Source organism: Daphnia pulicaria, chromosome 7, assembly GCF_021234035.1.
Source record: "Daphnia pulicaria isolate SC F1-1A chromosome 7, SC_F0-13Bv2, whole genome shotgun sequence".
Taxonomy (NCBI): Eukaryota; Metazoa; Arthropoda; class Branchiopoda; order Diplostraca; family Daphniidae; genus Daphnia; species Daphnia pulicaria.
The window spans coordinates 7,047,022-7,118,720 of NC_060919.1; the positions used below are offsets into that span (position 1 = coordinate 7,047,022).

A 71,699-nucleotide genomic window follows, 5' to 3' on the forward strand; every position below is an offset into this window, starting at 1 on the left:
CAGTATGTCCTAAAACTTAACCGCTTTACCGCAAATTGTGATGTCCTACATAGCGATTTCGAAGGCATAGTAGACCATGCTCAAAATCCTCTACATTTTTTTATATTGTTGTGCGAGATGGTATTTTGCTTTGAAAATGCGTATATAAACATCGAAAAGACAGTTTATCAAAATAAATTTGTGTTCCTCTCCATTATGCTCGCATTTCTGTCAAGTATTTACCTATTGTTTTCCGGCATTGGTTAATGCATATCAAATTATGATATAGCTTTCACATCATTTGCGAAGGCATGTGAAGCCATATTCAGAGGCACCTTGGATTTTACCACAACATTGACAAGATGGGGAGTGAAAGTCAACCTTAGAGATTTCTTGACATTTTTGTGCCAGATGGGGATTTACGGTTGTAATGTTGATATCCATATCGACCATAAGCCAGTCAATGAAAAATCATTTTTTCATTTCCATCTTGCTGGCTTGCCTCACAAGTATCAGTCTGGTGTTGATGTTATAGGACGGGATCTTTAAGCTGAATGCAACTATGAATGCTATTGCAGTTAAGCACCATGATTTTTATTGGAATAATGAAGGTTAATTAGACTTGTGTCATGTTTTACCATCGCAGAAAAACTTTAACCATCCTTCAAGTAAGTATGGGATTTTTACGTCTATGTTTCTAAGTTAGTTAGTTAATTTGGTGGTTTGTGTTAGCTCTGTTAAATACTTCGTAATAAGTTAAACCCACTAACTACCCTTGGTGTAGTTTAGCTGAAGTATGGTGTAGAAACAATGCTGAGGAACACCATTTTGTTTTGTGCCAGTGTTGTTGGTCAGTAATTCAGTGGTCTTTAATGACTTATATTGCATTCAACAAGGCCTTTATCTATTTAACGAGTGTAAACCGAAATGTTTACTTTACATCCGTGACAGTTTGCTTGGCTTTTTCATTGTTCATTTGAAATAAATTTGATAAAATGTTCCTTGATTGAAGAATTTATTTATAAGGAAAAGGAAAAAAGAATACACGACGATTATTCAACTCTGGTCGCAGTGGCTCCGGAAAGAAAAAGGGTCGAAAGGAGGGTACGTGTACAAACGAATTGGAATACTATATGCTTCTCTTCAGTAAGTAAGTGAGTACGTATTATCTCTGACATGGCTAAAAAGTTTCCTCTTTTTGGCCTCTTCACTGCTTTAATAATGAAAAATACAAACAATGATACAAAATTCCGACTACCAAAATTTTGCAACCAAAATTACCAAAGCCGTATGAAATATATCAATACACGGCAAACAGGAAAAATAAAGCTGATCAAAGAATAGAAATAATTGTTCTAAATTTTACTAGAAAAAAAACTAAATATCAGCGGATGATTCTTATCCGCTGTTGTGATCAGTCTCAAGCCGATTTGAAGCCCGCATTCAGACGACTTGCGTTGTATTTATCCTGATATAAGCAAGTGGAGAACGGTTCGGTAATGATGCACGAACGAAGCAAAAACTTTCAAACGAAGATGAAGTTAGTGAAATTCGTGGAAGACCAAGACGCAAGGCCTTTGATGTAACATTGTAAATTCAAGGAAATGAATTTCATATTTCTTCATTCCGGACATTTTAACACTCTGTCAATTACTAAAAGTATCCGAAATACTGTTTTCAAATATTTTATTTGAAATGTGTACTATAAATATCTATATATTACAAAATGCTTAAGGGATGCATTAATCCTTAATGTGTGCTATTGAAGAAAAAAAAACAAGAAAACTAAATTTTTTCAAATTCACAAAAAACACGTGATCTACTTAGAGAAGTTTGTCACACTTTTAAAAAAATATTTCTGCATGCAAATTTCTCTTGCAGAAATATTTGGTTACACTTATGAATATGCCCCCTAATGACAAACAATATTCTTCGCTATATTTAGGATGCCCTATTTCAGGATCACGATGATCACTCAAGTAAGAAAACACATCACTTTTCCCGTCTGCATTCAATCTAGCATACGTGAAATATTTCCAAGGGGTTGATTTAAAATCCGACAGATGTCTTTGTTTCCCAAGTACTCCTCTCGGTTTTTTTTTGAAAAATACGGATACTGTACGGGGAAATAGAGATGCTTTGACTTGGCAACGTCGCCCCTCCCCATCCTAGTGATTGTAGAGGGCAGTTGGTCTCAACTCGTTTGCCCAGTGAATGCAATCTATGTATCGCTCTTGAATTCAGTCCTATCAAACTTAATACTATTGACATTATTGTAACCCAAATTCGGAAAATCGACTTCGGAGTCGACTAAATAAAAATTACTGTGATTATTAAAATGATTTTAAGTTATGATTTTAGTTAAACTTATGATATTAAACTTAAGATATTTAAACTCATTTATTTTAAACTTATGATTTTAACAAGGTCTCTATTGACAGATAGTCCCTCCTTAAACTTAGAATTCAAATTTTTCTAGCTTCTTGATCCGCTTCTTAACTGCACTCTTCCAGCCATACCACGATTGCGATATCATCTTTCTCACAGTGTTTTTTTTTGTTTTTTGTTTTTTGTGAGTGGTGGGATCGATCCATTGACCTGCTCCATCCATCCGGCAGACGTGTAAAGAATATTCAACAGGTAAACTCGCACATTTCGGATGCAAATGATGGTGGTAAAAGGAATAGGAGTAAGCCTGACCTCGATTCGGCTGCTCCTTTCAGCAGCGCTTACCTCGATAAAATTTGTACCGAGGATGACACCAAATGGAATGAGCTTGTTGCTCCGGCCCCCATGGGCATCGCTGTCTTGAGTCAACTGATGATTTGCACGTCGCAGTTGACGGATTTCAAAATCGACAATATCGACAGAGAAAAGATCAATTTAATTAAAAAACCGGACAGTTTCCGCACAACTCTGGTGCAAATCGTCAACGACGCTTACAATGCTTTCATGAAGGCGCATACCAACATGGAAAAGATTAAGTTACAGGTGGCCCAGGTGCCTGATTACGTCATAGATTGCGTCAAAATAATCAAATCCGACAACAAAGTCGCCATAGATAAATTTGCCAACAGGCAAACAGCCAACAGGTTCGCTTCCTTTTTCGAGTTCCAGCATGTTTCCTCCACTGAACAAACTGTTAATAAAAAAAAATGTAAATATTTAATCAAAAACATAACATTTATGAGTTACATACCATTTTCAATGACGAGAGAACAGCGAAATATTTCTTGGTGGTAGTGCCGAAATGATGATTCTCCCATACTGACAACAATCATTTTTTTTGAAGTACTTGCAGTAGAACTGATTTTGAATTTCCATATTGGAAGCCGCCAAGAGCCCCTCGTTCCCAGTGCATTGCGTTGTGGGCCTAAAAAAATGTCTCATTCTTTCTAAGCCTCATATTCCATCGTTACGGCACAAGCCTGGGGCATCAACCTACCATATAAACCATAACCATATCAGACAAAACTGTAATTACAAATTATTGAAAAAAAAAGTATTTGAACTTTCCCGTCATACATACGTAAAGTCATACAAAACACACAGAAAAATAAATTTGGGAGGGTGAAGATGGAAGAAAAGTAACGGCTAGGGTTTCTTCTTGATGTCTTCTTCCCTTTTCCTCGCTTCCTCAAGCAGCTTTTCCAAGCGCTTGATTTTAGTTTGAAGGATCGATATAGAAGGTTCCGATTCCCCGTCATCACTTCCTTCTTCTGAAAAATGTAATTAATACTTATTTTGTTTAATAAATAACAAACCATCTTTTAAAACAATTAGCGATAGCAATTTAAAACACTTTGCGATGTGTCTGGAAGGGGCTAAGATGGTGGAGTAGTCTGTGGTGGTGGAGTAGTCTGTGGTGGTAGAGTAGTCTGCGGGGTTTACCTCCGTGGTGGACACAGAGCTTTTGGGTGAGCATTTTAGCAGTGGCCATCCATAAAACTTGACCAGGCAGACCACGGCACATTAAAAAAGCTCTTTGATAGTCCAGTGGGGATTGTTGAACCTGTAGTGCGCCACTTTTTATCCATTTTTAAACTACGTTTTCCACTATTTTTCCATCACCCTGTTCACGGATACTTGCGTAATGTTTGATGACATCCTTAAGCTTGAAATGATCATAGCAGAGGATCTTTAAAAACATAAAAACAACCACTGTTTTCACCATCTCATCCAACATAGTTTCCAACACCATCTCTACAAATGCTTGAGAGATATTGGCTGAAATCTTTCAACCAAAATAAACAATTAGTGGAAGGGAGAAAGAGTAAATTTGAGTGTGACTTACTTTCTTGAGTAACGCAACGCCGCCTCTAACGATGATCTCCGTTTCCCTAAAAACGGACAAGGAAATATTAAATTATTGTTATCATTAAATTTTTTTAATGTTAGTTAAAAGTAAATTACTTAAAATTAGTTAGCGTAGTAATGGGTCAATTTACAGGTCCCATTGCGGCCTCAGCTGGAAGGGACGTAATAAACCTATACTACCTGTACTGGCTGCGCGATGGCTGCAAATAATGCAGATGGCTGTGTGAGGATGGCAGATTGCTGTTTAGTTTGTTGCGTTGGTCAGCCACAGAGCTGCCGAGTCACTTTCTTCATCAGTGACCATCCATCAAACTTTGCCAGGAATGCAACTGCAACTTCCAAAATCCCTTCGATGAGGTGGTTTGGATTATTAACAACAAAGGCCACAGCCTTGTCCACTGCTTACTCCACCGCCTTGTTCACGATATTTTCGAAAACATTTTCTACAGCTTCTTGGGTGACATTTGAAGACAAAAATTAATTTTTACGTAATTTAAAAAGCAATAATTTTTACTTTCCTTTTTTTATCTGGACAACAGAGTCAGAATTAAATTGATCATTAATTTGTTTTTCAAATCTTTCATTAGTCAAAGGATTAGTTTTTGCTGTTAGAGATTATGTTATCCTTTGACAATCCAATCATTGCGATACTTTTATTCGTGTCTGGTGATTAGATTACTGAACTTTTGTTATTAATTTGATGTGTTTTACTTGTGTGGCTTCCGGTGGTATTTTGTTGCATCTGAATCCTCATCACTTGTATAGAAATCTATAAAATCAAGAATCAAAATGAATAAATTTTCAACTCTAATATTTAAGATACCAGTTACCTGCAAATTCTTTTTGAACCTTCAACTTTAACTGTTGCGAAGCCAAAGATAACCCCGTGTACACTGCCATTAACCATTCAACATACCTTTCTTTGATGGTTTTCAAAAATAGGTGGAGATCACACTAGTCACACTTTGCTCTGTCCTGATTGTGACTCTACTATTTATCATATTGCTCATGGCAGAGAGATTTTACAAGGAGTCGTGTTTGGGGTAGAAAATAGTGGGGCTAGAACAGTTACACTGGCACATTGGTGGGTCATGCGAGGCAAAGCAGATGCGAAAAGAAAACTAAGTATTTGTGAGTATCATCGTGAAAGAAGTATTCGCCATCTATATTTTAATAATGAACTCACTTACACGTGATTATTTCTTACACGACAAACACGTATTTTAAAAATAGGATCGAAAACATTTTATCCATAGTTAGTAACAGAAGAATTGTTTTACTATCAACTCTGGTTAATGAAAAACGTAATTATTCATGTTTGTTTTTGATCATGATATCTTACAATTCCAAATTGTCAATCCGTCTCAGTCTTGAACAACATTTGGAAGTTCAGCCGGATTGAACTAACAGATTAGCATGAACCACACGTGTTCAGACCAGATAGGTGCAATTTGGGTGATGATGGATTGTTCCTTAGATGAACCAGCTTCACTTACGTAATAAATTGAAACAGTATGTTGGGAATATACCGACACCCCAACAGCCAATTTCCAGATCTGGCCGTCAGAGTCGCCTACCTCGTCATCTTCATGATTATTGCCTTCGGGGCCCCCGTTAGGTGGCCCCATTGTCACCATTCTATCCTACCCCAAATATGTAAACGTCCCGTTCTTAGCTATCAATAGATCAGTGTGAAAAAGAAGTCGATGAGCCTACACCTCATTTCTAAGTGTTAGTTTATTTCTCTTTACTTTCGGTATGTAACCGGCAAACACTTCCGGGAAAACGTTACATATCGAACACAGTATTCCAACACCATTGATAATGTTAAAAAAGAACGATCTTATTTCACCAGCGTCCTGTGTTATTACAGATATAATTATTCGCCTATGAAGGAAGAAGTAATATCAATCAATCGAGTTCGTCATTAAGAAAATTCCATCGAAATTTATCCTTGATTCCAATCGTATTTTTCTCTAAAAAATCACGACATTCGTCGTGCCATTTACAACGTATAAAAATAAAATAAAAACTTCCAGACCGCTAAGATTGTAGGTGCGACGATATGTAGCCTAATGGTGATGTTCAACATAGACACATGTACGTCAAACGTAGCTCGACCAATTTCGACCACACGCCGACCAGGTAACGCTTGGCATTGTGTGTGTTGTCCGATTCACACTGGTTATCTCTTACACGGTTATCTCTTACACGACAATTATGTATTTTAATGTATGTAAAAAAAAATATCCATGGCTTTAAAACAACAGTAGACTTGTTTATTACCAACTGTGGTTTAAAAAAAACATTCTTACTCTAGTTTCATTATTTTGTAATGTATTCCACATCGTTTGAACTATTCCTATATACTAAATATCACCACATATAATCTTTCCGATTCAACTGCATCGTTGTATAAGTTAGAGTACCCTGATAATATTTAAGGAGCAAATGAGGAGATGTTGCGAAGTTTTACCATTACTGTAGCTATGCAGGAATTATAATGTTCAATATTCATCCAGCAAACTTGATATTCTTTCATGAGAAAAATCGTGTTTGACTGGCGCCCTGTGGTATAACAGAAATAATTGTTCATATTTTAATATACAAGCAATATCAATCAATCGAGTTCTTTGACAAGGAAATCTCCTCAAAAGTTCTTCTTGATTGCGATCGCATTTTTCTCTAATAAATCACGACATTCGTCGTGCCATTTACAACGTATCAAAGTGAAAATAAAAACTGTCATACCGCTAATGAGTGTACGGTGCGACGATATATATTATATAATGGGGATGTGCAGTTATACATAGACACGCGCACGTTGACCGCCGTTATAGGACAAATTTGCTCACGCCGTCCAGGTAACGCTGGACGGTTGTATGCGCATGTACACACGTGCGTGCGCTCGGACACAGGAGAACAATAGGCAAGAGAGCGACACGGTGTCTGACCTTTCCGGGGTTATTAGGGTTGGCTGATTTTACTATAAATCAACTACTCTTGAAGTCTTGATCAACTATTAATAAAGAACCATAAATAGTTACTTTGAAAACTTGTTGGATGTGAGAAAAATTTTTTTTTGGTTTTCAGTACACATTTTACTTGATAAAAATGATGAAAAACGTGCTCGTTTTGGAATTTTAAAATGAAATAAGTACAAATAACACTGATTCATTAATTAGATACTTTGTTTGTTCGCTGTTTTAGAAAAGATGTGGTTTCAACTACTTGGAGTGAAGAAGTTGATGGGATACGAAAAACGAATATCATCTTTATAAGAGAGCTCATTCACCGACATGAATGATATTTTCCAATAGAAAATTTACATTTTAACATTGATCCATCAGCCTTATATAGCAATTTTATGGATCATCATTCGATTCTAGTGTCAATAAAGATGAGAGTTAAAGGCACGTTTATGAAATAATTTGTGAATTTGAGGAGAGATTTCAAATAAGCATGTTTGCCTTCAAATCGCATGCCCCAAAGGGTCAAACGCTTAATGTAATATGGATAATGTATACCAAGGGGTGCATCTTTGGAATTATTCTATGTTTTAATTGCTTTTGTACCCGGCAAAAAATTCACACACAAGGGAACCCAGCATAATAATATGAAAGTTTGAAAAATAATCTTTAAAAAACTAATTTGGTCAGCTGTTGTGAATCATTGAAACAATACCACTGCTTATGATTAAGGGGTACTAAATGACCAACCATCAAAGTTAGATTGACAAAAAAAGCAAACAATTGACAATTGACAATTGTTTCAATTGAATTACGGGTGGTTTGTCGTTAATTTCACTGTTGACATAATTAAAGCTTTGGATGATATAACTGCTGATAGAAGTGAGACTGTGTCAATGAATGATGAGGCAGGACGTTATGTAATGCACCTATTGTCAGAACACAAACAGAATCAAGTTGAAGTTAAGTCTTCAAAGACTGCTTTTGAAAACCTAGTTAGTAAGGCAGTGACCATGTCATTGGAAACAATTAAATCGTTGCTAGTAAATCGAATTCATGTTTCCAAGAAAGATAAGACCTCGTCATTTGTTTCAACGTCGTCCTAGAGCATTCCAGATAATATTTTACCTTGATGAAGTGCAAATGTGTAATCCAATAGGTGGCAATAGCAATATAAATTGGTTTATATATATATATTTCAGATGTAAATTTGCCTTTCAAATATCGTTCATTATTAGAGTTAATTCACCTTCTCTCCATTTTTTATTTTTTCAAACTAAGTTTTTTTATTTAAACACCATGTTGAGACCAATTATTGATTAATTAAAACTGCTTGAAGTTGGTGTAGAAATTGAGGTGAAGGGATTAAAACTGAGCAGCTAAACTGAGAAATAAAAGGAATAATTTTTGGAATGCTTTCCGCCTTAGTTGCAGATAATTTGGCAAGCCACCAAATCGGCGAATTCAAATCTGGTTTAGGGAAAGGCTTTTAAAATGCAGGACTTGCTGAGGAATTGATTGCGAAATCCAGAGAAAATTTTCTGATTGACATTTTGGACACCGTCTCGCAAAGAACCACAACAAACAGTGTGCTGCTTTTGTTAAAGTTCAGCTTTTGAAGCATTACTATGCTGGGCTGTATGATGGCTGGCTTCATAACACCTCAATATTGAACGAGCTACCATTTTTTTATGTAGTTTGTGGATTTCCCCCAGACGTGATGCATGAAGGAGTAATCCAGAGTAACTCCTTCTATACCAGAGTGGGATAGAAGGGAGTAACCGAGACTTATTTTTGAGATGTTGCTTCGTATGATTGCCATAAGATAAATTACGCTAGACATATTAAATTGCTGGTGATGAACATTCTTGATCTGAAACAGGGTACTATATTAATATAACAAGTAAGAAAAAATAGTAAGAAAGTAAAATGTGTGTGATATCAAAAAAAAATGTCTTGAGTTTACCTTCTATTTCATTTTCTTCTGTTGAGTTCACCTTACACTGATTGGTGAGACGAAGTTACTGGAAATATCTAAAGAAGGAACTGAATTCTCAAATACAGTATCAGGAACTCAGTTTCGATCGTTAAAAAAATCTACGAGAAACCTTCGAAGATAGCTTTTTATTCCATTTGATAAGTTTAAAAGTAACAGTGTGAGGGCAATCCCTAGAATAGAGGCAATTTTGAAACGGAAATGCCTTGTTGATTTCCTTTATTTGCTGTTGGAAATATAAGATAATGATTCATGATTACGGTATTGATGGTACAACCGAGAATGAGAGAGAAGTTAATTCGTTTCTGATCTTAATTATTCTGAAATTGTTTCTGGTAATCCTAAAATGTGACAACCAGACCAAGCGTTTGAAGAATAAACTAGTTATTTACTTTTATTACTATGAAACGAAGCGCCCCAAAAAAAGACATCCTAAGTTTCCAAATATGGGTTGTCGAGAAACACCAAGGGGACCTGTAGATCCATCTACAAATGTGGTCTACAAATGTGAGCTTTCAGTGTTAATGGATGAGGTAAAACACAATTATTTGTACAATTATTTAACGCGAACTAAATTCAATATTTTCACTATTAGTATGTTATTCATCTGGAATGAGCTACACAAAAAATGAAGTTTGTATAAATATAAAAATATATATATAAATTCAATATTTAAAACTATTGCTGTTGTCATGAAAGACGTTGGAAGACGAAACGATATTGAGATAGCAATACCAACGTTGCTGACAGCGACCGTTTCCTGTTACACTTCTGACCATAAAATAATGCTGTGAATCTTACCTTTCTAAAGCCTGCTCCATTCCTACCTGATCCATTGCATATAACCAAAGTAGTTCAACAAACGACCTAGTGAGAATTAAAATGAAGAATAAATGTGAAGAATTCTAAAACGGAAACCAAGAGTAATCCAAAATCTGCAGAGGCAGATATGAGGAAGTCAACAATAATAATGTTTGTAGGAGGATGATTTATTCTTGAATCCTTTCTCAAAAGAAGAAGTATTAATTGAAAAATTCGTCCAAAACAAAAAGTGCTTCATTTCTTTGGTCGCCCCCCCCCCCAAAAAAAGTGTCTAAAAATATCCTCTCCACAATTATAACAATCGGTCCAGTTGACTTCCCAAGTAAAAAAAAGGTTATGCCCTTAATTGCATTTAAACACGAAAACCTATATGTATTATTAACTAAATGTATTAATATGTAATTATACATAATAGAGACCAAAGTCGAAAATTTGTTTGTCCTTGAAAGAGCAAGAAAGTAGGTTCAACGTCTTGAAAGTGATCCACCCGGACGTAAATTTTATTTGCGGATAAAGTTCTCAACATAACATTGCCCCTCCCTGCTCTAATCCAGCACCTTCTTACGCATCCGAGGTAACGTCTCTAGCTCCATACTAGTAGCAAAGTGTGTCGACAAATCTCCATCTGACAATTTCGATCTTTGAACAGTCGAAAAGCTTCTCGAAACCCCTAGTGGGCTGATTCTCTCCCAAGTCCAATACAAAAACAATGAAATCTATGACACTCTCAAAAACGGTGTTGCTGTTGTGAAAGCAGCTGACATCTTAAACAACAAACCAGATTTTCAGTCCCGTTTTGATTCCACCTCCAAACTACATGTTCTGTTTCAAGCCCTTTTTAATGTAAATGTTTTGGAGACTGAACACTGAAAAAAATTTTGACCAACGGATCAGTGTCTGAGAGGACTGATTCATTCTGAAAAGATGCATGGTGTTCAGTCATTACAAAGTCGCTCACAACGGAAAATGTTATGCTCTTTCTACGGTCTATGCAAGCCAGAGAGGACATTATTTTTCTTCGGAAAGCCTCGATCTTAGGTACACTACCGAATTGTCCTATCATCAAACACGAGGTATTGTGGTATTGGTATTTTTTCAAGTGCCAAAAATATAGTCACTCACAGCACGTTTGTCAACCGGAAAATGTAGCATTAGGGAAGTGCTCGGATCGTCATCGTACGCATGAATGCAGTGCAGTTGCTAAAAACTGGAAGTGGCAAAAAAAAATTAATAGGATAATGTACTGGAGAAATATTGTTGGATAAATAAGATATAATTTCCTCATCGCAAGTTTCGTAATGAATGGTAATTGTCGTGTGCCAATTTCAGGCTTGGGACTTTTGTACCGATACTCGGTGAAATAGTCATCGTAAATGTTGTTTGTTTTTTTTTTAACTTCCCGACTATCGCCCGATAGAACTGTATTAAGATTATTCTGTTCCTTGGTGTATAGTGTATACTCTCCAGCATCATCACGAGTGACTTCAAGCATGAGAAGAGATCCTTCAGGCAGTAGGCGAATTCTTTTGGATGCGGCATAAGGAGTTCCCTTGATTTGCCACTGGATTTCAGGAAATGGAGCTCCGACTGTCTGTCAGGGCAGTATGACATCTTCGTGGTAGGAGACGCTGAATGTGTTTTCAAACGATGCAATCTTGGCCGGAACACGGGTACCAGGAGCAATCGTGGCGGTGTTGGAAGCCTCTCCCTATCAAACTTTAGTCGAAGCCATTACCCAGCAATTGTAGTGCTTCTTCTTCTTCAGTCCAGTGGCCTCATAATTTAGTTGAGAAGGCGACACTTTCTGACTACGAGCATCCTCTTTTAAATCAAAAAAAGTTCATTTACAACTCTGTAAAAAGTTACATGAAGCAGTCAATCATTTACTTATCCTTCTTGTATGCAAACGGTGTATTAATTGACAATTCCATTTGGCAATTCCGGTGCTTTCCATCAGCCTAAAATTGACTCCGGAATCATCAAAAGAGCTTTGACAGCCGACGGTGAACCAGGAACGGAAAAATAAATAAAAACCAGGAATTTTATTTTTAATGAAATTTTATTCGAGCTAATTATGCAAACTATTATACCACCTTGTTCGGTATGACAGGAAACAGGTAAGGATTTGACACCATCAACGCCAGCGGTGAAAGTCAAAACTTGCATGCTGTAGTTGGTGTACTTGCGTAATCCGTGGAGCATAGTCTCACTAGTACTTGCTCACTCAGTTACTAACTCACTAGTAAATACGAAGCCTATCCGGGATTGAATGTCCCTAAAATTTGCCACTAAAAACGGAAATTTGAGAGAAACGTGGAAATTCAAACAGTTACCGTGTCAACACCGACATTGGATTTCAACGAAGTAGTATGTCATCACAGTTTTTTTCAATTCTGACTATTTTTTCATAAGTGCTGTTCTCTTCGGTTCTCTTTAGGATTCAATTTCCCTCTTCAAACAAATTATGTTGACCAAAATTAATACCATGTCAGTAAAGTCACACGTCAGCTGCATCCACTTAACTCGTTAATCATTACATGGGCTGGATACACGACTACGCGCCTCAACCTGACGCTTAAGAAATAAAACAACCGTTGTATGCTGCCCACTCTGTGATAGACATTGTGGTCATCCAGAGTACCGGAAGTGGAAAATCCCTCTGTTTTCCACTCCCTGCTCTGATGATCCAGCCAAATTCTACATCGTTTGTTTTAGTGATTGTCCACACTCGTTGCACTAGGGTAAGATTATTTCGACACTTCATCAAAATTGGACAGCAACGCAGTCTTTATAAGTTTCTCAACAACGAAGAAAGATGTTTCCTTGCGTCATTAAACATCAACGGTTCCCGCAGTCGTGATTCTCACCACAGAAACCCTGTTTGGTGACGAACTTTTCAAAGGCTTTCTCTCCCATATTAACCGAGAGCAAGTGACGTTAATTGTGAATGATGAAACCCATATAATTTATGAATAGGGTCAATTCCGTAGTGCAATGAACGACATCCAAACTCTTCGTTTAATGTTTATTCCTCCTATAACTGCAATGACGGCAACGATCAAACCAGCCCACCTAATTCATCTCAAGACTTCAGTCTTACGAACATCGGTTGTCATTAAAGGAAATATTGATCGCCCTAAAGTGGAAATCCACATCTTGCCGTATTTTTTTCGGAAAAAAATAGAGACTGACGAAAAGAGGAAACCTGTAGCTGTTCAAATTGAAGACTTAGTGAATGGAAAATCACTATATTTTATTGCATCTATGCCAAAGAATGCCAGAACATGCATCTTAATCTTAAGTCACTTGGCATTAATTCTGCTCGTTACACCGGAAGTCAGACTGCTGCAAAAGATAAGATAGATATTCTAGGGAAAATAGTGCGGAACTATCCAAATATTAGTGGCTAAAAAAGCGTCTGGGAACAGTATCCACTTACCAATAAAATCAGAAACGTTGTTCGTGTTGGCCGTCCAGAAAATATGTCATCGTGGGTTCAAGAAATTGGTCGTGCCGGCAGAGATGGTAAATCTGTGAAAGCTTTTCTGCAGATAAAGAATTTTAAAACCTGAGAAGACTGAGCTTTGGAGAAGTAATGTGCCGGAAAAAGCTGCAGATGAACGAACAGAAGACTTTAAAGCTGTTTGGAGGTACATCGCGTCAGCATTCATTAGTAGATGACTTCGGTGTTTTCAACTGAATTATATCGAAAACGACTATACATTGACAGAACTTCAGTCGCAGGACTGTTGTGTTTGGATGTTACATCAAGAAAACCAGCCGCTGTTAACACTGAGAACATGGGTCTGTTTTGCAGTGCGTGAATATTCACAGTAAACAAGGAAAATCCAAAGAAGTATATGAAAATAACATCATTAGTTGGATTTCTGGCGAAGAAGAGTATTGGCTATGGATACACTTTAATAATGTAGATCTCTTTCCCGAAAACCAGCCTCCCTTTGGTTACTAAAGGAAAGGCCGATAACGAAATAACAGATAACGGTCCAAGGAATCATTCGCCAGTGTTTTGGGCTAAACTACAATAAATTTTAAGAAAATAGGAAGCGGTCAGATAATGACTGAGATTTGGCAACTTACTGATCTTTATTGTCAAGTTATAGACATGAAATCAACCTCCAAGCTTACCAAACAGTCCAGTCCATTAACAGTCACGCAGTTACTTTTAAAAAAGTATGTATAATGGAGCAAATATGCCACTTAATTTTTTGAACTACCAATATAAATGTTGTTGTTTTTGTAATTTATTATAGGTCCGAAGAAAAAGGGGTTTTTTCAAAGAAGACAGAGCAAGAGAAAAAAAAAGGTCAGGATATCTTTAGCAGGACCATTGAACTTATGAAAACTGGAAACGACGCCTGGGTTGAGCTAACAGAGAAAGTGCAGTACATGATGTTGAGATTCCACCACGACACTGAAAAGTAACTATTCGTAGAGGACTATAGGAAACTCAAGAGCTGCCCCGTAAATCAGAGTCCCAGTTATTTTTGGAAACATATTCTTCTGTCCAAGGGATCTAGCTTCAAACTGAAAGATTTTACCTTCTTGGCAACAAGCATACACAATGGACCAACAGTAAATCCAAAATATGTTCTGGCCGTCCCCCGTATTTGCGCTAAGGTATTTAAAATCACAATCCTACATCTAAAAGCGTTTACATTTGATAAAAATTATGTTTAACTTTTGATTTTCAGCGTGGTACTGGAGTTGATGAAAACGAGCAGTGATGTGGTAGAAAATAAGCACAACAAAAACTTGCATTAAACATAACCTGTCGAATTTTTTGGAGAAAAATGGTAAATGTGATTCCATGTTGATCTATGTTTCTTCTTTGGATCATAAATATAACCGCTGGGTTGCCTATCAACAAATTCTCTGCATCAAACGTGGTACCACATTCTACACATACAAAGCCAGTTCCTTTGAAGCTGGGATTGTTCGAAAGAAGCAGGGATGAATCTTCAAATTTCCTCTAACTCCACACCGCTCTCTATATCAAGGCCAATGTCAAACCAAACCGACCTCTTACTTCTGTTAGAAGACCTACTGTGGAAAAAAAACAAGTGTCTGTAGACGCCAGCAGAGTAAAGAAACGGGTCGAATATGGAAAACATACTCGACCAAAAAAAAAACGAAAAGGCAAGTTTAATGTTTTTTATTTAGAATGTTCTAGAGAGAAAATAAAGTTCTTACACAAATAAGTATTAGGAAGATTTGGTGGTTAAATAATTCTATAATGAATGATAAAATGTCTGGTTTTCGCTACCCAACCAATTAACAATCTCACGTGGCTACAAACAACTTGAGGGATTCCTTAAAACTTTCTGACACTTATTTTCACTAAAAATCTGGAATAATTAGCTGGAATAAAAAGCTGGTACTTCTTATACATGCATAAAATAAAAACTGATGAACGAACACTTACATGAACCTTTAAGCAACTGACAAAAACAGCCAGTCAGTCAGTTCAGTTCTTACACATAAATGTAAAAACAAACTCGTGAACAGCGTGCAAGAATTTCGTTAACAGCTGTTTAATTAAATCAATATTGTTATTCAAATATTGGACTCGGAGCTCAGATCCGCTAGCAGATTGAAACGAAGTAACCGTACAGGCAATCGTCTCCAGCTTTTTTCGTTGTAGGATGACCGCTAAAAAAATTGCTGTAACAAAAAAATCTTCTATTTGACTTCGTAAAGTTGCATTCGGATTTTAGTTCTTTCAAATTTCAGAAAAATCTCTGTGCAACTTCTGATAGTAAAAATTTATTCTCAAATAATTCTGATGTCATGTGGACTAAATCTGAATTGGTATTAATACTGTGCCGAAATAGTAGGAGGTAGTGCCGAATATGAAAAACCTACTACCAGGTGCCGAAACTACCTAAGAACACAAAAGGCTCCATAGACCGGGTGACATTATATTTGTTATTGGTGTTCTATTACCACATAAAAACTGTGTTAATTACTTAACAGAAACGAACCAGACATGGGAGACAAGAGCATTCACATTACAATGTTGCAGTTGATTCTGAGCTGTATTCGTGGATGTATTTGAAAAACTAAAAGAAAGGCCTGAAAAATAGCCCAACATGATTTGTCCCATGAAGAGAGAAACATGAAGCCGACATCAAACATGAGTTTCTTCCACTTCAACAAAGTTTTCTTTTATTCCAACCAACAATAAACAGCAGCAGTTACTAAAAATTTAATTACTTTAATTTTGATGTATTAAGATAGCATTGCCTAAAAACAAGACAAGCGGAGCAAGATCCTTTCGAAACATTTCGAATTTGCATTTAACGAAACGCATTAGACGAAACGTCCAGTCTCATATTCCTGGAATTATCGCGCTCAACATCACCGAAGTAAAAAAAAGTGCTTCCAGTATTTTATGTGTTTACATTAGTAACTCCGTTAACTTATAACTAAAAATTATCTATAATCCTCATTTTTTTTGCTATTGATCTCTATATCATTATCAGTAATATACTAGAGTAGGCTACAAAACTGTGAGATTCAGTTAAGGTAAGATTCTTCTGATAAGTTCATTTTTATTCTCACTCGTTTTTTATGCGTAATTATGGTTTACTCTTGAAATCCTGTACCCACCACAAGCACATGTATTGGATCACCCCCCTCAAATTTTGTGGCGTTTTAATCCGCGTGAGATTTTTTTTTTGTAGACTAAAATTACACATACGAACTTTTTTTCCTCGGAAAGATGAATGACTACTCATTATTTTTCTGATTTTTAATTTCCAAAAAATGTTAGGGTTCTATAAGGAAAAACATAGCTTTTAATTACTGGATCACCCCAAAATGATCTCGTATGGTCTCTTCCTAACCGTGGCATACCTTTAGAGTATGGGGGTAGTGAAAGAGTAGGAAAGCCTTTGTTCGAGAATCCTCCTCTTTGTCCCCTATATCCTAAGGGCTAGGCAGCTAGGCTAGATACCTAATTTTGTCTCCCATATACCCCATTTCCAAGTGTTGAAACACGTCCATGACAAGTGTGCTCCTCATCTCCTCAAGGTTAAGATTATATGTAACATCCCTTTTAGTGGAGCTTATACATCATGCCAACCCATGCGTATATCTTCCAAGTTGAATATTGTGCATTACCTAATCATCTGTTTTTATTGATTTTCCGTGAAGTTTTTACAAATATTGTTTACCATAAGTAACTTTTTAATAGAAAAATTTGATTGACAGAAATCGAATTGCACCATTTCTTCCCGCATCTCTTGAGTCTGTTGAGCTCTTGAGCATCTGTTGAGAACGGAAAAACGGAAACAAGATGAAGATATATCCAATCTAGTTCGATCAGAATAGAATTTTTACCTAACTTTTACCATTTTCTTCATGAGCTTTATTTCTACTAACCTTTTTAATGTTTTCCCAAAAGTCTCTCTAAAAATTATAATATTTACAAACATTAATTTTAATTTAAAAATAAGTCTATTTTTGTAATGTGTTTGTAATGTATCTTTGGACCTGTTAAATACAAAATAATTAAACTTTTGAAAAATGAGCTTCATTAATTACTCATTTGTTAATATGACTACCAATTTTTATTTTCCTGACTTGTAAAATAACGAAAACCCAAATGAAAAAGTACTCCCACCTTCCTTTTTTCTACCCGATTGACGCGTCCGTGAACGGGAAAAATTTACATGGAGCTTATGGAAAAATGACGGCAGCGAAAATCACTGCCGATAGTTAACTACAAACCCCTCCTCTTCCTTTTTAGTCTCATTTAAATGGGCTAATTATCTTTTACAAACCTAGTAAAGGTATTTTCATAAAATTTTCACCATACCCAATCTACTTCCTGTCACACCCGCATTGAGCGACGTGGCATAGCAAAATACTGTAGAAAGTAAAAGCGCCACGTCACTCAATGCGGGTGTGAATGAAACCAACACGGGTAGGATGGAAATTTTATGAATAATGGGGTTTGTATTTAGTCTTATAACTTCAGAAATGATTACCCCTCCTCAAAACCCTTTACTATGTTTAGAAAAGAGATTTCGCTAATTAAAATAAGACCAAAACGGAAGAGGAGGGGATTAAAGTTAACTATCAGCAGCGAAAATCGCTGCCGTCGTACCCCTAAGCGCCGTGTAAAACACAGACGCGTAAATCGGATAGAAAAAAAGGAGGTGGGAGTAATTTTTCATATGGGTTTTCGTCACTTTACAACTCAGTGGAATAAAAATCCATATATAATAAAACAGCAAGCTTTTGGGGGAGGAGCCTGTGTCTGTCACGGACATTTTGGGGGAGGAGCCTGTGTCTGTGTCAACACAGGCTCCTCCCCCAAAAGCTTTTATGGAACATGCCCAAACATGCCCAAACAAATCACCACCAGATGTCGTTGCCGTGATGACGCAATTTTTGATGACGCAACAACCAGCATCACCACCAGATGTCTATAGCATCGCCGTGATGACGCAATCTTCAAGTAAGGTACTGACTGGGCAGATTTCCCACGATAAATTCTTTTACGGGCAGATGATTAAATTACAGAAAAGCGAATAGCAAAAGATTCCGACTTTACGCTAGGCCAAAAATCCCCGGATTTGACCGGGGCTCAGGTTACTCGTTGGTATGCATATTAAAAAATTAACAATAAACAAAGCTCATTTTTCTAAAGATAATTTATTTTTTATTTTATTAGTTCTAAATTGCAATACAAAAACACATTTATTTTAAAATTAAAACAAATAAAATATTACAATTTTGAGAGAACATTAAAAAGGTTAGTAGAAATAAAGCTCACGAAGAAAACAAAAATAACAATTTGTGTGTGGTTTACCGTAAATTTTTTGGCTATTCTGACCGGACTAATCCGAATTCAATCAAAATACGTTTTCTCCTTTAAAAAATTTATTTGTACTAAACAAAACTCCTTTTCTTCTTAATTTAAAAGGCTTATCGAGTAAGATAGCCTACTAAGATATCGAATAAGATCGGTGCATTGTGAAAATTTCAAAATGTGTTCCTTTTTTATGAAGCTTCCATCTTGTGGTGAGCTGTGTAAGTTCTCATTCAAGACATCTAGGAACTTGTAGAAGCAACTTTCTCCATGTAAACAACAAGCGAACAAGGGAATACGTAGGCGATAGATTAGAGAGTGGTGTTCCTTGATTTTTATGATAAGAACTGTCTGAATTGGTTGCAGAGGTAAATGAAATGTAATATTCTATATTATATGTTCACTGAATTTCAGTAACTTTATTTTAGAGGAACATGCCTGTATTAATTGGAAGTGAACCCATCTCTCAGTTGCCTGAAACTGTTGAAGAAATCTACAAAAGTTTTCCTTTTTTAGAAGCGGAAGCTTTAAAACTAGTGCAATCGCCTCTACGTGTTATTGATAAACCTGAAGGAGTGCTGTATATCACACAAAAAGAATATGCTGTGTTGCATAGCAGTGATGAAAACTTCTCAATAGTTGGAACCGATGATGCCACAACTTGTCATATTGTTGTACTCGTAAACAGAGAAGAATCTAGTGTGTGTGTGGCTCACATAGACTCAACTGATGATTTGGAAGATGAGTTAGCCAGAATGGTGTTTGATGTACTTGGTCAGCAAAATATGAAAAATGATTTTCCCCTTGAACTTTCTATTATGGGAGGTTACTGTGATGAAATGCGCAAATCAGAAGTGTTAACCCTAGATCTTTTACATTTCTACAACCAATTGCCAGTGAAATTTCAACTTAAGTCTTTGTGTGTTGGTTCTGTAAATACTCGGTCAAGCAACGGAATCAACTGGCCTATAATGTATGGAGCAGCTGTGAATATTCATTCTGACTTTGTCATTTCTCCTGCCAAGTTTTATTTGAGTGTCAGAGGACCTTCCCTTTCTTTGAGATCTTCCAGATTTCTCAGCAGAGAATGCTTAATTGACAGGTAAAGAAAAAATATGTTCCCTTTTTTAAAAAAATAAAAATTCCTATACACATTGATTAATCTGAATATTTAATGAACAGGGTTTATCACAGTACTGAGGGAGTTTTCAAAATCAGCCCTTTCAACTACCGGTTTCAATCTCAAATGGCGGAGTGGGCGCTTAAAAGCGACGATTTTATCCTCAACAACTTTTCCACATCGCCTGCTGTAGAACCAGAACATTTTTCCAAAGAAATGAAGGAAGTTTTCCAGTTTATTATTCACAATCCCTTTCCTATGATCAGCATTTTTAAATTTAACAAGTCTCTAAAATATGTACCCTCGCCACAAGGCCAATGGCTGAAACTTTAATTCTGCTTATTTTTTTGTTGTCCCCTAATTTTAAAGAAAAGAAGAATTTTGCAGTAACAACTTTAGGTTATTAAGAATATTTGATTATGCACAACTTGTACCTTGAAATTCGCAGAAACGAAAGTCTAACTTTTGACCCACTTATTTTTGGTGCACAGGAACAAATATTGCGCATTTATGAATCGTTTGTTGTTTTATTTACTTTAGAAGTGTTTCAAAGTGATTTATGCCTCCTCTTCAGTCATTTCGTGTCGTTTAGGAGTACGGCCTGTTTTATCGCGAGAACTGCAGTGATGGATGGCTCCCTGGTGTATGTTTTGTAGATTGAATATTACGTAATAAATTGTAAGTGGCGAGGGTCTGGAGCCCTGTCAGACTGATTCAAAAAATATTCTTCGCGTATCACATTACAAAAATGCCGACGCGCACAGAATTTGCCCTCGCCACTTCTTGCTTCGTGATATCCGGTGACCTTCTAAAACTGAAAGTGTAATTGTCAATGTTCAGAAGGTTTCGTGCAAAAAAAATAGTAATTTATGCGTCACTTATGTGGAGACGTATGCAGAGTTGTAGACCTCTCATTGTTTAAATTACGTTGATATCCTTTTTGAAAATAACGCACAGCTAGTAGTTGTTTTTTAATGACGCACACTGCACCCCAAATGTTTGTACCATGTACCAAACTAAGTTCACCACCTGACCTGAATTTTGGAAAGAAGAACTTATTTTTATAAGCGAAAACAGATAATAATAATTGCGTATAAATACACACTACTTGAAACTAGGTCGCATCAAACTCGGTATTATTGCTGGTCATTAAAAATGACCTATAAAAAGTTGCTTGTAAATAAAATTAGTTCGATCGTCTAGGAAAAATGTCTTAAAATGTGAGGATTATTTTATTTAAACTGAGCTTGTAATTGCTGTATTTACAAAATAGCTTATTCGAGATTTTGGAAAAATAATTCTGTAAAACACGATTTAGCAATCGAAAGTTTATATTCCTGTTATTGCTGTTGAATGTCTTTTCAGAAACAGAATAACAAATATTTATAAACCCTTCAGTCGTGATTGCGGTTCTTTTATTTCTTGAAATTACCGTGTATTTGAACACAGTTAAAGTGTTTAAATGTGCAGATTTACTCCGTGTTCATTGGGTTTCTCTTTCTTCCAAGTCACAATATTTGTTTGTTTATGATACCTACCCTTAAATTATATTCCATAACCTTACTTTCCCTCTCAATAGTAAACAAGGAAAAATCATTTGAGGTCGACACTAAGCTGACTAAGCTCGTGTGTTGTATGATCAGTTAAAATATTTCCGCGGCATTCTTGTGCGCTTTTTTTTATTTATTTAACAGAAATGTGCCAATGCGTAATGTTCAGTTAAGGATAGACAAGAAAATGAAGAAGTTTACCAAATCCTTACTCGTGTCAATCGAAGCTTCTACAATTATGGATAAGTTGTGCAACCTTCGGAGTTCAGATTCAAGGTCTGCAACCTAACGCGTGAATCACGACCATACTTAAAAGGTTTTACAAGTAAAGAGTCGATGTTCCAGATGCACTGGGTATTTTGGGGGAAAAAACCTTGTGTTTTTCCTGCGCACCTCAGTTGAATAAATACGCAAGCACGTCGGTTTTGTTTTCCGTGAAAAAACCGTGACCATTTAGTCGGAAACAGTCAAATCCTTATGCTGGGTGATCTATCTTAATTTTACAATAACGAGCGAGTAATAAAAAGTCGCAAATATTCAACCTTGTGATACAGATTTTCAAAGAATCTTACCTTAAAATTATTTATTCTATTAATTTTTTATGTTTGTAATCCGAGGTCATGCTCAATGCTGTATACTTCTTAATTGATAAACAAAATAACATTTCCTGGTAAAGACTAAACATTCCCTAAACAGAAAAACATAACAAAAAAAAGCAAATTCCTTTCGCTGTTAGGACGAAATAAGAACCCTACCTAAAGTCTATATTTTAAACATTTGGGAACAATGAAAGACCACTTTGAATAATGGCATTTAAAAAAAAATCTCTGGAAATACGCTTCGTTTACTGAACGTATCAATAACAATAATGTCGCAGTAATTGACGCATGTGTTCTTGTTCGAAAGAAAAATAGCAAGCTTGAGAAAATGAACCGCGTGAAACGCGCATATGGCACTCGTGAAACATGGGAAATAATGCACGGCGCAAACTAATATGTACATCAAAGTGGTTTTGTTTTACCTCATTGGTAATCTCTCCGTTAACGCCTTTTTTGTGAACACGGCTGATTTATAGTGGTATGTGCTGTTTTATTCGTGGAATCGTGGTTATTTGATTTATTTTACAACTTTTTTGCGTGTGAATAAAAATTCACTTTTGCTTGGCTACGGGCGCAAGGTTAAAGATTTAATGATAGGGATGTCATTATCTATATCATCAATCATCTCGGGCCAAACCGGATTATAACTAAGATTTTTCTGGTGATTGGGATCTTCTTATTTTTTGTCTCTTCTCCTTAATAGTAACAAGAATATCGCCAACAACGATCATAGGTTTATTTTTATTGCGTTATCAGTTTTTTCATTGTTAACATTCACAATTTACAAAATTTTCACACGATATAACATGGATGAATTTTTGAATCTCTGTGCATTTGAAACAGGTTTGATTCATATGCGATGTAGGACAGATAGATGGGTACAGGCGTACTCACAAATATTGGATAATTAAGGATGAAGAGAGGAATCTTCACCGTGTGGCAAATAACTTTCCTCGTCGTTATCGTCTACATCATGTTCTTGTACGGTATTAAACTTTAGCATGACATAATATGACTTATGACCTGAAGATCTGTAGCGGATGGCGTGACGAAATGATGATGGGCCTATTTGGAACTGGAAGATTATTAGGATCTTGCCCATTATTGCGGCTTGACGGAGTTTCGACGGAGAAGATTCCCTGTTTGGCTGTCGAATGGCCTAAATTTCCGCTGCAATTTTGATTGATTTCCACAGGTGAATTAGTTGGATTACGTATGGTTGGTTGCCGGCGGACACTGGAGAAAGCCCTCAAACGATCAAGGATTCCTTGAGCAGCAAAAGTTCTCGACGTTGAAGTGACAGCCGCACGCCGAGTTGAAGTCCTATGCAACTGTTATACCGGCCGCTGCTGCTGATGTAAGGACTTCTAAAATGATAGTATCGAAAATAACAGTCACTTATTGATTGAAAGTAGATGTAGTAATGCCATTTCAACTTGCCTTGCAGTTGTTTAGCGCCTTCTGGCACGAACCATTCCGTAGACGACAACGGCCAATGAACTGCGGCTTGATGGCTGTCGATGGACTCCTTTCGGGGAGCCCATTTCTTTTCCCACCACGAGATAAGTCTGCATTTCTCCTTTGCCCTTGACTTGGACAAGACCGCGAGGCTGCAATCGATAACCCCTTTCTGACAGAATCTATTTTTTTAAGACCAAATTTATGCGTTTGTCACCACCCAACTCTGTGTAAAAAGCTCTTCTTTTGCGATAACAGAAAGCTGTCGTGGCGCTAAAAAAGTAACACATCGAAAGCATATTCCCTGTAAGCCAAATTATTTATTAAATCTAGCTCCAACCTGATAAACGTCGCGCGTGACTTGAATTCGACCCATTTGACCAGTCAAGTCCATGCGCGAGGCCGCTTCGTTAACCGTATTGCCCCAGACGTCGAACACTGGCTTGCGAGCTCCAATGACTCCGCCCACAACTTGCCCCACACCTATACCTGTTGGATTTTTCCAAGTCCAAATAATCATGCAAATTATTTGAGAGAAACCGTAAACCAGAAGTCCAGAATAACGCAAGAAACTAACCGACTCTTAGTTGAAAGTTGTTAAACGAATGGCGATTCACTTCGTCCAGACGATCTTTCATCGCCAACGCAAAATCTGTCAGGGCTGTTAGGTGCAAATATTCGTCTTCGTTTCCCTGTGAAGACATTTGCATCAGTCAGGAGATTTCACAACAAAAGTTTTGAAACAGAAATATAAATTATATTTTGATGTTTTACGTACTACATTCGTGGCTGTTTTTTGGACCGGATCCAGCCCAGAGACGGCCATGTAGGTCGAGCCAATAGTTTTGATTTTTTCAATTGAAGCAAAACGACTTTCGTCAAGGAGCTCATTAAAATCCACTAATTTACAAATGGACACTGTTAAGTCGTTCCATTTTGTTTTCAAAATTCGCGCACTTCAAGTAAAAAACTTATTTACCGATGATTTCGTTGAGTAAACGGATACATTCCATTCCTTTATTGACATCCTCGGAATAGAATTCGGTGAAATTGGGAATACTGAGATAACGGAATTGGGAATACTGAGATAACGGATTTCATATTATTTATTCTTTTTATAACTTAACGATTTTATGGTTTTAAGTTTAAACTTTAAATACCTGGAACACCAGCCCAACGCCATCTTTTGCTTAAGAATATAACTCCTAAGAAGAAAATAGTAATATAGTATGTAGGGCCTATGGAGCATGTAACATTTTGTCAGCTACCTGCGTTATTAGAAGGTACCCGTATTTTTTTTCATAAAAAAAATATAAATGGCATATGACCTATAAAAGTTTGTAAAATTAAAAAAAATACATCGAATTAAATCTACAATTAGCCTTTACATTAAGGTTTATAGTTCAAACTTCAAATTCAAATATCTAGTTTTCTCAGTATTTTTCCTCTTTTGTGTTGTTTCCCGATAGGGATTTATCGGCAAACGACCCTGTCCTCCCACCCCCCACCCCACCCCACCCGACCCCACTCTACCCACCTCCCACTCAGGACGGGGGGACGACGTCTCTTTCTTCTACGGCTCGATAGCTGTTTTCGGGGTTTTTTACTCGATTTCTCTCTGGGAGGTGGCGCTGTTCCTCTCGGAGAGATAGGGAAACGATTTTCGTTTGGGGGGTTCCATTGTTCTTTTATGCGATTTGCGGGGGTTTTCGTCACGGTATTCAAATTGTGACCGTCTTGTAGAGGGGATGCTATTACATTGCAACGTCGTGATCCCGCTTTGATTGAGATAATGGGGTCGGTGTGATTTAAATGTAAAAAAGAATCGCTTATTTTTAGTTAGTTTTTCTCCCGACAGGTGGTTCTGACGCCAATCCATAATTCAAGGCCGACGAACTTCAACGCGGCCTTGGATTGGATTGAAAAACAAAACAAAAACAAAACAAGGCTGGCTGCTAATCAATCAACTGAATCAAGGCAAGTTTAAAGAAAAATGTAGTCAAATTTTAAATAATGTAGGTAGTATAATCCTTTGATTGTAAATTATTTTCCCTACTACGTAAAGCTGGTACAATAGCCGTACGGTTTTTTATATACCGAAAAGCATTCATTCATCATGGAGTCCAGGTATAATTAATTAAATTCTGTTGGTCTCTTATTGAAATAAAATTGTCCTTACTTAACGAAATTCAACTTTGGATATATCAAAGGATGATTTACGATGTGATGGTAGAACAATGCTGGATTACCACCCTATAATTCTTGAAACTACATTAGTTTCCAATGCCAGTGGATCGGCAAGGCTGAGACTTGCAAACTCAACAACATCTGGAAAATGAAATTTGCAAATTCCTACAAAGATCCTATGCTTCAGGTGATACAATTAATTTATGTCAACTTTCTTTATTGACACGACAGCAACATTGGGTCTTGTATGTTGACATATTGATATAGCTGATGTGATATTTCCACCAGTCCTGATGTATCAACACTGGTGCAGAGTCTACGACAAGCCTTGGCCCTTGAAGCTAAATTCCAACCAAAGCTTCAACTTCTGTCAACACTCAACAGCCAGCAATACAGGAGTAAGTATTCTGTAATGCTTCTTCTATTGAGAATACAAACTAATTTGTAATTTGTTGTTTGTGTTTTAGGAAAGCGGTGAAATTATGTGTGCAATGAGGGATGGAGCTGCTCATGTTCTTCGCTGCATGAAAGTCTGGTATGATCTTCCTTATGCAGTTCTTCTGGATGCTCTCAACATGATGGACTGGTTCATGAGCCGCATGAAAGCACTCCTGAACACCTCTCATGCATAGCAATCAGCTCCTTCCATCTAGCAGCTTGCCAATGGGTGGAGAGGATTAAACAGAACAACATTGAGGTATCTTCCATTCAGAGTCCATTGTAGGTATGTTGACAGTTTTAATTGGCTAGTATTCAGGTTGTCTAATAAATTTTAATTAATAGATTGTTCCTGAACCTCAATATCTGGTAACGATATCTTAATGTAAATGTACCGCCGGAGACATCAACCGGATGGAAAAAATTGTCTAAGCCAAGTTAGCTTGTCTACCCCAAGAAGAACCGGTCACGACCTTAAAATTCCTCAACCTGTATCACTCACTTCTCTCGACGACTTTACCTGCCGCTCTTCAGCAAGACCTTCTTATTCTTTCATGCAAGCAGGAGACCATTTGCTGTGACGCAAAATAATGCTGCCTTTCCCTCATCTCTTTTGGCTTTCGTCCTACTGTTTGTCGAAATGAAGTGTCACCAGCCGGCCATCGAGGTTATTATCAGAGACGTTTTACTAGAACTTCAGCGACTTGTTCAGGTATTTAGTGGTTGTGCTTGTTTGTTGATTCCAACTTTGTAATGCTGATATTTTACCTCTAGGTCAAAGATGACTAGTTGAAGGTGTGTATAACAATGGTCACTTCGGAAATGGCACCTTACGATGGCTATGCCCAAAGCAATCCGTCTCATCGTCAACGACTTACCTGGAAGTTGTCCTTTTTCTACTATTTCTTTGCCTTCTAAACCATTTATAATAAGTTTTGCCTTTAGTAAAGCAAAATGCCTAGCTTTTTCTAGTCCTATACCACTTACTTGTTGAGCATGTGTAAATTCGGGTCTCAGTGATATATGATTACCACTCTTAACAAGAAAACTATATATTTCTTTACTCACTACATCAGAAGTTTCTCCAAGTGTGCGGTCGAAAATTTTAGTCGAAATTCCCTTCATAGATAAGAGAAATAAAGCCGTAATTTCATCCTATAAACGTTCAATTAATCTATCAAAAATCTTATCTTGTTTAGGGTGGTTATTAACCTTGTATGTTATTTATATAAATTTAAATACTATAAATAATGGTTCGAAATTAACTGAAAAAAGCAACAAGACTTCTGTATAATTTTACATAATTTCGATGTTACGTCATGACGTCATACGTCGAGTATGACTTGATAACCACCCGAATCAGTAAGTATCGGCTTTGACCTATTCATGAACTTATGTAGCCCACAATTATAAAAGCAAAATCTCCTGTCCTATTTACAATAAATGCTTGAATTGCCGCTTTATTTGCCGTTTCTTTTTTATACCAAAAGCACTTTAATTCAGACAACGGGCGATGGTAGAGAAATTATATAGTCAACCTAGGTTACGAAGAGATAAGTAAAGGTGAACTCTTGGAAGATTTATATCATCGCTTAAATGTTATTTCTCTAAAAGTTCCATCTTTAAGAATATCATAGCTGATGTCTTACAACTGCCAATTTTCCTAACAGCAGTAATCATTTTAATACCAGAAAAGCTGCAGCATTTTTCTTTTGGTGTTGGAACTACTAGGAAATGGTTTCCAATCTGAAAGTGAAAACTTAGTATTATTAGACTATTTATTTCAAATTTAAAGTTTTAACCTACAAACCTTCATCAAAGTCAGTACACAAGGAATGTTCTCTGTGTTTAGTCTCTTGGTATCATAAGGATCATCTGAGAGCTCCACATCAGGTTGATATCCGTCCATGGTTGCTATTTTAATAGATGGAATTTGTGTTGCAAAAAAAGAGCCGATTTCTCAGCCAATGACACTGCATCATAAGGGTTCCCTCCACATTCAAGAATCTATTTTAATGCCATTAAAATGTTTCATGAGAATTTGTTGATTGGTGGAAATATCACATCAGCTATATACCAATATGTCAACATACATGACCCAACATTGCTGTGTCGTGTCAATAAAGAAAGTTGTCACACCCCATACTTTCGAGTCAAACTCGCGCGTGGGTTTTTAATTTTTGGGGCAGATTCATTTCGGTTAGCAATTTTTTTTTCCCGTTCCTATTGTTATGGGCTTTTTTTTATTCCCTATAAAACGATTAATCGAACAAAAACATCGAACCCAAAGGTAAAAAGACACAAACTCCGCAAAAAAAAACCCTATCGGGAAACTCGCGCGCGAAGCAAGGGATCGGCATTCAAATATTTGTTTGTGTCTTAAAAGTTAAAACTAATCTTAAAAAATTAATCTGATAAATAGTTGGCACTCTCTTCTAGCGCCACCGCTGCATGTGATTTTTTCCTTCGTGTTAGTAGTAGACAAGTACCACGAAGATTCGAAGAAAGTCAGAACAAATTTGAAGAAAACGCAAGTCGACTACAGTCAACAAACTTACTTCCCGCGTCTAGTCTTATCTAGTAACACGTGGGTTATTAGTTACAATTGTAAAAATGGATGAAGATTCTGACTTGAACGATATTCTGAAAATCGAAAATGCCCTTGGTGGTGCTGTTGGCAGTAGAGAAAATGAAGAGTACTCTATTCGCTGTAAATATTGTTTTCAAAATTAATTCTTTATTTGAAATTCAAACAGTTAGAATCACTTTTCCCCCTTAAACTGGACTAATATTGCAATTTTTAAATGTTTCAGGTGAAAGTGCTGAGGGTTATTCCGCAAGTGAAGCAAGTAGCTATCAGCAACATCTGACCCCAAATGTTGACAACTTATTCTCAATTTTCGAAGAGCTAACATCTGACCCTGTTGAAGGAGACAGAATAGTAATTGATGCAGAATTAGAACCTAGCCTAGAAAATGCTATTTGTTTGAACATGGCCTATCAGTCCATGCTAAAGGACCTTGCTCAGCAGTTGGAAGTTCTTCGTAATGTCAACCTTCATAAGCAGAAAAACTTGCGTGCAGAAATTGAAATTCTGAAAGCCAAACCAAACAAAAAATCAGATAAGCAGAAGAAAAAAATTATTCCATTTTCATTTTTTGGAATGCCATACTTTAAAGATGCAGCATACAACACTCCACCACCCAATGAAGACACACAGTTAGCTCAAAATTCTCTTGGGTTTCGAAACATCAGCTTGTTACTAATGAACAAGCAAAGTAAGTTGAGATGGTAATTTGTTTTACCAATGAAAAACCTGTTACGAATGATTTGATTTTGTTTTCAGTTTCAAAGCATGAAGCCAGAAGGATTCGTAAAGCCTTAAAAGAACAAGCTATTGCTATTGAATCTACTCGTCTTGTGGGTTTGAGAGATGAACTACAAGAGCAGCTTAATGAACATTCCATTTCTGAAGACGAAAAAAAAGAAATCAAAAGTCAAATCAATGCACTTCAACGAAAGATTTATAACGTCCGATTACTTCCCGAAGACAAACTTTTCGATGTGCCCCCATCAGCATTCGATTGGCACAAAATATCTATTCAGAATGTATGGTTTGTAAATTTGTTTCAGTAAATTCCTTGGTTTTTAATTATTCGTGTTTTTTTAAATCACAGTTTGGCAGATCGCGCACTCCGGATCAACTAAGACTTCATTGGAAGCATTATCTTCGTCCCGGAGTCAATACCAGCTCATGGACACATATCGAAAACAAAACGTTAAAGGTAAATGTTTAGCAGTCATCTTAATTTGGCTATAAGTTAAATCAAATAAAACTTTTTAATCCAGCAATTAGTAAGCAAATACGAGAAAGGAGTGGATTGGAATGAAGTGGCAGCAGATATGAATAACGGACGCACACCCTTTGCCTGCTTCCGTCGCTACCAAGAAAAGTTTAACCTTGAAAACCGAAAGTTTGGGTGGTCTAATGAAGATAACAACTTGTTGCTCAGTCTGATCAGCAGTTACAAAACACAAAACATCAACGATATCCATTGGGAGGAAATCAGACAGAATTTTCCAGGGAGATCGAAATCACAGATTTACGCGTATGTGTGGCTTTCTGTCTATTCGCGGCATGCGATCGCCTTTGATGAATAATCGTTAAAATTTTACTTTTAGGCACTTCCGTTACCATCTGTACTCGTTGGATCCCAGCCCGTTTTCTGCTCATGAGGATACTGCCATTTTGGAAGGCATTAAGATAGGTTACAGTTTGGCAGACATCTCGTTGCTTCTTGGAAAGCGCAGCTTAATCCAAATTCGCAATCGATACAAAACACTTCAAAAGAAACCTCAACTGAACGAAAAGGATTGGACCGAGTAAGTTTGATTTTACATTTTCATTCTTCAACAGAACTGTAAACAGATTTCTCTTTTCCTTGCAGGGAAGAAGACAAAAAGCTGTTGGACATGCCAGACGTCGGCCAATTGCGGACTCATTTTATCCGGAAAAATTATCCCGGCCGCAGCTTTTCTCAGCTCTTCAGCAGATATCATTATTTGCGCATGAAGTCTACAACTCCCAAGGAGTATATTGCTGAGCTAAAAGTTAGTAAAAAGCGTAACTTATTGCTTGACCACCATCTGTAATATCTCTTTTCGTAGGATCAAAGACTGTACACGGAAACGCGTTATCTGCCGAAAGAAAATCGGAAGCTTGCATCCCGGATTGTGGACATGATGAGTCGCGAAGGTTATAATCAGGACGTCAGTGGTTCTTTGTTGAAGAAGCTCCCGATGTTGAAGTCCAATTTGCTCAATGACTATGAAGAAAGGAATCGGAAAAAAAGAAACAAATACTCCTTCAAGACTAAAAATCAAAACATCAGAGGCAAACGAGTGATTCAGAAGAAGGAGAACGAACTAAAAGAGATCCTGTGTTCATATTTGGCTCCGAATACCAAACGTCCAAGGAGTAAGTGAATTTGTGGCCGTTTCCTGAAATATATTCTTAATTATTTCTTTTTGTTCTCTTCATTTTAGAACTGTGTTTTCCGGGGGATGGACGTGAACATGGAATTGTTTTTGCCTGCTTGTACCGTTTGTTGCAATGCCATTTCACACTTGCGCCGAACCCCAACGATGTAAACGAAGACGAATGCGAAGAACTTGGCATTTCTTACGAAAACTACTTACCTTTCATCGAACTAATGAATATAGTCAAAGATATCCCTGTACCTGACATCGCTTCGAGAACTGGACAGTTGCATTGGCTCCCCCCTTCACTAGGAACATTGGTTGGATATCGAGGACTCGATCTTCACCGGGATTACTTACAATCAAGTGCGAGCCGTCCATTTGTGGCGTCACAGAATAATGCTACAATTACAGAACTGGATGGAGATGATGAAACCAATGCATTGGAAGGTCCCAGCGGGCAATCCGGAACGGTGCCAAACAGCGTGGAAGTCGAAGAACCGATCGCATTAGGAAGTAATGAACAGGAAGATGAAGATGACAGTGATGACGAGGAAATATCATATCCTCGCCGTAAACCAGATGAAATAACTTTTGGCGATAAAATCGCAGATAGTCTGCTTCTAACGCGTTTGATGACGCTCTACTTCTGGCCTGGAATCATGAGCTCCATGTAGTAAGTTTCATTTCTTCACTTACAAATTGTCTGTTTAAATCTTACTAAACTGATTGATCCTTTAGTGTTCCAGACCTGTCAAAAGAGGATCCAACACCGGAGGCGGCTGAAGTTCATCCCAAATCGCCACGCACGAAGCTGAAGAACAAAGCTCCGGGGTAAGAATAATTTCCAATGAATTTTAATTTTGAAATTGTTATTAAAATGATTATTTTTCCTTTTAACAGTAAAAAGCAAACAAAAGAGAAGAGGAAGAAGCACCTGCGCCAAGTAGCCTTAAAACGTTTCGGGAAATGTAAGACCTTGAATGATTCCGCAATTTCCAAAACAAGCGTGGAGGAATTGAATAGTACAGTGAGTTCAACCGGTGCGGATGAGGAGATCTCGGAAGCAGCAGCGATTCCTTCAACAAGTGCTGGGCCTAGTGAAGCAGAGGAAGTGGTAGCTGCCACGCCACCTGCAAAGAGAGCCAAGACCAAGAGAATTGTTCCAAAAAGCGATCGAGTTACTCGTCGTTGTAAAAAGCTGTGTGAACAAAGCGATGTTTGATTGAATTTTTCCATGTATTTGCATCGAAGTTTGGCTCCTCTCATATATCTCGAAATATTCATGGTTTGCAGTCTTCATGGTAAGGATCCAATGTTCTTAAGTCTCTCCATGTTGGCGGCAAAAGGTTGTGAAGATGATGTCCGCACTTCTTGCAAGGACTTGTGAAAAGTGACTGATAACTGTTGAACCATGTCTGATTGCAAGTTAATCAAGAAATGTTAAAAATGCCAAATGAATCAGAAATACAAAAGTCATTAATAAAAATACTCGTTACTTACCAGAAAAGATCTGATGGCTAATTCAGGGTAGGCTGGTGAATAGAAGTGGAGCATAGCGGCGTTGGCGTTTTCAGTGACCTTTCTGAAGACTTTGTAACGAGATTCACCCCACATATCAATTTTTCCGTCTTCGATCAAGTCTTCTGTAGCTCCTTTCACTACGACCCATTCTACCATCAGCCTCTTGAGAACAACAATTCCTTTCATGATTTTCCCAAGAGTTATCTGCAACACTGTACTTGATCCATAAGGCCTGAATGTTTCAATCTTCACATTATCCCCCAGTGAACGGCATACTGAGTTGATGACATTATCAATAGTACTTGAAAATTTAAAAAAAAATAATTACTCGAGATTCAGTTTGACAGATTGTTCAAGTTATGTACTGTGGTGGGACATTCTGGCTACTTGGTTGGATTCTTCTTCTTTTTGCGTGGATCAGTGTAGAGCGCTTGAGTGCATTTTGACTAAGAAGAGTTGTAGCATAACCGGAATACTCTACAAGCTATAAAAAAGAAAATAAATCATTTAAAGTTAAATATTTCTTAACACCATCATGGGATATTGTACATTATCTGTCCATCTGTATGACGTGACAAGGGATTCATAAAGATTAAGGGCATCAGGGGTGCAATCCTGATTTAGGTGGCCACTGTTTCCCAAATTAACTTGGACAGAATCAACATTGTTTATAGCTTCTTCGAATTCCCTAGAAATAATTTAAAAATGTCTTCAAATACAAACAAATATTGAAATTGTTGTAGCACATACTTAACACCACTTTGAACTGTGACCAATTGTTGTTGTAACTCGGCTACAAATCTGGATTCCTTGCTATCCTGTCCCGATTGAAGTCCGATACCTTCAGTGAGGCTGTGAAACAATGTCCCGACATTGTTTCTCAGAGATCGAAGGGATTTTAAGGCTGCTGTTGCTTGAACGATATCCAACTTGCTCGAATGATCCGCCATTTTGTTGTTGACTGTCAAACAATCAACGTTGCCGCATTAAGTTTAAAAAATCTAGCTTGATGAGCAGTAAAATCTGAAATGCATTTTTAAAAAAATTAATTAGAATCCTTCTCCTTCAACATAAAAAAAGGTATTTTTTGTATTTTGGCTTGATTGCCTTGATAGCCATCTAGTGTGAAAACAATCGCCAACTAAAGCCATCTAGTGTAACAAACGAATCTACAAATCTACAAACAACTACAAGTGTGGAAAAAAAATTCTAAAGTAAAAAAACGATCCCAACCACGAAACAAATATACAAATTACACAGAGGTTCGCTTGCGGGCCAATTCTTTGGACGCGTGTCTAATTTAGCTATCAGGAAACCATTGCATTTCTTTCGCCACCGCCAGAATGAGCGCTGAAGCCAACATGATGGTCGCTACCACTAAAAAATTAATAATTTAACCCACAAGCCAATCGTCCTTAAAATTTTTTTTAAAGATTCATTTATTCACTTTTTTCTGACTTTCTACATTTTTAGTTTTCCATAGTTTATATCTACTTGGGCTTGACTATCACGAGTGAAAACGCCAGCAGTATCCATATGATGAAGATTGAAGACGCAGAAAGCATTAATAGACTTTAAAAAATCCTCTTGCATATTCATAAATTACAAAATAAACGATCCGTGATAGCCAATCAAATTTTCTCTATTTCTGGACGACAAGAATCTGGCCGATTTTGAAACGGCGTTTTTCACTTTTTCGAAGTTCGTCATTTTCATTTTGTGAAATCACGTTTCCGCGTCGTCTAGCAGTCATATATATATGCACTCCGTGGAGGGAAACTTGCACCCGCAGTTGAATTAACTTGCCATTTATTGTAAATTTTGGGACATACAACTTCACAAAATTTCAAATTTAATTTTTCGTTAATTTACAATATTGAACGAATAATGTTCGAAAGAAATGACTACCTTGCGGCTATCCCTTATATAATTTGCATCGAAAAAGTACATTTGGCTCTCGATTTGGCTTAAATTTGTGCCAGCGTAGCAATTGTTTTAAAATTTAAACACGCTTAATTGATGTTGCTATTCAGTGATCTTTTACATAAAAAATCTTTTCGCATCACAAAATCATTTACGTCTTATATATATAACCCGCACGGGATTCTTGATCAAGACTTTTTTTCTTACGAAAACCTGCGACCAGCAGAGCGCCGTAAAAAAATTGTCTGCGCTGGTCATGACCTTCATGTTTCTTTATAGGTTAACCATTATGCAGTTATAAGACATTTTTTGGAAATGATTTCGAGCGTAAAGTAAGAGCTATATAGAAATTATACTACGTTTAATTCAAATAATTTTGAAATAACAAATGAAGTGAACTTGAAATTTATTTTATTCAAATCGACCGTCATACATTTATCCAGACAATGACGTTTCTTGGCGACACATGGATTACAATTGGTAGAAGCCGCGAACGTTTAGTATTGGATGACCGAGTCTCCATAACTGGGGGGATTTTCATATTCCGGCGGCAGATTCGAGTAAATGGTTTTATATACATTTTCCGTTTCTCCTGTTGTTGATCCTGTTGCTGCAGGAGGTTCTTGCAACGAAGTTGTGGGGGGTGGTGTCAGGTTAGTAGGGATTTGACCAGTTTGGGGTTTGGGGTCATTCCAGTAACGTGGAAGTTGTTGTTCATTTTGAGTTGTCTGCCAAAAACTATCAAAAGCAAGAGCGCAGCTCTTTAGGTAGCCGGAAACAAATTCTTTGTCGAAATTGGCAACATTAGTCAAGATAACGAAGCATCCAATTGCCACGGTGAAGAATATACCGACTGCCACATAGAACAGGATTAAAACTGCCTGCCCCTTCTCCCACTTCCAGTAGTAAATCATTTGTAGTACCGCTGAAAACATCAGGTAAGCTTGTACTGCCGCTAAAGGGGGCAGCGAATTCGATAGTGTGGGGATCCACAATTCAGCTGGTGTTGTACAAGTCACCCAAACAACCCGATCCCGATCCAGGTGACTGTCGGGACTGCAAACCACATCAAGCCCGTGAGGTTTTCAGGCGGCTAGGAAGTTTGGAGCCAGAGTTTCAGAAGGACCGTCGTTCATCATCCACAGCCATACGAAAGCTGATCCAGTAAATAACGATAAAATCCATAGCAGAAATTGAAAAAAAAACCGTGTGATAGGAGGTTTTGATCTGCTTTTTATCATTATGAAGCTTAGAAAGATGCTGATGATAAAGGTTGGGAGTATTCCAGTTACAGCAAATAAGACGTTAATAAGCGAGCTCGATCGGAGTTGTGGAATGGTTGAGTTCGAGGTTTTGTGCATCGGGTAGTTAATTCTATCGATGTTATTGCATGTAACTTTAATTGGTTTGTTGTTCATGTCTGCTGGTGGATCAGCCTGTAACTTCACAAAACAGAGCAAAAAAATCCACGCGATCAATAGCATTTGGAATACGATCAAAACTTTTCTCAATAAGAATCTGATCGATTTGGTAACGACATTTTTCACTTTTGCGAATTTCGCCATTGTGAAATCGGATTTTAGTTTGATGATTATCCGCTTCGTCTAGTGGACGTATATATGCCCTCCGTTGGCTGTAACTTGTACCGCAGTTGTTAAACTGGCAATTTACTTAAGATTTCAGGATAATCAACTTGACAAAATTATTTTCAAATTTATTTTTTCCGTTAACTTATTATTTAATTAACTTATAAAATAATGTTTAACAGAAACGACTACATACAAAAATTAAAACAATATAGTAACTCGAATATTTTGTAACGTCCAAAACTTCGTCCAAGTCCGCATTTTATACATCTTTGTGTGTCAGCCGTGTCAGCTTGTAAATTGAGCTCATTGTTTTATATTTTCTACTATATGCTTAACTCTTACTTCATGTCAATGATTTCACACATAAAATGCGTGAAATATACAGGAGCCTATTCCGCATCTGTTTTAATTCTGCTGTTTTCGAGGTATCGTTTGTCATATGACTATATAAGTTAAAGGAACTTGCTGGATTTCAAGTTTTCTTGAAAATAATGCTGTTACTTGATCGTCCAATTGAATCCTTATAATTCCTTATGTTCATAGTACCGGCGTCGTACAGTCTCATTCAACCCGAGCTTCTATAGATTTAAACAGTTTTTCTTTTTTCTTTTCGACGAAAAACTGCCAAGTGAGCAAATTCGAAATTCTGATCTGAACGAGATCCGACTCCGACCCGAATATTTATTTTTGTATTAGGTTTTATTAGGTTATTTTATTAGGTTTTTTAGGTTTTGTATTAGGTGTCTCCTCTTCACTTGGGGTCATTATACCTTCGCATGCTTTTACTCTTGCTTTTACTCTAAAGATTCTGTAACTACTATATCTCCAACAAGATCATGTTTTACCCGTTTTTCACCAGCTAAAGAAAAGTAACGCCGAGGACGACTTTTGAATAAGTCGCTGTCCGGTTTTTTACTATTATTCCCAATGATATACGTTCAAATTTGTTTCTTCTTTAGCCGCCGCGGAATTCTTTTGAAATGAAGGACAGGGGAGAGTGGGATCCCCGTGAATTGATTCTTGGTCAACTTTGGCTTGGCCTTTTGAAATTTTATGCTTACACTTTCACTCATATAATGAGCATGCCGTCCGCGTTCGCTCTATTGAGCCGTTGCTGCGGTTGACCAAGAATTGGGGCAATCGACGTATTGCTGTCGAGGATCCGTTTCTTGGGAATGTCAATATGGGGGCATTTATGTCGGCTATCCAAACCTTCGAGTTCTTTATTGAATGCATACCCAATATATTTCACTAAATTGTTGGATTCCTCAAACTGCCGACGGACCCCCTTTCGTCCATCTTGTACTGCCCGGCAAAATAAAAAATGATGATCCACTGCAATGTACTCCGGCAGTATGATTCGCGTTTGAATCAGACGTGTTGGTTAAATTCTCTTGTTGAGAACTATTTTCAGAATAACATTGGCCGTTGGAAGATGAAAGGTGTGCGATGCAATCCGCAAATAAAACCTAATATCTAATAATTTAACATTAGTGAATGATTTATTCTTTGAAAAAAAAAAATAATAATTTTTTGCCACCAAGAGTCCAGATTGAGCGCTGATGGCAACATTATTGTCGCCTACCACTGTCACGTGACCCACAAGCCATTCGTCCTTAAAATTTGTTTAAAGGATCTATTTATTCATATTTTTTCAAGTGAAAACGCCAGCAGTATCCATATGACGAAGACGCAGAAAGCATGGTAGATGAAACATACTCTTGCATATTGCTAAATTACAAAATAAACGATCCGTGATAGCCAAGAACCCAAGATAGCCAATCAAATTTCATCTTTCAAATGAACATTCCTTCATCTTCAACTCGATTCCATATCGGGTCGTAAGAAATATAGTGTCACCAGGTGGAATTTGCTGATAGCTAGTTTACATACATATTTTTTTTAGATTTATTTATTTTTATATTAGATTTCTCCAGATGACACCAATCACATGTGACATGATGCCCAAGGCTCCGCCAAGCACCTTCCGGGTGTTTTTATTGTTCAATATGATAAGATTGTCACGGATGTCACTATATACGTTTGCTGCTGATGTTGCGTCATCTTTGTAACGGCGTCGTAGGTGCACAGACGTCTAAGAAAATAAGTTTAAGCCACGTTCACCTTGATTCCCAGCCAGCTCTACCACGAACTTGAACTGTGACCAGCCACAGCCACCTCGTAACGAGCCCGTGACAATATATCGAATAAGCGTAGTAATGAGAGAAATAATTTTTATTTTAGGTGGAATAAGCAACAACGACGAGCGTTCGTCCATTTCCAGCAGTCTTTCGGTCAGCCGAGAGCCATTTCTCATCAAATACTCTTGGATTCTTATATCGTGCAAAAAATATTTAAATGCTCCCTCAGCTTAAAAAAATTTAAAAATAAAAATAAAGTGTAACTGTATATTGTAATATGATGTCCACAGATTATAAAACAACCCCTGCTGCCCAGCCAACTGGCAGGAGAATCACTATACCGGATGATGTTCCAGCGAGATACCGAAGCAGGACGCTAACAGTTAAACTGCCTGACTATTTGAAGCCCTTCTCGTTCGTCCAGCTGGCCCATAAAACGACCAAGAAGAAAGAGGAAACTGAGCAGCGATCTCCGCCCATGTTGTAAACTACGCGAAGCCGTCGGCAGAGCTGGCGAGGAGAGCGACGGAATAAGTGATGAAACGGGCAACGCTACATCGCTGCTCTGACGGATCGCGCCACTTACGCCCGGTCGCTGGGTTTCCCACGAGCCGTTCCTGGAATACGTGTCTCATTTAGAAGAATTCAGCTGAAGTGCAAGAGCGATTTAATCGTAGTTTGCCCGTGACGTTGCGCATTCACAGTTTCACTGCATTTTCCAACCGCGCTGTTTGAAGTTGGCCCGTGTCGTTGGTCAGAAATAAGCCGTGGATTAATATTTTTACTACTAACTCTTATGTTCAGTACGGTACGTTTCTCACCATTTTGTTTTGTAATCAAGAATTCCACTTAAATCGTGGCTGTTTCTTAGAACAAAGAATAATATTACTTGGAGAAAAATTTGAAATGTATTTTTTAATTGTGAGCAATTTATTTGTGTGATTAAGTTAATAATCTGAATTGATTCCGATATCGACGTCACCATAGCCCCCTCTCCATATTCACCAGTATAGCCTCCACCATAATAGTCACAGTCACACTAACCCCCACCGTAATCGCTGTAGCCGTATCCGAACATGCAATATAAATATATATATAAATATGTAAAAATATATAACCCTAATATAAATATTATTACCATCGAAGTAATAAGGATAAGCACCTCTCACGTACGGTCGGCTGTAGTAGGGTTGGTATTTGGTAGTGTAGAAAAGACGAAAAGTAAATGAAAGAAAAATCTTCGACGGGATACTGGGATAGCGCAGGGATGAGCGGAACTGGAACCGGCGCCGACCCCGGCCGGTAATTCTGATTTGGCTTCTCCAATTAACTCAGACTTTTCCGGTGCATCTTTTCCGACATTTTTTGAACTAGAAAAAATTTGTGGGTGAAGTCCGTCGGGTTGCTAGGCTGATGAGCTATTTTCTCATCAAGTCTTGCTGGATCCGTGTTTTTGCTTTGAGAGGAAACCAGTGAGACTGAAGTGTCTCGATGACGATGTGTTATGGGTCGCCAGCAAGTCTTCCGGATTCTTTTTTTACTTTTGAGTTTCCTTGAACCTCACCATTTTTGAAGAACTGAGCAAAACGAACATTTAGAGCATTTAGAATGGTCTTTTTAACCACATATTCATATCTGGTGAAATTCGCGGTTTTTTTTTGGGAAAAACCAGGTGGAAAGTTGAGCGTTTAGTATCCTCAATGGAAATGGTCGTTGGTTTATTTTGAGCTCTAGAGAAAAGCATCAATGGGATGGCGGCCGACGGCAGTTGCCACGCGTTGCCACTTTCACATTTCGCCAAAATTACAAGAGGCATTGAAGGTTTTTAATTTTTAATTTAGAACTTATTTGAAAGGATGTTCGCTGAACTGACGAATCACTCGCTCATTACTCATCGTTACCTAGTAAGTAGCCTAGATTTAATTCCAGCATGAAGAGACATACCGGTATGGCATACCTGTTAACTGCTGCTGATTTATTCATCCAACAAAGACAGTCAGCCAGTCAGCGCAACCGAGTGCAACGCACACAAAGAAAAATATCTCATTTTGGGGCTTTTCGTGGGTTCTATCTTCTATGCATTTATATATATATTTCGACTATTGCTCATGGTAAAAATGTTCACACATTGATTTTTGTTTGATTGAGCTCGTTTTAAGAGCTGTAACGTGTTGTAGACTTATAACGGCCGAGCTGTAATGGACTGTAATACAACAACGACCAAATGATTTTCACATACTATCTTTTTCATTTCATTTCTTTATTCGTCCATTTCGATTAACAACACGCCGTCAAATATGCATTAATAGCTAATAACAGCAATAATAACACATCCGTAATGATTATCGTCAAAGTATATCGTCACACTATAATAATTCCATTTGGAGCTAAACCTATTTCAATATGAGGCGACCTCGTAAGGTTTATTTCACGGTGGCCCTCTAGGTTTTGTTGGTCGGGTTCCACCGGTCTACCAAGTACGGCAGCAATAGCAAATGCAAACAGCCACAATCCATGAATCCAATCATAAAACTTGAAAAAAAATATTATTCTAAGTTGAACATTTCTGTGACAAAACACTGAGTGCTGACGTGTAGGCTACCATATCGAATTAGACTCGCAATTTTAGGAAAATTGAGAAATCCAAGTGATAATAAATTATTTTCTGCGTCGTGGCATAAGTCTCTAGACCGTTCCCATCAAACAAAAAGTTGCTGAACTCATAAAAGGGAGATATGGAAGAGGGAGGCTGCCTGTTCATTACCAGGCCATTCATAGTTTATTGCCGTGCCTGGAAAGGAATATGTTTTGACCATATACCAGCCATCCGCAGCCATCTGCTTCTGGTTTGGTTGGCAATATCAGGGCAGAGTTGAGCGCTATAGAAATTTTTGACGTCAAATAATTTATTCCATATTTCATATTCGGCGATATTCGATCCCCAATTTTCAATTTATTTTGCAAGTGCTGTCTTAATCACAATTTTACTTTATTGATTATTTATTTGTTATTAATTGTGTTTGAATGTGGCCATAAGGAGTGGTATAGCGAAAATAAACGAAATCTAGTCATCATTCAGATAATATGAACTAGTAGGCTATATATGAACAAGACTATATGAAGGGAACGATTGCGACTCTGTGTTGAGTGCTGACTCTGTTTTCACTTGTGCTGTTCGGGTGTGTATGTCAAAATGTTAAATTCAGTGAAGTAGCGGATCTAACGAAACAACAACCGGATGGATCAGAAGAAGAAATTCCAAACTGTTTTGCGTTAAAACTGTTAAATGTTTTTTTTTTTTTTTTTTTTTTTTTTTTTTTTATCCTTTATTGTACAGAGTACAGTGCAGTGTCACGCAGATTTTTGAAAAGAACAGCTACAGACTGGGCCGAGACTGGGCTAATGGCCTCAGATCATGCACTTCGCCGTAGGCCTATAGGCTACTTGACAAAATGCTGATCGTGTAAGATGATTTGTGATTTATTCTATTGACTTTCAACAGGGAAATGAGTCGTAGGAAGGCAGCTTTCTATCAACGCATTGGCAGAGTGGTGGACTGGAATTAAGAGCTCTCCTGTTTCAAGTCCCACACGAAATTCTAAGCGAAACAACAAAAACGGATCAAGTAACCGAACAAGTGAGAAACGTTCCCTCCACACTCCCGCGCACTCTCCATATCCTTACACACACGATCTAGATTATTATTGTTGCTGTCTAGCGTCTACACAGAAAATGGACAAATAATTTTTCCTCCTTGATAAGTTAATACAATATTTCAAACCTATATAAGCTAGATCTACGTATGTACAAATGTTTTTTTGAGAAGCGCAGTAAAAACAATTTATTCGTCTCCGTGTTAATTCAAAATCGAATGAAAATGTTTCTAGATATATTTTTGTTGCGGGGTTGGAAAAAACAAAGAAACTTTGTTCCTACAAAGCCTTGAAAAAGATGATGCCTGACTATGTAGAAGAAATTGAAAAGTGAAATACGAGTTTTCCCCCCTATTGCTGGTTTTTCACTCTCTTTACAATGCACACCCTAGTTGGCTCGTAATAGGAGATCGCTGTGGCAGTCGTAGCTTAAAAAGAATCTGAAAGACAAGTTTGATATAAAAAAAAATGCTTTTAAACAATTGCCAAGACATGGCAATTCGAAGATATCGGAAGATACAGTCATGCTTGAAAGTTTCTTTAGCAGGCAAATGGCTATATGTTTTAATTTTAAATTCAACAACAAATAAAATTGTCGTCCGGATATCCGGATCAGCGTTCGTGAAAAACGTCGGCACAGCAAACACTCATAAGAAAAAGAAGAGTAAAGAAAAAAAGAACGAAATTCAGAGTCCAGAAAAAGATTTATTATTAATGACTTCTTGAGATCCCTTTTCCGTCCCAAGTAAGTCTAAAGTCCATCCAATGGGACGGGATAGGGACCGCTATGAGATCTCGGCGAAGCGGACATTGGCCATACGTAAAAGACGTCCTAGGAATGTAAACTTGGGAATCTGCTATGTGCAAAGTACAGTATCCTACAAAAAAATCCGACCACAGCTCTTTTTCTAAAGCCCAGTTCAATGTATATTTTTTGTTTTTAACTTTGAAGACTTCATATTATGTAGAATTGATTGTTTTACAAAGTTCATTTATTTGAATTAAGAAAAAAAATGCCGAAATATTTTTTTTTTTAAATAAAGAAAGAGACCAAGGTGTTCGGATTTTTTTGTAGGATACTGTACATCTCAGACGTCTCAAAGTGACGTGTTTGGGACGTCTATGGGACTTCACTGTGCTATCTGGGTAAAAAATTCCCGATCAGGAGAAAAGACGATCTAAAAATCATACACACTTGACATTTTCGTAGGACTTACCCCCACGTCTCTCTACACCTTGTTTACCAATTATGTACACCAACTTTTCCCCCATCAGGTTTTCTTCATCAGTTGGTGGGTACTGGGTACTGTAAATAAATGTAAAGTTTGGGAACAAAATCGGCTACTTTGTGGTCTGTAAATTGGAAAAAAATAAACTTTTAACGACGCTAACAAGTGTAAACTAAAAGGGTTCTTTAGCTATACAACGTGTTTCATTTTCAAATTTTTCGAAGAATAATAGTAACTTCAATGAATTTAGAATTGAAAATGAGATTTATTATTTTGCTCAATTTCTGTGTTTTATATTTTATATTTCCTTTCCATGAACCGAACCGATAGTGCATAGGCCTATATCGGCAGTTTCGGCACCCATTTTTCTGTTTTGGAAACACCAGTCTATACGAAACGGAGGCCTTCATTTTGAAGCACAACAGCTATAGGCTCGCAGCTACAGAATGAACCGTTCCCCGCCCACGCAGCGTCTAGACAAATCAGTTTCAGCTAAACTGGCACACCCTTTTTTCTCGTTGTTCCTTTTCAGTACAAATCTGCCACCGGTGTGCTGTATTTCACAGTTCGTTTTGAGCTCTCGTCAATAACATAAATACTTTTCAATTTCTTCGATGCTGCAATTGTTTAGACCGCATCCCTTTAAAATTGAGTGGCTCTTTTTTCAGTGTTAAGTTAACTCAATAAGGGAATGGAAGTAAATACTTTCTTGAACGTACAGTTTTTTAAAACTAATTCATTGTACGTGAAGGCAAATATAAAACCTCCAACCATTTATTAAGTTTTCGAATAGTGGGTTTAAAGTAAATTTTTTACAGAAAATAAGTGAAATTTTGGCGTTTTGTACGTAGGGGAGAGTGGGGTGAAATGGGACAGCGAAGAATTTTCAGACTTCGCTTGCATAAAAATGATTCTGATTTGTGAACTTTTAAGATGATCACTTTAACTTTATCTGGTGATGGACATCACTGAAGAGGAAAATTAAATTTTTCCTAAGTTTAATTTTTTATTGGACTAGTAAAACAGGACGTATTATTTCAATGTCCTGTATTCCTACATTTAACATTCGCATTTTTTTGCTTTCTTAATTGTGAATTTGAAGATTAAACAATTACCATTAAAGTTCACAATCAGAAACTAAAATGTTATAAAGGTGAAATATCTGCTAGCGTTGTTAGGGCGCTGGGTTCTGAGGGCTATCCCTATGGGCCTGGGGTTGCCTGTTTCTGGTTACGTCTTTGTTGTGGTTTCGGCCGGTCTACGCGCATGATTGCGGACTGTGGCCGACTGATGGTGGTTCCTGGGAATTAAAATTGTAAATTTCCTAGGGCCATCGCGTCCAGTCCATAAACCAATCTCGCTGGTATTTCCGCGATTAAGAAGTTTGGGTCGGGGGGTTACAGGAATTTCGCCTTACCTAAGATGTTGAACGTTGTTTTCGTTATCTGGTCGTAGATTGTGGGTGGGTCCTTGTAATCGGTGCTGTCTTGGAACCATTCTGTGGACGCCATCGACATGGTTAAGCCAGTCGAGAGGATTGACCAATTTTCCCCCGGGAGTGGGTACAAAGGGTTCATGCGGCTTGCTTTGTTCATGATGATCTGCATTCCCAGGTCCAGGAGGGTATCCATCCCTAAGATTAATGGGAATCCTATTTCGTGGTCAGCTACGACACATACGATTGCTGCTGTTGGGGTGTTGCCGAAGTCCACGAAAAGTCGTGATTCCCAAAGAATATGAAATACTCGCCCTGTCACTGGGTCAGAGAATTCCGTGTCTGGGCCCTGCACGGGCCGTAACACGCACTGCACGCACTTGGCTATTGTTTGACGAACGAGTGAAATGGCTAAACCCGTGGACAAATATGCTTTCACTGCCACGTTATTAACCATGAGTTGTTTGATCACTCTTTTTTTCTTTCTGCCTGCTGGGGTTAAAGTTTGAAGTCGACTGACTCCGGATTCCAACAATCTCATTTGGCAAGACCGTTGCCTAACGAAAGTGCGCGGGCCCTCGTCGACTTGTTTCGAGAAAAACGAGTAGTTTCCGTTGGATCGGAGATGCTCGTAAAGTTAAAACAATGTGTGTGGACACCCGACATCTTTATAATCGGCGGGGAATTGGGGTGTGGGGTGTAAGGGAAGAGAAAAAACAAACAAATGAATAGAAATTTCTTTCGCTACTCTGTTGGCCGCATCAACGTCAAATGGGTATTTTTGGTTTTAGTATTAGTGATTGGGAAAGCAAAACCAACTCGCTAGAACAATTTTTTGAATTTTTACCGAAATTTGAACCCAATTTTTTCTACATATCGCAGAAGAACCAAAAAAAGAAATTCGTTAGACGGGGTAAATATGCTCTGGTTCAAGACTAGCTGGTATCAAGAATGTGAGAGAACTGGGGTCCTTTTGGTTTCGTCCTTATTTATGCAATACGGAGGGTAATATACCGTTGGCCGACAGATCAGCATCCCAAACGGGATGCGGTGAGAAAAAAAACCATCCGTAATATTTATAGCCTACTCGTCTAGATTTGGCATCTTTAAGAGGTCGATCGTTTCATTTTCGATGGAGGTTTCTTCCTCTACTGCCCTAAAATAAATCGTTCTAGTCGGTGGGGTTGATTGCCGATTGCTCAACAAAGCTAGCTTTATTGTTCTGATTCTTGCTGCCGTATTCTGGTCGTTGAACAGTATGCAATACTGTAACACAGATCTAAGACTATTGCTGTATTATTTGATGCACACGCAAGGTGCAATGGGGTCTCCCCTGAAGAATTGCGTGTGTTTTAGTCTGCGAAATGTTCCAACATGTGCCGTGCGATATGGACGAATGGTCCAGCAGCATTTTACATCAGCTAGTAAAAAAGGTGGACGTTGTCATTCACTTAGCACGTATCCAGCTTGCTGTAGCAGCGCAGGAGACAAAACACTGATTGCATCACCCGTATCTAAAATTGCAAGTATCGGTACTGTTCCGCAGAGTACACGTTCCTTAATTAAGCGGGAAATATCCGTAGATAATATGGGAACGTCTCCTTCATGTCTTTGGTCATGACACATTATAACCGACTGATTTATTGCCGTATTTTCAATGATGGAATAGTGATTTGCTTGTGTTTAATTGGGATGACTAGACAGAATGACGTTGTTAATCGCAGGTGAAGGAAATTCCTGTTCCCCTTCATGAGATGTCACGGTTATGTTGTTGACCGACCTTTGTTGTTCTTTACGTGAATTGGTTGGCTGTCCCAATCTCGGCTGACCACAATTGAACGTTGGGTTCATCGGCGGGATTGGTCGATACTGTTGACCCAAATTTTTGAATAAAGAGGAATTTGGATTTTGAAACATTTAATATCTAAATGTCCTATTCTGTTCCAAAAAAACCACAAATATAGCGTCCTTCTGCCATTTTCTTGTTTTGACCCGATAGATTCCAGTTGTTTGGGCGTTGTCCCATTGGCGCGGAAGGAACGAAATTTAGTTGTATTTTAAGACCTTGATTGGATTGATTAATTTGATTTAAGATTCCCGCAAATTGTGTTGCGAGATTAGTCTGAGCGGAATATGAAAGTGTAGATGTCTGAGACGCAGTTCCAGGTTGTTCATGAAAAATTGCTAACAGCGACTGTGACAAAACTTTGTTATTCACCAAAATTGAAGTTTCCGCATGTAGTTTCGCTAATTCTAAAAACTCAGCTGTTGTTGTTGGTTAAAGGGGATACATTTTTGCAAACAATGGTGGCTTTAAACCACGTAGAGATACTGGAGCTGTTGCTCTTGCAACATAGCAGGGTTAACCATACAACACATATTCACAATTTCATAAATTAGGAGACGACATCTTCCTCATTTCCTTGTTCTCTTTCTCTATTATTGCTTTCATGGACTAGAGAAAAATTTCTTGCTTAAATGCTGCGGTAAATTGACCTTTCAATCCCGTCATGGCCGGTAGTTGGGGCAACATAGGAGCTGCCGGATTTGGTCTTACCGGTAAATTTTCCCAATGGTTTGGATGATTATGAACGAACAACCACTTCCGTGCCACGCCATCAAGGAAAATAGCAAAATTGCGAACCTGATCGTCATTTGACCATTGATTATAAACTGCTGCCATTTCGTACCGTTCCAACCAATCCAAAACGTCATCAGAAGAAAGTGCCAAAAAATACGAGGAGCGATAAATTTTTTTATGCTTACTGCATACGAACATACGCTAACCATTGTTGGTACGACAAGAGGAAGTTGAGGGATGAGCTGAACCGTTCCCACGGATGAATCGGACTCATCACTATCTTCCGCCGAACTTGATGAGGTAGATTTGCCATCGTCGTGTTCAATATCGTCCAATTGTATACTGGAAGAGGCAGAGTTCACTGGTGTTGGTGGTGTACTTGAAATGTCACTGCTTCTTGCAACTTTGGACACTGCCACTAATTCTTCTGAAGGAAGAAAAAGTTCTGGGTGTAACCGACGACTCAATGCCCTGCCACACGACGGGTATCAAGGTGACAGTTTTCGTTGCGTAGTCATGAACTTGTACTGTACATAACAGAGGTAATTGTTGTTTTACAGTGTCAGTAAACCAAACCAACCTTATGTCACCTTGAAATGAGGTTTAACTAAAAATTATAGCCCTACAATACTATAAAATCACACTTATTTTCATTTTCTTCTTGAGGGTGAGGAATGGAATACACTCAAATTAAAAAATGTTGTCGAAGAAAATGTTGACATCGGTATTTCTTTTTTGCATAATGATGTTGATTTACATGAAAAAGTAAACCAAACAAGTGGAACTAATATGGGATATGTATGAAACAATCCAAAAATATCAAAATCTCGAGGTACCTTATTATCGTAAAAAACTTGATTAGCAGCATAGATCACAGATAATGAAACTTGAAGGAAATATCCTGGAAATATGTAAGCTTTGTGTGATTAGATATCATAGCTGTATTTTTTGAAGGTTGACTAAGAACTGAAGAAAAAAACGAATATGTTATTAGAAAGAAACAATCGTTAAAAATAAACCAGAAAGACGTAAGGTTCTTCGATTACAAAATTGAAAATCAGTCTTCTGTCACCAGTTATTTCATTTTTTTTTTGTTTACCAATACAACAAAATGAAACAGACCACGAAACAATTTCTCATTATACAAAAGGAGACCTGTGCACAGTTAATAAATGCCGTTTTACCTAATTTACTATTTTAACTATTCTGCTACACAGAAAAATTAAGACGTAACAAAATCATGATTGGATACAAACATTTGTTTTCGTATTCCTTCACCATTACCTCATTACATGACCACTCCTTTGCTATCCACTTTCAAAAGTGGCAATGTCGTATTACAGGAATCAAATGCCTTCTGGCTCTGGTGGGTGGGTGGGTGGATGCTTCCCCAACACCTGCAGGGGGCGAAAGTACGTTGAGAGGCCGTATCTTAAGTAGGTTAAATGCATTGGGTACATTACTTCAACGTACAATCAGTACATGAATGTAACATACTTTAGGGAATGTACCATAAAAATTTTAAATCTGATCCCATCCTAGCTTCGAATAGATGTATACCCACCCTATACTATCGCCCTCCAGTTCCGACTTGAATCTATCCATCCCATCGCAAGTGAAGACAACTGAATAGGATTTTGAAGCGGAAAATTGTAATTTCCACTTTTTGCCTTTGGCCACTTTGTCGATGTAGGGCAGCTGGATAATTTATGTTTATATGTGGCGCTTGACTGACGTATAGAAAATGACATCGTCTGCGTACAGTTGGAGGTTGATCTTTTATGGGAGAGTCAGAAAGTCGTATAGCATTAGGTTGAACACGATGGGGCTGAATATGGTACTTCGCGGAACTGCATTTGAGATGGGTTTAAATTCGGATCACTGTCTTGGCTAACACAGATTGAGTGGTTATGGATTTAGTTAGCAATCCAGCCTAGGCAATTTTCTCGTATTCCTAGTTTTTCGAATTTGTAGAGAAGGCCGTCGTGCAGCATTGTTTTCTAAAAAATAAAATTTTCTCGAAAATTTACCTAGAGTTGGTCCTATCCTTTTGTAGAGTGAGTGTTCGAGTTCTTTTATACACTGTGGCCAGCTGGCTTTCTCGAATATTCATCAGGTTGAGGTGGCCTAGATGTCAGGTGGATGGCGTCAGCATTGAAGGTTGTTGACCGGTATATGGTCACTGCCAAAAAAGGAGCCGAGAACATTTCTGGAGTTGAGAGAAAATTGGGATGACGTGATGATAAGTTTGATTGTAGAGAGTTTACAGAAGGATAGGTTTATTTGAGTCTGGGTACCAAGTCTATCGGTATGATGAGAAATGCGTCGGGGTTATTAATGAGATCGTTACACGAATTTTCCGTTTGCGTTTTCTTAGGGAGATGACTTCCATAGGCAGTGGTGTGCATTTAGGTAGGAGCTAGTATGAGAACTATGAAATGAGTGGTTGATAAAAATATGATATCTTGTGGGGTACAGTTTTGCACGAATTAAAGCCAGCATGGGCTCAGACAGCATTCTGGGTTTTTTGTAATAAGGTTCAATTATTTTATCTCTTGATATTAGTGCTCGTCGTCGCTTCCCAGTTTGTAGTATGATATCACATTCTTCATCTTCGGATTCAGCCAATGGAAGAAAGTTGTCACAATCAGGGGAAATATCTTGTGTCACGATTGCCACGGTGTCATATATCGTATCTTTTCCCGTAAGCGTATCAACAAAAAGATCGAAAGTATCAAACTTCACTCAACTACAGTGTTTAGATCCGGTCTGCGAAGCAAAATTTCAGCGAATAACTATGATTCCTCAACAGCACCAATAGCTAGCTTTGTTTCCAAATCTTATACGAAATTGTAGCTTACGCAATGTCCAAAACGGTTTATTACGTCAATCAACTCGCGTTTTCCTATATTGCCAATATATTGTTCTAAAAATGTCAACGTCCATGAGAATGGCAATAACATTGATTACCTGTTGTAGATTTAAGGTACATCCCTAGCATCAATTGCTTTCATGGCTTGTAGAGTTCATTAGTGACGGCAAAAATTGTGTCATCCATCAAAGTATTTATTCTAATCATCTTTCTGTTTGAGATATCACTTTTGTCTCTATGAGCCTTGAGACCTGAATTGAAATGTCAAGAAGACAATACATTGAGATGCAACAATTACATTCATATTTCTCCTATAAAACAAAGTTAACCTGCTACCAAACTTTCAAAGAAGGTTCGAAGCAAATTTGGTGGTTTAACTTCTCCGGAAATGAGATCCCCATTGTTAACGTTTTTCGGGAGAATATTGCGGGGCGTTTCCGATATCAAATTGTGAAGCAAGAAGGCGACTTCTTTTACCTATAAATTAATTACATATTCCTATATTAATTATTAACTTACGTTCTCCGTTTTCTATGGTAGATGTGGGGACATCAAAAGATGCATATTCAAACCATTGAGGAAAACAGAAAAGTGGAGGGATGCGGGATCCAGAATGAGTCGTAAATTTTTTCAATGATAGGAACATTTTGCAGCTCAATCACGAATATACCAAGAAATTGTGATGGGTTTCTGAACCTTCTAACAATGGATTATCCATCTCCTACCAGCAAACAGCTGTAGAGTTGCTGCACCAAGTGCATACCCCGTTTAATAAAATGCAAGGAAGACTTGATTCAAACAAAAAATAAACAAAAAATCAAGAAGAAAATCAAAAATAACCATTTAAAAAAACTGTAAAGGAATAAAGTTGCTGTAATATATAGAATTTTTCTAAGCAATTATTTGAAAAAACGTGTATGGAAATTTAATAAAAAAAATAATAAATATAAATACGAAAAAAGGCGGCTCCCAACTTTTCGGTGAATAATAATCCCTACGAATATCAAAATAATTTTTTTCTCTCCCAATTATCCAATCCCTCCGAACCGATCATCAAGAAAATTTCCTGGGGATCGAAATCAACTTAGAAAGGTTAGCCTAAATAGTCGTATTTTCATCTTAGCATCTTACACGATTATTTCCACATTAAATCCGATCAATATCATTTAGTTGCTCAAAATCATGTTGCCACTTCACATTTACTGGTGTTCATGTAAGGCCTAATTGCCTCTACATCCATAGGACTATAGTTTGGTGTCTCAGTGTCTCCTCAAAAACAGCGAGCGACACTGTGGGAATTCACTTCCACTGAGACGGCGATGACCGAAAGAGATTTTTCGTCGGCTTTCGAGTCAGTAATAAATATAGGGAAACTGCTGGGTTCTTTCCTATACATCAAATATGTTCAAGCTGGCCTTTGGGACCTGGTTGCCCAACCGAAGGCTCACAGCAGTATACTCACACAGATAAATTACTGAAGCTAATCAACAATTCAACTAAATAAAAACTTAGCGACTGAGCCGTAGCAGACGAATACAATCCAAGGTTTATTAATGGGTGGAGAAAATGGACGTCCAGTACATTCTATTCGATTTGATTTCTAATTGAATAGGCATGAGCAAGGCGTAGGACTTACAGCTGGAAATATCGACAAGAAACCGAAAAAAAGTGAACAGCTCCCAGTTCTTTTGTATAATTTACAGAAGAAAATTTTTAAAATTATAGTGAAAATTTGCATTTTCCCTGCTGCTACAGCGCGAGTTAATTTCAAGTTTGTAAACTTCAATTACGAGTTCCTATCTGCTGACGGTAAGGTATTTATAAGAGAATATAAAAGCTATTTCCTGCATTAATAAACTTCGACTTGCTGTTTATTAAGAGGGTCTCGTCCCAATTATCTACATTATTGGTGTACTGCAGTAGAAAGGAAAGCATGTTAATCGATTCAAACATGTTTTCCTTTGCTTCATTACTATTCTAATTTCGTGTTTCCCAATGCTAAAAGCCATTAGACGGTTGCGTGAAAATTAAAAATAAAAATTCCCTCTGACACAATAAAATAATGTACCGGTAATCAATTATCGTCACCCCCGTTACATCACACTGTTGTCATGTTCTGTCTTGCCACACGCAAGACGTGGAATGTGAGGTCGTAGAAAGCTGGAAGCTGCATCGAATCGATAGAACGGGCCCGTCGGTTGAATTTTTTTTACTAGCATTAATACTAGCATCGTCTAAAAATCAACACACAGACTCTGAATAACGTGGAATAACAAGGTTCCCGTGTGATCCTACCATTTCAACTGCCAAAGCTAACACAAGGTGGGGCCTGGGGTGCTGCAAAAGTATATGGAAGAAAACGAAATATGCATCATTAAATTAAAGAAGAAAACGAAATAAGTATGGTTTTAGACGTTAAAAAGGAAAGTTAAAAAGGGAAGTTAAAATCCGATTAAAATGTTGTTTTTCAATGAAATCACAACTAGAACTTTGCGGATCTCCTCCAAGTGATCAGAGGGCCGGGTAGGTCATGAAGGCCAGCAGGCAGGCATAAGGAGGATTGAATTTCCTTTTTTGCTTGGAAGGTCTAGGATGAAATTTCTGGAGGGTTGAATAAATGATGTGAAGTATTATTAGCGAGTATTTAAACAACTTTCCGAGTTTATAGAATGGTTGCTGGGAGGAAGTTACGTAGGCCTACTTCTCACACGGCTCATCACACATTTCTCATTCACTAAAGTATATATATAGCATATGCTATACTACCCTACGTAATGCTCTAATATCCGGTACATTTGACGATGTCACTAAATGCGCGTACTGTGTAACCCTAAGAGATTGCAATCCCCATGTGATTGTCGGCGGTGTGAATGAACACCACCTTCACTAAAGAGGCGAATTTGAACAAAGGGCAAATACGAAGCTTATATATGCTGTGATATGCTGCAATAGCAGTTTAATAGGAGGATCTGGTTCTGCGCTGCAGTAAGAGTATGCGCTGCAGTAAGAGTATAAGACGTTAGATGGTGTCGAGTCTATAGAATTAATCGGTTTGGAGTCAGCTATCGTTTGCCGAGTTTCGGTGTATGGAAATGACAAATGGAATGCAACTTACATATTCCAATTATTCCAACCTTAATTTAGGAGGAAAGCGCAAAGAAATCCATAAAAAGAAAAAAAAAATGTGAAACTTGCCGCCAGGGAGGATTTTGGGAGGATAGTTTCCCATCTGCGAGTGTCAATGCCCGGCTGAAATCGTCGATCAAGTTTGCGATCGTTGATCAAGTTCCTGGAATCATCAAGAGTACATCCTATCATCGAGTACTGAGATCGCGGTGGATGTGGATCAAGTGTTTCTATCGTGACATTTCAATTGTCATAATAGATATTGTAACCCGTATTACGTCTAATATTTGGTGTAAACGATCGACTATTTGTTCCTTATTTATCGTTTTAAAAATGATTAATTTTACTGTGGGTATAATAAATTAAAAACACTCGACGTTGACTTAACGTTCTCCTCATTGTAGTGTCGGTGGAATATCTGTCTGCCCTAGACATGGTGTTACTTCCGCTATGTGTCTTATGATGGTGATATTCTATTTCCGCTAACGCATGCAAAGTTACAAACGGATATTAAATAGCTTAAGACAATAAAAAGTGTATTTATCTATGAAATTATTTTCTGTTGTACCATGATAGGTGAACACGTCCAATAAAATAAATAAAGTCTGATTTGCTTCACAGCGATACCGGAATTATCATACCTACTAGGCTATACCAAAGGTCGTCAAAGGTATTTAAACCAATGATGCGAGTGATCATTGTGAAGGTGACTGCGTAAGTCAAAACGTCTTTGTGCTAAATACATACATACAAAGCATCGTATTTTTGCATATTATCTTTTTCAGTTTCATGCAGTTGATTGGGTTTGCCTGTTGAAGTCGTATAGAAAGCAGAGCTATATATAATTATACTGTCAATAATTTTTCAGTGAAACGAATCAATCAACAGGAAATTTGTCTTCATTAGTAGCAAGTCTAGACATTCCAATAAAACCGGGACGTAAGTATGACATTAAACATGCAAACGCACGCAAATTTTTCGCATTATCGCTTTTATTGTGTTCGGTACTTTAATCAATTTATTTGCTGCGCTATTATTGATTGGGTTTTCACGGCAATTGCACTATCCGCGCCACTTCTAGCCTTGGGGCGATTTGGATGGTTAATCAGTTTTGCTTCGTCCAAGCAGTTATACAAATAGTGTTCTACTTAAGCCGTAGGCCTAATAACAGAGTGGCATACCAGATTTACGTTTTCAATGCAGGAGTGTTTTACACAATTATTTTATCTTTCCTCGCCCTGGCGGCCCTTGACCGCTACTTGGCCGTCGCTCGCTACGAGTGGTATACAAGAACAAAGCAACAAATCGAGCAACCATTCCCTTTTAGTCTTCGTGTTTATCGTGACGTACATGGTGGTAACGAGTCCGTTTTAAACCGGATGTAAAAATATTAAAGATTGTAAAGTTAATCTCACTCATGTGCATGCTTACTTGATCTACGATCTACTCCTGATGGGCATTCTCTGTACCATTATGCACGCCATGATTTTTATCCGATCACGAAAAATCATAAATGAACATCCACTGAATAGGCGTATATTCCATACATCAATCGCACTTCAATTTCATCCATCAATTTCATCCACTTTAGCAGCTGCATGTAAGAACACAACAGAAATATCTGGTTCCGCCGAATTCGAATAATCGAGATAATGGTTCGTATAAATGTTTACAAAGGTTTTTGTGTTAATAATCCAAGATTTTTTTGTACGAGGGTTTCCTGCTGCTGTGGTTGTGGAACTTCGTCAAGGGGGAAATCTTAGGGAAAATGTGACTGTTGCAACAATCAGCGCTCTTCAACACCTTGAATCTCAACTAGAATGACACGCTCTGTTTCTCCTGGTTTACCAACCGTCCAAAACTCAATCGACTTGAAATTCGCGCCGCTTTAAGCATGTCTATTATAATGCTGCCTTTCTGGCTTTGTACTTTCCCGGTCACTGTGGACGGCATCGCTATTTATTGGTGTTATTGTCGCCAAATTAACTGCTCATCAGTAGTTTATCGAATTAACCCGTATCTCGTTGACTGATTCATCGTTCATACTCTCTACAATCCATTGATGTACATGTTGATTAGCAAAGAATTCAAACGTACCCTGCATGATTTATTTAAAAGAAAAAATAAAATGGTGACATAGCTGAACATAAACAGAGCGAAATTCTATGTATCAAATAAAAATATGTCAAATTTCATGCATTGGTATTGATTTTCCCAAATACCACGTCCGCGGTCTGTCTTCAAGGGGTTTAATGTCTCATATTTTCTATTTTAATTTTAGGTACTCAGGAGTACCAGCAATAAGAAAACAACCTCTAAAGAAATAGCCCGAGAATAAATCCGGAATAAATTGACAACGTGTAAAAGAACCCAAAACTTTCCGACTAGAAATATCACAGTAATTTATGAAAATAATGATAATTTCCCAGGGATATCAAAATAAGCATTGCAAGGTAACTATGGTAGGCTATTCCTTTTTTAGCACAACATCTTGCATGATTAGGTAGGCCTACTTGATGATTAGCTATAGTTTTAGATGATGAAATCCGATCGCAGTATCACATAGCCGCTAAAAGTAATCTTTGCGCTCTGCTTGACGAATTTCCTGTTTATGTTAATTGGATCCTCAAAAACAGTGAGAAACAGAACTGGAATTTTATACAAATTTACTTCTAAGCATATAATTAAGGATTGAAATTTGAGCACAATAAAGCAGAAATCAGGCGAATTTTAAAAGATGACCCCATGATTACTGATGCGGAAGAAGAGTATTCACATTTCATGTCAAAGTGCACACTGCTTTTTTATTGTAAGGAAGTGGGAAGATGCAACGGATCGATCGAACATATCAATCACGGAGCTGAATATAGCAACGTTCCGCGCTTGATCTTATATACTATATTCTTGTAATTGCCATAGCTAACAAGGTAGTGCTGCGCTGCCGGCTAGAAACGAAACGGCGAGACATTTGACATCTTCAGTGAACGGAAGGCCATGCAGACCAGAAAGCCATATTCACAACATCCAGACAGATGGAGAACGACGACGCTGAGGCACGATTGAACTGCGCAGCTTTCTTTATTTTCGTGGTGGGTTGAACTCAACGTAGTCTAGACTGGATCGATTGTCTCTATTTTATAATTCAGAGTACTCAGTACTCCGAAACTTGCAAATGTCAGCCAGAACAGATATTGTCAAGTTTCCTTTTGTTTGATGTGAAAACATTCATTATGTTGCACATCCTGATATATGCGAACGCTTTCTTCATCACGTCAATTGTTTAGCTCATCAAGTAGGCTAGCTAGTAACAGTCGCCATTGATACACTGCTGTGTGTCATTTTTGAATGTTTGAGGAAAGTTCAGAAGATGTACCTTAGTAAATTGATTGCTGTCGAGTGTTGTACGTCGGAGGATTATGTTGCTCTAGTACCACACTCTAGACTGAATATATAATTTTAAACTCGCAATTATGGGCCAGCAATAATCATTCGGATAAAAAAGGCGTCATATATAGCGTAATTCCCATGACCCTAATTGCCGTCATCAAATGAGTATTTAATATTTATACTTTAAATCGTTTCTAACTACCAAGCCAGGGAAATTCAATCAGAATTTACAATTTTTCAATGTTCTGTATCTCTAATGGAAACCAGCACCTGAAATCCTCTCTTAAAAAAATCGACATTTCCTTGAAGTTTATTCTTCCTGTTGAAAAGTTCCGAAGTTTAAAGAAAACCGCAGTTCTCTGTTCAAAAAACGACGAAGTAGTAGAACTGAAATCGGTTGTCCGTGAGTATTGTGTATAATGGGAATACAAAGTGCAGTCACAGCGTATAGTCAATAAGGCTTGTTACTTCAGTTCAGGGAACTTGACGATTCCTCCGCACGCGCACCAAACCTTCCGCTTTTGGAAGAGAATGGACTGGGATTCGCACTGGAATAGCTACATTGTCACATCTGAGTAAATGACTAAACGTGCTGAGATAAGGAAAAACCCCGGGAAACTTGCAGCCAGTCATATACAGCCAACAGTGCCAGCAGACATGCGGAAAGATGCAAAGTGACAGAATAGGAATGGTTGTTGGTCATTATTCGTCGTACCCAGAAGGTGAATATTCATATTGTAAATATGTTTTAGTTTTCCTGCACCATTGTATACCAGAAAAGTAAACTCCCGACACGTTAATTGTCAGCACTTCTTTCTGTTTTGACAATTGAGGCCCTGATTACCAGTTTTTAATTGACTACTTTCTAATTATTAAAGCAAATCCAAACACAAGAAGTAGCTGGAGGAATTCGTGACAATATTCTGTTTCACAACTTGTGGGTTGATGTCTTAATTGATCAGGCCGTGTCTGTTTTTTTTTCTCAAAAATTGCCGCGTGCCCAGCTGGAGAAACTTGCTACTTCAACCTGACCATCACCGAAATCCTGCTTATGTTTTATATTTCTGTTGAAATTAAGAAATGGTCGATATATGTGTTCAACAAGAATGAGACATACAAAAGTCCATTTATTACATGAACCATTGGTTAGTATTTATTGTTTATTTCATTTAGAAGTGTTTCGTTTTCATTTTTTCTTGGAATCAGAAAACTTTTCTTAAATCCAGAAAAACCCCCAAAGACAACTTGGCAAGTGTCAGCACATCCTAAATTACAATAAAACAATCGAAGAGCTACACCGCCTGTAATGTTTATCCCACCATGGACGCCTGCCTCCTCGGATCGTCAAAAATGGTGGTAAAAGTAGGAGGAACTGGGGATGGTTGCGGGAAGTTCAATTTGTTTACTTCTGTGTATTTTTTTTATTACTGTAGCATTCTCTAAAGGGGCTATACACAAAGAGAAAATCACGGTTTGTAATGCGAGAACTTAGCATGAGGATGCGATAACTTAGCATGAGGATGTTCAAAGGCGTTATAAGCTCTGAAAACATAATATGAGTCCGCAACCAGAAGTGGCTTCGCCTCAGTCTCCTTTCTACCCAGATTTCTACCGTCAGACTGGCGGAATCAAATTCAATTTCACCCGGACAGCAACGGCTGTATCTGCTGTTTGGCGCCCCATTGCGGAATCATACCCTTCCATTTAACCAGGCTTGTCAGGTGGCCCTTGCAGTTCAGTTCTTTTGAGTGCTGCGTCGCAAAAAGAAGATGCCCAGATTCTCCTTTGCAGAGAGAACATATATATATGTATATACATATATAGGCTATATATATATATATTTAGGGGGGGGGGGTGGTACTTCTTTTTGTTGTTTCCTTCTCCTTTTCCCCGGCCAATGTTTTGATCCTCAGTACTTCGGTGCCTTTTTTTGTCATTTTTTTATTCCTACCCTTTCCTTGTGTTCTTCCATAGTTGTTTTTTCACTTTAATTCAAATCTGTCTGTTGAATGACTTGGGAACTCCAAACTGCATGGAATTTGTGTAAGGGAGTGGGACTTATCCCGTGATCTAGAGGGGAAACTAATAAACTTCATTCCAATGACCAGTCTAGAATGCTGACCATGTGAGCTCAATTCACTACACTTGTTTCCCTTCCGTAGAAGTCAAATGAAGCTTACTTTTAGGATTTCAAAAATTGTTTTTATTTTATTGTACAGTATGGTGAAAAAAAGTAGAACGCAAATCCAACTTTCACTCGGGGACAATGTTCGGCTTTTTATTCTAAATTTAGGGACTAGGGACCAAGCGAAAAGTGAGAAGAAGAAAAAGGAGGGACAGGCTAATTTTACCTCTGATTTATCTAAATTTAACTAGCAATAAACTAAATTTATGATGGTAACCCCAAAAATTATGAATGAAACCAGGCAGGCAGCAGGCTATCTGGAATTTTTGTCGTGGGAAAAAATATTCGCATTTGAGTAGCCTTAGGCTTATTGACGATATTTTAAAAAGTGACAAAGAAAACGAAAAAATTAGGCGAGAATTCTGCAATCCAAAGCTGAAAAATAAAAAGTAGTCGTAACGTCGCGCATTTCTATGAATTACTTATCATGCATGTCAAAATAAGCCAATGTCTTAACGTCAATGTAATCATTGCATAGTTGATTATTCATCTCGTTCAATCATTTCATTTTGGGACAAACAAAAAATAATCTTATGACAGACCAATAAACGTTGTTTTTATTTTACTTGGGTTCGAGTTTATTTTCTTTTTTTTTCTTGGTTTATTTCGTTTCATTTTAAAACACCATATCCAATAAACCGCAACAGAGTTGAATATCTGTATTTAATTTTTGAAAAAATTAAATCCTATTTCTGTGATTTTTAAATAATTTCCCGTTTTCAAGTTTTTCTTTTTTAAATGAACATTACGGAACAATTAAATTATAGTGAAATGGATTTGGTGGTTTTCCATGATGCGAGAGATTATGAGTTGAAAACATTTTTTTTTCAACCATTTTTACAATGGAAGATAATCCAAAGACCTCTCGATAAGTAGTTGGCGAAGATTAGATGTCTCTTCGGTTTTGCCTCGAATAGCTAAGCCTTGCATGCAAAAGTATCGAACACTCGAAAATATTCGTTTCAGTGCACTTCTGTTATTTTCCATATCCCTTTTAAGAATATTTGAGAAAGTGGCAGCTGTTAAACGAAATGAATCAATAAACCACTTTAGTAATAAATTATCAAATAATAGAAATAATAAAGGCTTAAAAATTGGAGTATTTTCAGCATCAAGTAGGCCGAAAAGGCAGAGATAAGGAGATGGGACACCTGATAGGGAATGCCGCCATGACACTTTTTGTCGCACCATCTAGCGGCTAATGCCCTCCCTTCATCATTAGCAGCCGAATTCCCAGCAATTCTGGCCCCGGCTGATTTGAAATTTCAAGGGAAACCCTCAACCCATTGGAGGACTTGAATAGAGCAAGTTGCTTTTTTCCCCTCCAGCATGAAAAATAAAGCCCGTCACCATAACAAATTTTAACTACTGTTTTTTCCTCATAGATATCGATATTTTTGTGAGGTAATAATGATCAAGAAGGAAAATGTGTATGTTATGGGATTATGTTATGGGGGTCAGTGGGAACGGTCCAACTCAAACCTTTTTCATCAAATGAAATTGAAAAGACTCAGAAGAAGGGAACGGTCCAACTAAATTTCTCATTCCAGTCCCTTTACATTTGTGAAGTCAGGTTGTTTAGGAGAATTTCAGTTGGACCGTTCCCTAATAATAATTTAACTTGTTGAAGTAAGAATATCTTCTTTTTGAAGAAGACATTGCCTGTATCATTGGGAACGGTCCCACTTCAACCCTTTGCATTAGGAATATGTTTGAAGTGACTCAATATAAGGGAACAGTCCAAATAAATTTCTCATTCACAGTACTTTTATAGTAATGAAGTCATGGACTGTGAATGAAGAATTTAGTTGGACCGTTCCCTTCTTCTGAGTCTTTTCAATTTGATTTGATGAAAAAGGTTTGAGTTGGACTGTTCCCATTGATCAGCTATAAAACACACATTTTCCTCCTTAATCTTTATTACCTTAGAAAAATATCAATATCTATGAACAAAAAACAGTGTTAATACTTGTTACGGTTACAGGCTATATTTTTTATGCTGGAGGGGGATTGGCAACTTAACCTATTCAAGTCCTCCACTGGTTTCCCTTGAAACTTCAAATCAGCCGGGGCCAGAATTGCTGGGAATTCGGCTGCTAATGATGAAGGGAGGGCATTAAACGCTAGATGGCGCGACAAAAAGTGTCATGGCCGCTTTAACACGGCAGTGTCCCATCTCCTTATCTCTGCGAAAAGGCGACTAGGGGAAAAGTAGATCGTTTATGTATTTTAAATCTCTCGATAGCATCTTTCCATCTATCAAATCCCTTTTCTACAAAAGCTTGAAATGCATCCTTCTCTCTAGATTCGAGTGACAATGGCAGCCCTAATTTGGAAACCTGAGTGTAAATTTAGCTAAATTTAAACTTTCAAATTTTCTATAAGGTATTCTATCCTCAAAAATGTGTCTGTCCATAAAGGAATTAACCGCCGTTCATAAGGTTTTTGTTTAGATTTTAATGCAGAAACTTCTGCAACAACAACAGCACCAGCACATTGAAATTGACTCAAAGGTCATCACTCAGGCTATCGGAAACTAATAAAGAGCTATGATCTGACAAATTGACAATGAATGGTAAAAGCTAAGAATAAAAATAAGAATGTTACGAGTAAAAATACCTTGGTCTGTTAACACAGAAACCCAGGTAGCAGAGTCATGTCAATTTCATATCAAATTTAAATGCTAATGTCATTTTGACATTCTTGTCTGAAATTGTGACATGAAATTGACATGACATCTGTGTATTTTTTTTTATATATAGGATGCGATGTAATTAAGATATCCATTATATGTGTAGATATTCACACTTTATTACATCTCGAAAGTGATAGGAAATAGATTTTTTTTTGTATGAAAATGTAGATATTCAATTTTGAATATATAATTGATGTACTTAATAAGACAATTTGTCTTTCCTCATTTTGATATGACAATGACGGTTGTCGTAATCATATCTAATTTAAGATATCCATTTTATTACAGTATTTTGAAATGAAATTGTTTTAAATGCCATATGAAAAATGAGTCGTTATCGTATCTTAGTATAGATATTTATTTTGTAACATTGTTTTGATAATTTTTTTATATTTTTTTTTATATTTGTTTTCCTGTTTTAAATCCTATATGAAAGCAATGTGATGTAGACGCCGCTGATGAGTACAGAAAATGATTACAGAGAAAATATAATTCTTAAATTTGTATATTGTTTCCCAGTTCTCATATTCTGCAAATAAAAAAAGGTACATATTGTATACAATGGCAGTAAAATTAATCAATTACAGATTATAAAGAAGAGGAAAAAAGGCAAGGCCTTCTTCGTAAATCAAACCAACACATTTAACAGCATCCTTAAAATCAACGAATTCCATACTAAAAGCATGTTGATTTCACTTACACTCTGGATCATCAGCAACAAAAAATGTCAAAAGGGAAGCTTTAAGTGTAGAATCAAACAGATTTGAATATTTTCCATGTTTGTCTTTTAATTAATATTTGACAAAAGAAATGGGCTGATCTGTCTTTCCAAGCACTTTAAAAACCTTGCATTTGTTGCTAATTAAATAATAATCGGACGAAGATTTTACATTTATGGAGCTGAAATTAAATTCTATGGACCATAGTTATGTTTCTGACAATTTGGGTTTTAATTTCCAAAATGATCTATTTCGGATAACCGTTTCTTTTGTTGTGATAAGGGTCGTACCCCACAACATCTTCTTTAATCTGCCAATACAATTTTCTAATGGGAATGCACTGAAGCATTCTAAAGAATCCTTTAAAACAGCAGTCATCGGCCAAGTGATTGATGGAATGGAAATTGTAAATCAGTTTGTAACTTCCGTAAAGAACACAAAATTTAAATTTAAAAGTATTTCAACTATTGGTCTGCATTGGTTATTTGTTCTTCTGTCGACGACAATGAACAAAGAAACCTGCTGGCTGTATGGAAATATAAAAAATGTTCGTATTGTTCATCGGATAGAACACCTTTCAAAACTATCGGCCTGCTGTAAAGAAGGAATGTTCTGAACTCTACCGCTTTCAAATCTTCTATTTCCTCCAAAATCCAAATTTAGCCTTTTTCGCTGGAACTCCACAGGGAAACATTTGCTTAACGCAATTTTTTTGTCATTTAACGTTGTTTGGGCAATTGCGGAAAGTCGAAAAACTCGATTATTGGCTTGTTTGTTTGTTCGTTTAGTTTTTCTTGGTCTTCTGTTATTGTCTGATCGTTTCTCACCTCTCCACGACTTCCAGATCACTGTCAAACGTCAGTTGCTAAGAGACCCCAAGGGGCCTTGATTAGGACAGTGTCTTTTGCTTCTTTGAAAGTGCTTAAGCCAATACGCAGAATTAACAGCCAAGGCTTCATAAAAATCATTGTTTTTTCGAATAAATTTTATTCTCTGAAACACTTTGCTGAAAAGCTGAAGAAACCATTTATTTTCAGCTCAACACATACGACCAAAAGGCACAAGATGCTTCGCAAGTTCAGAAAGCACCAAAAATTTTAAACAATTTTAATCAGTAAGGGTTTCGCCGATACTTCCTTCAATTTACCTCGTGCGGATGTTCTCACAAATTTCCTCGAACGGTGGTTCTCTTACTCAAGAAGCCCAACGAATAGGGCATAATCTCTAAGCCAAAAACGGAGAAATTGCTAAGGAGTACACGTCTTTCTTTTATACGCTAGTGTTGCGTAATTCGGATGAAGTGAGGTTCTCTTCGGAACGTCAAAAATTCTTGTTAAATCATGATCAGAAAAAATTATTAATTATGAAAAAATTATATATTATTAGATGATGTTTCGTAAGACTCAATGTTGTCTATATCTGTGTTTTCACACTTAATTGTAGAAAATTTGAAATTTTATTTTATTTTTAAAATTTTTGGGCATGCCTGAGGTCGAATAAGAAGCAAAGGGTTAGTAGCCATTGATAAATTACCAATCAGTATTTAATTTTGATTTCCTGTCTTAGGGTTTTACATCCATTTCCATAAACTTAGGCCTAACTTGAACCTTTGTTACAATTAAGGACCGTAATTGAATAACGTTCAGTCCCTGAACGTCATACATCCAGCCATTTCTTCGTCGTCCAAAAAAATTGTAACGATATAAAGAGGTGTTCTAAATCAATTTTAAGGAGGGAAACAGAACACCAGAACATGCCCATAACGTGACATGACTATAGAATCAGAACTGCTTTATGTTCGCCCCTTTTCTTTTCGCTACTACGCGCCACTCGAGCGCGTTGTCGCTAAGGCTGGAGAAGCCTTTTCTGGCCAACAGGAATCTATTGACTGTCACATTAGGTGTCTAAGCATGGGTATGGAGAGGTGGTTTCCTATGATAGTGTTAATTTTCCCATAAGGTGATTCAACGGGAAGCTACTTTTTTACTAGCGAGTTTGTATGGAGCTGATAGGGAGGTTGTAGTGAGTCAGTGCCATCTAGGCTGTTGTGGCATATGGACATTCCACTACAGCATTTTAGTAAAATGAGCGGATGACCCATTACGGGAAATTTAACATGGAGACTGGAAACCATCTCTCCATGGTCTAAGATAATTCCAGAGCTATTAAGGGGGTGGTCTGTCAACTCCATAAGGGAGTTTCCCTTGGGCTGCGGCACGCTACGCGCATCCTTTACGCATCTGCAGCAACTTTTGAAATATAGTTCACAAAACATTTGTGCAATAAGTCTTTACTGTTTCCCAGCTTTTCGTAGAAAGTAATTGGTTCATCACACACCCACAAGAGGCAGCAGGGGAAACGGTAGCTGTATCTGAGGGCTTATGGACGCCGTTTTAGGGAATCGACCAAAATCCACCTTAATGGCTCTTATAGTGGCATGCCTGTGATAGTGTGTAGTGCCTGATGATGTGATTGATCACCTGTTACATTTCACAAAAATGTTTTGCACACATCTAAGAGATTAGACTGATATTAGACGTGTGTGTGCCCAAGAAAATTACTTAATAAGACTTTTTGGAATAATTTTTTCTATTCTCACTACCTGCATCCCGATAAAATAATTAACGATAAATTACTTTTCTAAGCTTAATAAATCATCTTGAAATGTTTCATGGTTGTCATAATCTTTTGGTTTATTTGTGATGTTTTTCGAAAATATTATCTGTTTACTGTTGAAGTTCATGGATTGTTAATCTTTGCATAGACATTATTGCCTTGAGATAGCAAGAGTTTTTACAACCATCCCTAGTAGAACATATGATATAAAGGATATAGGATATCTTACTCCTATATTTAAGAGATATATATGTCGTGCCGATGTATTTAGTTCTCTAAGATATCTATTGTATATGAAAAATTCATATCAAATTTATATGTCTTTATAGATATCTACCACCTAACTACTAGATATATTACGAGATATTCAATTAACCCTCATACTTTCTATCGCAATATAGTTTTATTTAGCGCTCCCACTCGAATCAATTCGAGGTATTTCAGGCAATCTGAGTTGAATATTTTTTTTTAAAAATACAATTCGAGTTGAATTTGAATTGATTTGAATTGACAAAAACTCAATTCGAATCAATTCGAATGGAATTCGAATCGATTCGAATCAAATAAAAAGAAATTTTTTAATTTTGCAAAAAAAATGATATCTTTATTCAGGCATCAATAATAAACATAATAACACTTAACGTATCGACATAAATGCGCATAAATAAGTATAACTGAGTTTGTTAAGTGTTAAGAGAAAATTTGCCAATCTTTACGCAAAACATGAGCACATGACTAGTTAAGAGTTAAGACTAAACAACATTCAAGACTAGTTATCAGTATCAATCAGCACTGAAAAATTTATAGTTCTTCATATGCATCAGTAGACTGTAATTTGCATCCTAGTTCAAAACTTCACCTTCGTGGCTTTCGTCACCGTCAACCGTCTCATTCTCATTAGTTAGAAAATTACCCCGGGTCCACGATCGGAAGCAAATGCAAGCTTCCATCGTAAGGGGACTCATGCTGTTTCTTGTGATACCCAGAATGTCGCGCCCAGTGCTGAAGCCCCTTTCGCTGGAAGCACTTGTTGCAGTAGCTGCCAAATAATCTCTTGCCATAATAGACAGATTAGGCCACTGATTTGCGTGTTGTTTCCAATAAAGTAGAACATTCTCGTCTCCGTCATCTGGTCCGATTGACAGGTAATCCTCCAATTCGTCTTGATGTCGAACACGGGGTGCTTTAAACTTGTAGATGGTATCTACATATTTTTTGCTTTGTGGCTCCTCAGGCAATGCATTATTAACAACAAACATTGTTGGGTCGATAGGCTTGCCTTTGTACTTATCCCATACACTATTTAAACTGTATCGAGTAAAAAAGAACTAGTTAATGCAATTGACGTCTAAGAAAAATGAATAAGAAAAAAATTACGCTGGTCGAATGGACGTTTCAATTAGATTTACTCCTGTATGGTCAACGTCAGCAATACCCTTGTCGTAGAAATACTCCAACTTCAAACGGGGATCCAGTATAGTAGCGACAAGATGAGCACCTTTTGTTCGACTGTAATACTTGTTCAACTTTTCGAACGCAGCATTAGCCCCAGCTCTGGATTCTTCTGAGTGTCTTGTGTTGTTTGACCATTCTTCCATGTCATCCATTAACTTGTTGAACAGAGGAATGACAGCTGAAAGTGTCGGATATTTGAAAGCTTCAACGTGTTTTGTTGTGAGAGCAAACGGTTCCAAAAATTCCATTGCCTCTTTTACTAGAGCCCATTCAGCATCTGACAGATCTAAATCTCTTAGGTCACGATTTCGTGCAGTGACCTCTTCTAGGCCTTTTCTTACTGACAACGAACGTTCCATCATGTAGTATGTTGCATTCCACCTTGTTGGGACATCTCTTAGAGGATTGAGAATTGTCTTGCACGCGTTTTTTTTTCAGCGACAGCGTCAGGGTTGATATCAAACGGATCTCCAAATATTTCAAATGCAATATTGGCGGCTTGAAGCCCTTCTTTAAATTGAGCTAGCCTTTGAGGAGATGATCGGCATGCTTTAGACAAATTTCGAATCTATAAGATCAATGAACAAAAGAATCAATATCTATTTTATTTATGCCTTAAATGTGACGTTTCAAATTACCTTTTCAATGTCACTTTGATGAACTCCAATGCTGCCTTAGCAGCTAAACTAATAATGTGAGCCAGGCAGTGGATCCAGTCCTCGACAGAGAATCCATTTTCAATTCCAGTATCGGCAATGATGCGAACAAGTTCTCGAACGAAAGTACCGTTCGAACTAGCGTTATCAGTGCAAACGCACAGCAACTGAGATAATAGAATGAATGTTATTTTTAAGAATAATTTTAAGATAATGAAAGTGACCTTACTTTGTCTGCAATTTGGTACTCTGTCAGGACACCGTAAAAAGATCCAGCTATATTTACTCCTGAATGCTGACCAGGCATCTCACGAAAACCTAAAATCCCTTCTCTCATTTCAAAGTTCTTGTTAATCCAGGTACCGGTAACAGCTATCATTGCAAAGTTATTCCCCGAAGTCCACAAATTAGTTGTTGATGACACTTTGCTGTTTCCTTTTTCATGTAAACAAGCAATCACATCGGCTTTACGTTCCAAGTATTTACTCATGATCTTATTTTTCATAGCCGTTGCTTTTTTCATGATGAAGTCTGGGTTTAAGGAAAAACAGAATTTCCTAAACAATTCTTCTTCAACTATAGTGAAGGGATGATTGTTATTTATAATGAAATCCACGAGCAATTGCTGGGAAGTTTTACTGTCGAAAACCTGCAAAACAAGCAAAATTCGAAACACTATTATAATTGACATATATACGACAAATCGAAAGCAAAGTTTTGTTACTTACAAAGCTGGGTTTCGATTTGAAATGCTGAGGAATCAACTAAGGAGGCGGGTTCAACAACAGCAATTCAGCATGTTTAACTGTCATGTGGTTTTTTCATATTTGAAGTGCATTCATTCTTGTAAGTTTTGGTGCAGTAATTATAATGAATACGTAACTCATCATTCGCATCGTTCTTCAGAGCGAATTGCTTCCAATATGGAGACGTCCGAGTGTAAGCATGTTTTCTAACTTTTCCAAATGTTCCAGTTGCAGAAATGGGCCTACGTCTCAACTCTTCACCTAATAGCATAACAAGTTCAGTCAGTTAATCGTAATAATACAAAAATCAAATAAGCATAGACCTAATCTAGTATAGTTATAGATTATGGTCAAGTTAAAAAATTTGTACGATAAATATTATACTTGACAGTTCTGTGCTAGCTGAAGCTGTTGAATTCTGCTCTGTCAAAGAATTAGGAAGACGGTCAACACTCTCAGTCACATCAGCTTCTTCTTCGATGGAAGAATCAGAATCTACAGTATGTTGAAGAACAGGGGTTTTACTAGCTTGAAATGATTTACTGGTGTTGGTAGATTTTTTCTGTCGCTGTTTTGATTTAGGATTAATTTCTGAAAAAAAAATACAACATAAAAAACAAGAATTAGAAAAAATGTGTCAGAGTCAGATTGAGTCAGATCTTTTACTTACCAGAACATTAATATCCCAAATTCGAAATCAAATACAACACAAAAAAAGTACGGTAACTCGCTATGGAAGTTGGCATTTGGCACTTGCCAGTCAATTTAATCGAAAATAGAGAGTGGAATAGTGAACTTATTTGAATTAAAAAGCCTCAGTGCCATTTGCTTTTCTTGAGAAAGAAATAAACCATAGAGGCATGAGTTGTTGTCTGCTAGCCAAATGGCTATTTAGAGACTAGTTGCTGCTGCTCTAAGAGCGTAAATGTTTGGTTTTTCAAAATTTTTAAATCGATTTGACGTGAATTGACATAAATATTCATGAATATTCACAAAGAATATTCATGAATCGGAAAATGAATATTCAGGTAAATTTCATGAATATTTACCCAAAAATATCACAATTCAAATGAATATGAATTTTGATTTTTCCAATTCGAGTTGAACTGAATATTCGAAAAATCTCAAAAAATGCAATTCAAGTTGAATCGATTCGAATCAATTCGAATCAATTCGAATCAAATGCAATTCGGGTGGGAGCGCTGGTTTTATTTGAAGTAAACCGTTGTATTAATATCTAAGAGAAATAATTTTTACAGAAAATATATGTTTAATAATTTACTGTATTGAAAACACATAAGAAAATTGTTAAACAAAATTTGATGCGAAAAACAGCTGGAATTCAGCCGCGCAACCCCCGAGCGATGGTTGATATTGTAGGCAACAGCAGCAAACATTACATCATGTGTTACATCATAGGATGTAAAAAGAACTGCTCAACCTGTAAATCTAGACCATGACAGTGGAAACAGGTAATGGTGATTGGTGAAGCTGTTCCAGTTACAATGACTCTCCGTGGATCACTCGAAAAGGATGCTTCCGTTTAAACAAAGTATCAAAAAAGGAACCAGCCAAAAATACCTATGTAACGAAAAGACAAGTTAATAAGGTGAATGAAGTGTTAGTACAAAAAATGGCTACGGGTTGCAATGCCTAACACTATAAACAGCCAAAGTAAGATACGAATAGTAAGGCTAATTATTAACCAGCCAACACCTAAGGAGATGAAAAGGTTATAGATAAATGAAATGTTATTGCACATACAATCTATAGGAACGGGGCTGTAATACCTTGATTATTAAACGGCGTACCAGTTGAAATGGACTGCTGGACTAGTCAAACCAAGTTGGTAGCTTCGTTCCTTTGAATGAAAGGTCTTTCAGCAACTAACTGAATATGAATAAGAAATTTTTTAGGTTTTTGAGAAACAACAAAATTTTAAGAAAAGGTGCCAATTTAAGGACGTAATAGGTTACAAATCTACTACTTCGTATAGAATGAAGCATGACGTCTCTGAACTATAAAATGTGACGGGAACTTGTGATGGGAAGAAAATAATGTTAGTTGTTTGTTAGCTATACCTTTTAAACACATTTAGCGGTAAAAAGTTGTATGAAAGATATTTCATTAATTTAATTAACACACACGAAATCTTTTGGTCTTTTACATTGGCAAAAAGACCAGCCTTGGAATACTTATTTTGAAAACTTCAGGGCTAGTTAAACCATCTAATCAAATCCCAAATTTGCTGTGTCTTTTCCAACAATAATGTGTTTAATTTCATGCTAATGTTTAATCCTACTTCAATTTCCAGACAGTTTGTATCTGGCGATCTTTGTTCTCAACAGTTTCAAGTGTATTGCAATTTGAAAGCACTTGAACTTGAAGGGCGAAATAATGTGGACAAGAGAGTATAAACAACTTAAGAGTTCAGTTATTAAAGGGATAAACTACCAGGTTATAGCAGAAAATTAATATTACTATCCAGAGTTGAAAGAGCTAAATTTTTTCAACAGAAATATGGGAACACCAAAGATAATAATTCCACTTTTATGGTCAATGGAGTTGGCAACCTTACTTTATTTCAAGTGCGTCAACAGCCAGAAAGTTTAATAAATTATTCTTTATTTGTGGATGTGTTAATAAACTCGGCAAGAAATAAGTCTCTCTACAAATCATAATTGGTTAACGTAGGGCGTCAATAATTCTGTTTTCCAACATAAATTTAACGTAAATTCAAACTAACGAACACAAAGGCGAAATTCGACTATGGAAAACACAAACTCCCGTTTCTTATAAATCACATTTTTTAAATAGTAGTGTAATATATAAGCACATCAACTTATGATTCAGGTATGAAACATTAAAACTTCATATTTTGACCAGATTGTCAGGTTGGAATTTAGATGATAAAGCAATACAGTTAACAAACAATGGATCAAATCAAATAACACTTCAATATATTTCTTTGTGGACAAGAAATATATTATATTTTCACGATTTCTTCATTCTTGCTGAAAGATTATACAAATGTTGCTAAAATAACTGTGAAAAAAAGATTTCACCGGACATAAAACGCTGATAAATAGTCTCATGTTGAAATAATTGAATCCGCAATACACGAAATATTTGTTGACATTTAAATTTAAGATTTCTATTGTTACATTTTTTGTAAGCATCAGAGCTTACGATTAAATATGACAAAATTTAAAGTTTAGCCGAAGTTTTACCGTTGATATTATTATTACAAATTCAAACTAACGAACAAAGGAAAAATTTGACTTTTGAAAACACAAATTTTTCTTGTCTTATAAATGGCATCCATTTATTACCAGGAGTGCAATTTATAAGTACATAACCTAATGATATAATAAGTGATAACTTTATATTCTGACCAAATTGTCAGATAGGAATTAACATCATTAAGCAACAGTTAAACAATGGATCAAATCGAACACTTTGATATAGATCACTGTGAACACGAAAAAGATTATGTTTCGACAATTTATACATTGTGCAAGATGCTTTTTTTCTGAACTAACGAACTTCTTTCACATCTATATTGAGCTGTCGTCTTGATTATTGGCACTTTGATTTTGATACTCCCCTAACACTTGCACTTATTGTCCAAATTCACATCTTGTTAGTGTCTAACTTGTAACAATTTTGTTACTTTCTGAACAAAAAAAAATTGGTTAATCAAGATTGCGAAAAAACTTGCAGGGATGTAATATGTTTTCTTTTTGAGGCATTACTCATTAATAGCTAGCCTAGCGTTTTATAATAATTTCAACTAAATAGCTGAGTAATAAAAAGAAAAAATTTCACCAAGAAGAGAAAACAATTTCGATTGTTTTTTTTGTTTTTTTTATTGACTCGTAAAATATTTTACCCGTGTGCTCAAATTTAAATA

The 71,699-nt window shown here is 37.2% G+C and overlaps 4 protein-coding genes and 3 long non-coding RNA genes across 8 annotated transcripts; 4 read left to right on the forward strand and 3 right to left on the reverse strand.

Moving 5' to 3' along the window:
* Window positions 1-19,096: 19,096 nt before the first annotated feature.
* On the forward strand, window positions 19,097-21,161 carry LOC124350952 (protein N-terminal asparagine amidohydrolase-like). The gene is made up of 3 exons (XM_046801688.1): window positions 19,097-19,290; window positions 19,351-20,024; window positions 20,105-21,161. Exons 2-3 carry the CDS (start codon window positions 19,357-19,359, stop codon window positions 20,373-20,375), a joined length of 939 nt encoding a protein of 312 aa, XP_046657644.1. The 5' UTR covers window positions 19,097-19,290; window positions 19,351-19,356; the 3' UTR covers window positions 20,376-21,161.
* A 1,781-nt stretch (window positions 21,162-22,942) lies between these two features.
* Window positions 22,943-24,832, reverse strand: LOC124348553 (adenylate cyclase type 8-like). The gene is made up of 7 exons (XM_046798782.1): window positions 24,810-24,832; window positions 24,629-24,708; window positions 24,431-24,549; window positions 24,227-24,341; window positions 23,990-24,138; window positions 23,632-23,831; window positions 22,943-23,558 (listed from the first exon to the last, which is right to left on the reverse strand). The coding sequence occupies exons 1-6, from the start codon at window positions 24,830-24,832 to the stop codon at window positions 23,643-23,645; spliced, it is 675 nt and encodes a 224-aa protein (XP_046654738.1). The 3' UTR covers window positions 22,943-23,558; window positions 23,632-23,642.
* An 800-nt stretch (window positions 24,833-25,632) lies between these two features.
* LOC124350959 lies at window positions 25,633-27,737 on the forward strand. 2 transcript variants are annotated; one of them, XR_006921301.1, is made up of 6 exons: window positions 25,633-25,776; window positions 25,860-26,023; window positions 26,104-26,234; window positions 26,304-26,560; window positions 26,620-26,986; window positions 27,049-27,737. It is a non-coding gene; the product is annotated as an uncharacterized LOC124350959 (long non-coding RNA). The 2 variants fall into 2 exon arrangements; XR_006921302.1 differs by having other exon boundaries at window positions 26,125-26,234.
* Window positions 27,738-27,853: 116 nt separating this feature from the next.
* Window positions 27,854-28,619, reverse strand: LOC124350960. The gene is made up of 3 exons (XR_006921303.1): window positions 28,352-28,619; window positions 28,085-28,281; window positions 27,854-28,020 (listed from the first exon to the last, which is right to left on the reverse strand). It is a non-coding gene; the product is annotated as an uncharacterized LOC124350960 (long non-coding RNA).
* Window positions 28,620-28,700: 81 nt separating this feature from the next.
* LOC124350946 lies at window positions 28,701-32,743 on the forward strand. The gene is made up of 11 exons (XM_046801681.1): window positions 28,701-28,984; window positions 29,088-29,552; window positions 29,621-29,883; window positions 29,952-30,059; window positions 30,124-30,383; window positions 30,457-30,657; window positions 30,723-30,885; window positions 30,943-31,252; window positions 31,321-31,930; window positions 31,996-32,088; window positions 32,158-32,743. Exons 1-11 carry the CDS (start codon window positions 28,888-28,890, stop codon window positions 32,477-32,479), a joined length of 2,892 nt encoding a protein of 963 aa, XP_046657637.1. The 5' UTR covers window positions 28,701-28,887; the 3' UTR covers window positions 32,480-32,743.
* Window positions 32,475-33,828, reverse strand: LOC124350953 (mediator of RNA polymerase II transcription subunit 27-like). The gene is made up of 5 exons (XM_046801689.1): window positions 33,529-33,828; window positions 33,328-33,466; window positions 33,144-33,262; window positions 32,758-33,079; window positions 32,475-32,672 (listed from the first exon to the last, which is right to left on the reverse strand). Exons 1-5 carry the CDS (start codon window positions 33,726-33,728, stop codon window positions 32,538-32,540), a joined length of 915 nt encoding a protein of 304 aa, XP_046657645.1. The 5' UTR covers window positions 33,729-33,828; the 3' UTR covers window positions 32,475-32,537.
* Window positions 33,829-36,621: 2,793 nt separating this feature from the next.
* On the forward strand, window positions 36,622-39,349 carry LOC124350964. The gene is made up of 3 exons (XR_006921306.1): window positions 36,622-38,153; window positions 38,218-38,471; window positions 38,535-39,349. It is a non-coding gene; the product is annotated as an uncharacterized LOC124350964 (long non-coding RNA).
* The last annotated feature ends 32,350 nt before the right edge of the window (window positions 39,350-71,699 follow it).

What these genes read in the sequence shown, in the direction of transcription:
- LOC124350952 (XM_046801688.1), top strand. Translation starts at nt 19,357, where the DNA reads ATGCCTGTATTAATTGGAAGTGAACCCATCTCTCAGTTGCCTGAAACT. An exon ending in AGAGAATGCTTAATTGACAG is followed by an intron (nt 20,025 to 20,104) that starts GTAAAGAAAAAA and finishes TTTAATGAACAG; the next exon opens with GGTTTATCACAGTACTGAGG.
- LOC124348553 (XM_046798782.1), bottom strand. Translation starts at nt 24,832, where the DNA reads ATGGCGTTGGGCTGGTGTTCCAG. An exon ending in CAACTTTCAACTAAGAGTCG is followed by an intron (nt 24,139 to 24,226) that starts GTTAGTTTCTTG and finishes AAAATCCAACAG; the next exon opens with GTATAGGTGTGGGGCAAGTT. An exon ending in TCACGCGCGACGTTTATCAG is followed by an intron (nt 23,832 to 23,989) that starts GTTGGAGCTAGA and finishes TTAAAAAAATAG; the next exon opens with ATTCTGTCAGAAAGGGGTTA.
- LOC124350946 (XM_046801681.1), top strand. Translation starts at nt 28,888, where the DNA reads ATGGATGAAGATTCTGACTTGAACGATATTCTGAAAATCGAAAATGCC. An exon ending in TCGAAATCACAGATTTACGC is followed by an intron (nt 30,384 to 30,456) that starts GTATGTGTGGCT and finishes TTTTACTTTTAG; the next exon opens with GCACTTCCGTTACCATCTGT. An exon ending in CTGAAGAACAAAGCTCCGGG is followed by an intron (nt 32,089 to 32,157) that starts GTAAGAATAATT and finishes TCCTTTTAACAG; the next exon opens with TAAAAAGCAAACAAAAGAGA.
- LOC124350953 (XM_046801689.1), bottom strand. Translation starts at nt 33,728, where the DNA reads ATGGCGGATCATTCGAGCAAGTTGGATATCGTTCAAGCAACAGCAGCC. An exon ending in ACAGTTCAAAGTGGTGTTAA is followed by an intron (nt 33,467 to 33,528) that starts GTATGTGCTACA and finishes AATTATTTCTAG; the next exon opens with GGAATTCGAAGAAGCTATAA. An exon ending in TAGCCATCAGATCTTTTCTG is followed by an intron (nt 32,673 to 32,757) that starts GTAAGTAACGAG and finishes ACTTGCAATCAG; the next exon opens with ACATGGTTCAACAGTTATCA.